The following is a 72,089-nucleotide window of genomic DNA, read 5'->3' as shown; positions in this document are numbered from 1 at the left end:
CCCCATGTTGAGGGCACGCGGCCTGGTACGGCTCAGAAGGGGGGGCGCGCTCGCTCGCCCCCCTTTCCTGGCCGGCCGGGTAGCGTGCTCGGACAAGGGTCTGGTGTGGACTTTGGGGGAACCCCACGCCGATTTTTTTTCGGCGTTGGGGTTCCCCTTTAAGCCCATTCCAGGCGGCGGAGCCCGCGACGTCTCCTTTGCGGGCCCCGCCTACCTGTACACGCGCTCGAAATGGGAGGATTTGCCTCCGCCTTACGTGGGCGAGTCCGTTCATTTCAAAAGTTGAGCGGACTGTTTGGCAAACAGTTCGTTGAAACAGTCCGCTCGTGTGTGGGCAAGTCCGCTCATGCAAATTTTGAGCGGACTGTTTGCCGAAACTGTTTGACGAACAAGGTTGGGCAAACAGTCCGCGCGTGTGTACGCGGCCTAAGGTTCAGTGCTGGGACCCTTGCTTTTTAATATCTTTATAAATGATATAGGGTCTGGGATCAAAAGTAACATTTCCGTCTTTGCAGATGACACCAAGCTATGCAGTGCAATAACGTCCTTACAGGATGTCACCAATTTACAAGCCGACCTCAATGCTCTGTCTAATTGGGCGACTATGTGGCAGATGAGGTTTAATGTTGAGAAATGTAAGGTTATGCACTTGGGGGCTAAGAATATGCATGCATCATACACGCTAGGGGGAGTACAACTGGGGGAATCCATAGTGGAGAAGGATCTGGGGGTTTTGGTAGATCATAAGCTCAATAATAGCATGCAATGCCAAGCTGCGGTTTCCAAAGCGAGAAAAGTCCTTTCCTGTATTAAGAGAGGTATGGACTCCAGAGAGAGAGATATCATTTTGCCCCTGTTCAAATCATTAGTAAGACCTCATCTGGAATATGCCATTCAGTTTTGGGCACCAGTTCTCAAAAAGGATATCGGGGAACTGGAGAAAGTGCAGAGAAGGGCAACCAAACTGATAAGAGGCATGGAGCAACTCAGCTATGAGGAAAGATTAGAGGAACTGAATTTATTCACTCTTGATAAAAGGAGATTAAGGGGGGATTTGATCAACATGTACAAATATATAAGGGGTCCATATAGGGAACTTGGTGTCGAGTTATTCACTTTACAGTCAACAAAGAGGACAAGGGGGCACTCTTTACGTCTAGAGGAGAAGAGATTTCATCTCCAAATACGGAAAGGTTTCTTCACAGTAAGAGCTGTGAAAATGTGGAATAGACTCCCTGCAGAGGTGGTTATGGCCAGCTCAGTGGATTGCTTTAAGAAAGGCCTGGATTATTTCCTAAGTGTACGTAATATAACTGGGTACTAAAATTTATAGGTAAAGTTGATCCGGGGAAAATCCGATTGCCTTTCAGGGGATCAGGAAGGAATTTTTTCCCCTGCTTTAGCAAATTGGATCATGCTCTGCTGGGGTTTTTTGCCTTCCTCTGGATCAACTGTGGGTATAGAATTGGGTATATGGGCTGGTATATTTATTATATATATATATATATATATTTTTTTTTTTTTGGTTGAACAGGATGGACTTGTGTCTTTTTTCAACCTGACTAACTATGTAACTATCATTGGGCCGCAGTACTGATGTCCACCAGCGGATGGATCCTGGCAGTATGGAGCAGACAACACTCCCTGCGCTTAGGTGTTACATGAGGAAAATCACTGGCAATCCCATAAATACCCGACAAACGCTCACATGCTTGTCTTGGTATCTTTCTTCCTTGTGCCCTGGCCTGTACCCGTGACCTGTATCCGGAACCCTGTAACCTGAGCCTGTACCCGATCCCATTCTGATCCTGTCCCTCCTGTGTTCCTGTTCTCTTGTAAGCCTGATCCCATCCATTATCTCCCTCTCCTGTCCTACCCTTGTTCATTTGCTGATGTCCTGTGTATAACCCTGGCCTGGCTAACATGTTTGATTTTGGTACTTCCCTTTGGCTGTATATATTATCTGTTGTCTGTGGATTTCTGTTGGTTGGTTGAGCACTATTTGTATTTGGGGTATTTACTTATTTATATCACTTATCTTAAATAAACATTATTCTAATTCACTTACAGGTGTTTTGGTTTCCTCTTGCAGTCCATACAATCTGGTCACACCTGTTCATGACAGCAAGGTTGGACATTCCAGATGAGGAGCAAGGAGAGGTCTGCCATTTTCTTTGATGTGGGTCTTTCAAGTGCTGTTGCCAACGGACTGCATGGCAGGTCATCATATGTGTGGTCAAGCATGTGGTGCCCAAGCGGCTGCTGTTCTTGCCAGGCTTGATCCACTTCAGACGTAGGTTGCAAACAGCAATGGTGCGATCTGCTGCACACATGTCAAAAAAGGCCCACACCAAGGAACATTTGAAAGTCAGTGGGGGGTCAGCAGCGCCCTGCACCTGCGGAGTTCTGCGGTGGGATGCAATAGGGTGCTGCACTTAAGCTGCCCCCTAGAGGACATCCTGCCTTGTTGGAGTTGTGCCTCCTCCTCCTCTTCTCTCAGGCACCCAAGTACAGTCAGTAACCTCATAATCCCCTCCCTCCTCATCACTGGAGCAAACTTGGCAGTATTCTGCAGCTGGGGGAACATGCCTGACAGTTTCTTGTCCTTCTTGGGCACCCCCTCTCTCTAGGCTCACGTTACTCCCTTCCTCAACCTGGGAACCAACATTGGAGCCTTCAATACGCTGCGCATTCTCCAACAGCATGTACCCGACACTGTGGTTGAATAATTCTGGGGACTCCTCCGTGCATGATGGTGGGGCTACGGAAAGAGTGACTGTGGACAAAGAGCCGATGAAGTAGGCCACTTTGGCAGCTGCAATGGAAGGTAAACTACTCTGAGCCTGGGTGACAGAGGGTAAGGAGGATGAGGATGGCTTTGTTATCCACTCCACCAACTCTTCTGCATGTTTTGGCTCAATAAAATGGCCAGCAGCAGAAAAAAAGGATAAGCGTGCCTCACGGCCACCTGCAGAGGATGCACCATGTCCCTGACCAGCACTGTTGACTGTAGACACAGAGGCTGCTTGCCGTCTTTTAGTGGCCTGTGAGCATCTGCTTCTCCTTGGTGGCCTTCTGGACATGATGTATTTTTTGTTTTGCAACACCACACTACACTGCATTAGATACTGTCTACACCGCCTGAAGTGTATTATAAACTGTACACAATGTATTAGATACTGTGTACACTGCCTGCACTGTATTAGCAACTGTACAAAGGCTGCACTGTATTGTATACTGTTTACACCACCAGAAGTGTAGTAGAAACTGTACACACTGTATTATGTACTCTGTACACAACCAGAAGTGTAGTAGAAACTGTACATACTGTATTAGATGCCGTGTATACCGCCTGCACTGCATTAGCAACTGTACAATGGCTGCACTGTATTGCATACTGTGTACACCACCAGAAGTGTAGTAGAAACTGTACACACTGTATTAGATATGGTGTACACCACCAGAAAATTTCTAGAAACTGTACTATGGCTGCACTGTATTGTATACTGTGTACACCACCAGAAGTGTAGTAGAAACTGTACACACTGTATTAGATACGGTGTACACCACCAGAAAAGTAGTAGAAACTGTACTATGGCTGCACTGTATTGTAAACTGTGTACACCACCAGAAGTGTAGTAGAAACTGTACACACTGTATTAGATACTGTGTACACCACCAGAAAAGTATTAGAAACTGTACTACGGCTGCACTGTATTGTGTACACCACCAGAAGTGTAGTAGAAACTGTACAGACTGTATTAGATACTGTGTACACAACCAGAAAATTAGTAGAAACTGTACTACAGCTGCACTGTATTGTGTACTGTGTACACCACCAAAAGTTTATTAGAAACTGTACACACTGTATTAGATACTGTCTACACCCCCTGAACTGTATTAGAAACTGTACTATGGCTGCGCTGTATTGTGTACTGTGTACACCACCAGAAGTGTAGTAGAAACTGTAGACACTGTATTAGATACTGTGTACACCCCCTGCACTGTATTAGAAACTGTACTATGGCTGCACTGCATTGTGTATGGTGTACATCGCCAGAAGTGTAGTAGAAACTGTACACACTGTATTAGATACTGTGTACACCACCTGCACTGTATTAGAAACTGTACAACAGCTGCACTGTATTGTGTAATATTTGTACAGGAACAATAGTGCATTAAATTCAGTTTCAGTTTATATTATCCAGAGAAAATGTATTAATTATTTACAATAACTAATGATGACACAAAAACGAAAAAAAAAATTCCACAAGCTTGCTTTATATAGTAAGAAAATAGAGTATGCTATTAAAGAAAACCTGTCAAGACATGTGCAGGCTGCCATTGCTAACCTCTACTTCCGAAAATGCTAGTTTGCTGGATGCAATGGGGCTTTAATTCATTCAGCTTACGCATAAAGACAGTTGTCCTCACGCATAAGGACAACTGTACTACGGCTGCATTTTATTGTGTACTGTGTACACATAAGGACCTCTGGCTTTTCTCTGACTATTATGATCTGCATTGTTGAAGCAGATTATCTATTTAAAGAGTTATTAAACCCCTGTGAAGAAGAATTATGTTTAGCAGAATACCTTTTATATTTTCAATTGTACTGTCCCCAATTTCTCTGCAGCCTGTCTTTCCAGCAAAATCATTAATTGAAAGGCAGATGGACTTGCTATGGATTGTTACATATAAAAAAAACATTGCAACACTGTGTGAAATAAGTCTTCACTCAGAAACATTGTAGATGGCCTAATAAATATTCATTTCTCATACGTGTCCACTTTGGACTGTTGTGTAAACACACCTACATTAAAATGCATTGCATTATTGCAGTCCAGTCATGCCATTTGAATAGGCTACCAATGCAAAAAAGTAGACAGGAGAGAGTACCTTGACACTACAGTGTGTTGCAGAAACACAATGGTGGGAAATGGCACTTTTAAGCCGCGTACACACGGGCGGACTGTCTGGCCTACTTAGTCCGCCGAAACACATTTCAGCGGACAGTCCGCTCGTGTGTGGGCTTCTGCGGACTTTTTCAGCGTGCAGTCTGGCGCACTAAGTATTTCGGAATTTCCGTAATACAGTCCGTCGGACTCGCATTTCAGCGGACAATCCGCCCGTGTGTGTGCCAGTCCGCCATACTTTTGAAATGAGCGGACTTTTCCCGCCCGGAGAAAAGTCCGCTCATTTCGAGCGGGTCTCCAGGTAGGCGGGGCCCGCGACGGAGACGTCGCTGGCCCCGCCGCCTGGTATGGACTTAAAGGGGAACCCCAACGCCGAAAAAAATCAGCGTGGGGTCCCCCCCCAAGTCCACAACAGACCCTTGTCCGAGCACGCTACCCGGCCGGCCAGGAAAGGGGGGCGAGCGAGCGCCCCCCCTCCTGAGCCGTACCAGGCCGCGTGCCCTCAACATGGGGGGGTGCCTTGGGGAAGGGGGGGCCGCGCGCCTTAGCACTTAGAATCCAATGAGTTGTAGTTTGACATATAATAGGATGAGTAGACTCCCTACACTACAGATCCCAATAAGCATGGTGCAGTAGGAGTGGAGAAATTCATTTTATTACATGGCCCAGGAAAGTTCTTCCTCTTGACACTGAGGGATTGAGAGAGAGAGCACCTCTGTCTGGATATTCGTCTCTCAGCGGAAGACCATACCAGCAGAGATCCAAGCCTGAGACTGGGAGTGAGGACACCTGGGGAAAGCACAGCATTGTCCACATCAGAACACCTGCACCACTGCCACAGTGAGACTGGAGAGGCTTTTGGGATAGACTGATGCCCCCCCCCCCCCCCCCCATCTACAGCATCCCATGGATTGGTCAGAGGGCTATTTGCCCATTTCTGATACTGCTAGTAGGGACTGAGCCACTGAGAGCAGGACACCATGTGTATCCAATCTATAACACACCCATACTGCACTCTATACCGCACTTATTCCAACCTAGAATGCACCTACACCACATTATACCAAACCTTTACCACACCTAAACCTTTACCTCTACCTTGCACCTATGCCGAGACTATATCATACCTATATTGTACCTATACTGCATGCAGGTTAACTGGGACTGTCATTAAGTGCACCAATGCTCCTAAAGGGCCCCATCAATAGCTGCCAGAAGAACATATAAAAGGACTACCCTTCTTGTATTAAATATTCTGCAAGCCTCCTTTGTTCCCCTGCTCCATCCATTACCTTCCTCCTTTTCGTCAGGACAATGCATACGCAGTCAGTCTAGGACTAGCATCGCCCCATAAATGCGCTCTGGCAGTATAGTTCCAGTAATCCGTAGATTAAAACTTTACTACTGATATACTTGCTACTGTTACTGCTGATCTGGACACCACACCAAATGTCATCTTATGCCTAGTCTCTCCTGTTAATAACTTTGTATGATAAATTAAGTTATTACCATTGTTAAACCATTTTATGCTTATCAAGTTACTAAGCATATAGGGTAACAGTATATCAATTTTGCTTTTACTTCCTGGTTTGGTGCCTGTTTTCCTTGATATAGCACTACTATTGGCCGCTAAGTATAACTTTCAGTGAGTTTCTGGGATATTGCATGTTTTTACACTCAACCTGGTATGTCAGAGGGGCTGAGGTTCTCAGGAAGTTTTAAGCAAAGAACATAGGTTCCATCCTATTGAGCAGTTCCTATATGGATAGCCCTACACTATACATTACCCATTGTTGCACTTGTGTAGTTCTGACCAAATCAAAAAAATGTGTGATTTGCTAATTTATGATTGAGTAGTTCAGGTATCCAACACATAAGAGCTTTAGCTGATTTTCTACCAATTGGACAAATTAGCATGCAGCATATGTGCCAAAATTAGATAAATGAAAAAAAAAAATGAGTTTGCCGAATTGCCTGGTTTAGGAATTGATTCTTTCATACCAATTATGATCTAGAGCAGGGGGGTCTCCAAATGTTTCAAAAAAAGATTGTGGAAAGATACTGGACTTTAAATTGGTAGCCACTTGAAGACCCAAATGAAAAAGAGAGAGTACTCAGTATAGTAAAATACAAAATTTATTTGACAACATTAAAAAATTACTTTAAAACCATGAAATTAATAAAAAAAATTGAATCATACACATTGGGGGTTTTTTACTAAAGGATAATCCACTTTACACTGCAAGTGCACTTGAAAGTGCACTGAAGGTCCACTTGGAAGTAAAGTCGCTGTAGATTCTAGGGGAACGTGCAAGGAAAATAAAAAACAGCATTTTAGCTTGCACATGATTGGATGATAAAATCAGCAGAGCTTCCCCTCATTTCAGAGCTACACCTTAGATTTTGAGCGACTGCACTTCCAAGTGCACTTGCAGTGCAAAGTGGATTTGCCTTTCGTAAATAACCCCAATTGTATACATATGGTATCATCCCATGTGGGTTGATCCTATGTATGTGCAAAATGACCTGTAGGTATGCCCATGGATATGGTGAGCTTGAGACTTGAATTGTGGTTGACCTTCCATATCAGGGCCCCAAAGAGAGTGAAAAGTACCATGAAGTACCAGTATCAGGGCCCCACAGAGAGTGAAAAGTACCATGAAGCAGGGCCGGATTAACATAGGGGCTATTGGAGCTGCAGCTCCAGGCCCCTTTCTCAAGATAGGCCCATTTGCCAAAAAAATAAATAAATAAATAAATAAAAAAAAAAGATTGACTTCGAGGATTGTAGCTCAGCGATCAGGAGTCACAGAGATCCCACATTTGGGGGGTATGTAGCTAAAGACACACCTCAGCACTGGTTAAAATATGGGGCTGCTATCATCTATGGTTCCGGAGATACAGGGCTGCTTGCGCAGCCTGTCAGAAGCTACATACAGAGCGGACAGTTTAAACACAATCTGGAACACTCTGCAGCAGACTGAGAGGATGAACTTACAGTGCTCATAATAATTATTTGTATATTACTTATGATAATTAACCCCTTGCCACCCAGGCCCATTCTGAGACTTCTCTCCTACATGTAAAAGTCATCATTTATTTTTATGCTAGAAAATTACTCAGAACCCTCAAGCATTATATATTGTTTTAGAGACACTCTATGGAATAAAATTGTGGTCTTTGCAACTTTTTATGTTACATGACATTTGCGCAGCAATTTTTAAACTTTTTTTTTGGAAAGAAACGGTTTCATTCATTAAAAAAAAACACTAAAGTTAGCACTATTTTTTGTTGTGTACTAAGCGATGCTTTAAATTTTTTTACAGGTTACACGTTTAGACTTACAGAGGAGGTCTAGTGCTAGAATTATTGCTCTCGTTCTAACGATCGTGGCGTATGTAACCTGTGTGTATCTGGCTCTGATACTAACCAGTGCCTATCCAGGGACTGACTAGTATCTCTCCCCAGCCTGTCCCCACACACCCTCTCACCTGCTGACCTGTGAATGGGGCAATCACTCCCGCAGTGTTATTGTGTTATTGTGTTCTGCCAGTGAATACAATACAATGATTAGTGTTGCTAACTATAGCTGGCAGCACTGATTGTTTTGGGGAAAACCTGACAGGCTGGTTGTACTCAAGTCGGTTAATAGGTTGACTTGTGTAAAACCAGCTAGCCCATACATAGATCGACTATGGCTGGTCTCTGCTTAATTGGTGTAATTTCAATCCATGTATGGCCCGATTAACCACTACGCAGTCCCTAAACATCCTTCCACAAACCTTTACATTTTTCCTTCCCAGATTACTTCATCCTCCTCTCCCATACATAGTGCCCACTGTCATACTCTCCACACTTCTCTCCTATACATAGTGCCCACTGTTATACCCTTCACACTCCTCTCCTGTACATACTACTCACTGTCATACCCTCCATACTCCTCTCCTATACATAGTGCCCACTGTCATACCCTCCACACTTCTCTCCTATACATAGTGCCCACTGTCACACCCTCCACACTCCTCTCCTGTACATACTACTCACTGTCATTCCCTCTATACTCCTCTCCTATACATAGTGCCCAGCGTCATACCCTCCCTCCACACCCCTCTCCTGTAATTACTGCTTACTGTCCTACTCTCCACACTTCTCTCCTGTACATAGTGCCCACTGTCATACCCTCCACACTCCTGTACATATTGCTCACTGTTATACCCTCCACACTGTTCTCTTATACATAGTGCCCAATGTCATACCCTCTACACTCCTCTGCTGTGCATACTGCCCACTGTCATACCCTTCACACTCCTCTCCTGTACATAGTGCCTTCTGCCATACCCTCTGCACTCCTCATGTACATAGTGCCCACTGTTAGACCCTCCACATTCCTCTCCCTCACCTGCACATACTTCCCACTTTTATACCATCCATACTCCTCCCCTATGCCTCTTACCCACAAAAACTGTTCTTTAAAATTATACTGAATATCCTCAATGTTACCAACTCTAGAATGGGCACACTTTTGTCAGTTCAACTAAAGGAAATCTCACAGTCCTCATATTTGTTCTGCCCCATTATTAGTATTTATTTAATTTTGTAATTACTATTGTGATGTATAGAGGAAGATAGGGGATGTCAGCTACTCTAAATATAGCAATTGTAAAAAAGCGTTCCTGAAAATATTTTTGAAATGTTGACAACTATGCACTTAGGCACTGCCCAAGGGCCACAGGGTCAGTAGGGGGCCCCATGAGAGGCTCGTGATATTAAAGCGGTAGTAAACTTTTCGAACATTACTACTTTTTAGAGGCCCTGGGGTAGGTTATGCCATAATGTACAAGTATGCCCAGCATATTAGCACATTAGGATACACTTAAATTGTCAGACTGAGCCCTCCAGTGCTGTGCTGTGATCAATCCGGTGGGGCATGGGCACTAACATCTTCACCCGGTCTTCCTTCTGGGTTCTGTGCCTTCCGTCACTTGCCTTGGCCAGGCTGCATTGATGTCATTCCCACACATTCTCAAGTGCATCCTCTTTCTCTCACCCCCCCCCCCCCCTTTCTCTCTCATCCTCGATCCCTTACCCCTCACACCTCTTTCATCCCCTTTCTCTCTCTCTCATCCTCCCTCTCTCTCTTTAATTTAATTTGTTATAACAAAAAAATGTTTGCATTTTTATTTACTCATTGTTTATAAAAGGCCCTACCAAAATCCTCAGCACCAGGCCCATAATGTTCTTAATCTGGCCCTGCCATGAAGTACCAAGGCATCAATATGCTTTTTGCTTATAGCTCCCTCAGGGGATCCTATAGATACTAAGGAATATAATATAAATTAGGGTATGCACATACATATATGGATCTCAAAAACAATTTGTACTTCAATATCAAAAACATTAAAAAAGTATGTATTTATATTTCTCATGGAATTAACAATCATGACAATATTTATACAGGCAATGTATGTTTTGAGTATTCAGTAATACCTACCCAAATTTTAAATGGATAGGATGGGGTGCCCAGTACACGACACACGACATGAAACAGAATAGGTCATACACATATACCTGGAAAATAGATAAGATATATTTAAATAAATGCCTGTGGTATATTATACTATGTTGAAGGTAGGAATATATTATATAGGCAGAGGTAGAGGGTGCAGTCACAAAAGTTTCTCACACATGTAACAAATATGGGTAAGTAAATTACCGTTATATATTTTTGTACACCCATGCGAATGGCAATACATATATACCTACCATATACAATATATATATATATATATATATATATATATATATATATATATATATATATATATATATATATATATATATATATATATATATATATATATATATATATATATATATATATATATATATATATTGTCCGGGCAGGAGCCGTGACACGAGTAATGTCAGATGTCTGTATATATCTATATATGCTAGTGAAACTAAGCCATCCTCGGTAAGTATGTCATCCCCAAATACCATAAATCAGCTGTAGATATAAATATAGGGTATATGAGTAAGTAGCTTCGCCATATCATGAAGGTATGGTGGAAAAAGAAAAGGGAAAAAAAGGGAATGAGGGGAAGAACTATTATAGGCAAAAAAGTCCAATATAACCTCTCATCTCTTATTCCCAAGGAGGCTGGTGTAAAAAACATTGTGTCTCACCTTAGTTCAATAGATGCCAATGGTACCCATGCCGATCTTGGCTGCAGATCAAATCCCTCTACCCAAATGAGAGCTGGGACATCCACTTGGATCATCCCTCCTGCCTCCCCCCATATATGGCACTGGACGTGCTAGACGGCAAAGGCGCCGGCGGGTATGTCTCTGGGCATGTGCGCCAAAAAAAAAGGCTGTCCATGTCTAGAAATGACGGGGCAGGCTATGAAAGAAAAGTGTTTCTTTTCTGTTTATACAAAAACCACTTGGTCTCTAACCTGAGCAATTGTGGGTCAATGCCCCCCCCTCTGTCAGAGGCGGGAACGTGTTCCAGTGCAAAGAATTCCAAAGCTGAGAGGTTAAAAATCGTGATATAGTCCTATGTGTCTAGTGATGGCTGACTCAATCTTGCCATTTTTTATTAAATAAATGTTGTCCAGTACCCATTTTCAAAAGGGCCTCTGGGTTTTGCCAACATAGAATGCCTTGCACTTACAGGTCATAATATAGGCCACCTCCACTGTCTGGCAATCCATGTGGTATTGGGGGGTCCAGGTAGAGCCATTGGGTAAAATTATATATCTGTTTGGTTCAGAATTCACATTTACCACAAGGGAAGATACCTCTCTTTTTTAGCCTATAGTGTGAAGAGTTAGGTGACCTCTTAGCAGTTTGGCCCTTTTGTATGTGATAGTTAGTTTTGAGCTAACATATCTGGCCATACTCTTTCCATTTTCAGATGATGGAGTGAACAGTGCTCCGTGTTCAAAGCTTTGGATATTTTTTTATAACCTAACCCTGGTTGAAACTTCTCCACAACTTTATTCCTGACCTGTCTGATGTGTTCCTTGGCCTTCATGATGCTGTTTGTTCACTAAGGTTCTCCAACTAACCTCCAAGGGCTTCACAGAACAGCTGTTATTATACTGAGATTAAATTACACACAGGTGGACTCTATTTACTAATTAAGTGACTTCTGAATACAATTAGTTCCACTAGATTTTGGTTAGGGGTATCAGAGTAAAGGGGGCTGAATACAAATGCATGGCATACTTTTCACATATTTATTTGTAAAAAAATTGAAAACCATTTTTCATTTTCCTTCCACTTCACAATTTTGTGCCACTTTGTGCTGATCTATCACATAAAATCCCAATAAAATACATTTACTATTTTGGTTGTAACATGACAAAATGTGGAAAATGTCAAGGGGTACAAATATATTTCAATTTTTTTGCCGGCCCAAAAATATATATCCATTCTATAAATGAATGACCCATTTCCCTTTTTTTTTTAAATATCTTTACATCAGAAGCACCCCCCCCCCCCCAACACATCAGAGACCCACCCTTACATTAGGATCCCCATCAGAGTTCACTCTTACAATAAGGTCCCTATCAGAGTCCCCCCTTAATTCAGGGTCCCTATTAGAGTTTTCCCTTACATCTGGGTCCCTATCAGATCCCCCCTTACATCAGTGGGGTTTAGGGGTAGAAGCGGAGACCAACTGATCTAAATCCTCAGTCTTTGCACTGAGTCTGAGAATACATCACTGACACTAGCTGCGGGCCAGACAAAATCTCTTAGTAGTTTGGCGGCCCCTGATCTAGAGGAAAATGTTACAGGCTATTCAACATCACACAGGAAATAACTAAAAATATTTAAAAGCACGGATGACAGATTTGTACAGAAGAGAATGTTACAATTTAGACCAGCATACAGCACATGCCGTACTGGGCAAGAATATATCTATTTTTGTACAAAATTACGGTACAAGCTCAGCATTCTACTTGTCCTTCCTGTAAAATACAGAGAAGCATATTGCTAGAAATAGTTTTTAAATAATGTACACATTGCAAATAATTCTCCATCTTGCTATATATAGAAAAAAATTGCAGCACCATAATTCTAAATAATTTCCAAACTACAAAGAACATCGGCTCTTTCAGATGTAGTGAGTCATAGTTTCTTGCGTCTTATGCTTTGGACCATATTCAGAATCACCGTGATGGAGGCCTCTTCCTTGTCTTAGGCTAGCTGCATCATTTTTTCAACATAGAACTTAGCTAAATAGTATATATCATGATTATTATTAGACATTGTATTCCAAGATCATAGCTATTATTATGAGGTGGCTCTTCACCCCCTTTGCAGCTATAGCAGGGTTCTCTCTTCCAAGAAGGCTTTTTTTAAAGGGGTTGGAATGTTTCTGTTAAAGTGTGCGCCCATTCAGCTAAAAAAAGGATTTGTAGGCTCGTGTACTAATTTTGGATGAGGAGACCTGGCTTGTAAAAGACATTAAAGAATGATAAAAAAAAAAAAATGAAAGGAACAGTGTACAAAAAAGAAAAAAAAAAAAAGAAAAAGAGTACCCCGTGCCCCTGCGCTTGTGCGCAAAGGCGAATGCAAGTGTCGGTCTCGCGTCATATGTAAACACAATTGCACCATGCATGTGAAGTATCACCGTGAACGTCAAATCGATTTGATTCTTCTCAGCCTGGAATATCTTCTCACACACAATTTTTTCATGTTCGTTGGGGACTACTACCTGCAGAGATGTGGGGCCTCTATGGGAGCACGTTTTCCCCCGTCCCTGGCCAATCTATACATGGGATGGTGGGAGAGGTCCTTGCATGTGGTAGTCCCCTTCGAGCAAATATGCTATTTTATGGTCGCTTATGGTCGCTACATAGATGACATAGACATAGATGACCTGATACTTATAGTTTCAGAAGAAGCTGATAGTTTTAAAGAGTTGTTGGTTTATATAAATGACAATGACCTTAATTTGAAGTTTACAGGACACAAGAGTCCAATTTCAAAGGATTTATTTGCATCTCAAACAAATTTGCAGTAATGATAAAGAATATACACAGGAATCAAAAGTCACGTTTTCTCGTTTTAAGGAAAGGTGTTATCCTGACTCCATACTAAACAGAGAGACAAGAGACAGAGAGAAAAATTGTTGAAAGAAACCCCTGATAGGAAGAAGATCAATAGGGGAAACAAGGGACCCAAAAGTAAATTATCTGCCTTTTCCTCCACACCGATTTTTTCTACTCCGTTTAGCTTATGCAAAGATACTTGCTGATGGGGTTAAGAAGACTGTGTCTCGCAGAGCTCCCACATTAGGAGGCACTCTATCACCAAGTCTGTATACCAGTAAGTGCCTTACTAGACATTGGTTGCAGTTTAACGGCACATTTGGATGTGGACACAATGGTTGTCCTTGTTGCCCTCACATTCTCAGAGGTGACACAGTTCAAGCGACCGCTATTAACAAACAGTCTAACATCACCACATTTGTTAATTGTAACACGTGGTATCTGGTCTACATTGTAACATGCCAATCATGTCATATACAATATGTTGGGAGCACTACACGCAGATTGCGTGATCGCTTGTACAATCATTTGTATGACATTCAGAAAGGCCATAATACCAATGTAGCCAATCATTGGAATTTGGTACACCAGAAAAACACTTTGAGTTTAGTGATCCAGGTCGTTGAGATGTTTGCCAGTCAGAAGAGGGGACAAATTCAGAATATTATGTAAAAAGAGAGGTATACTGGATCTTCTTTTTTAACACCAGAAAACCATGGGGAATGAATCATGAATGGGACATTTCCCATTTTTATGAGTAATAATGGGTATATTTCCTAGACTTTAATGTCATTGTACTCGAATGTGAATATGGAGACGTTTAATTATCTACAATAGCCATATGTTGGAGGGTAGCATGCTGTCAGCCAATGACATCTGACTGAAAGACATCTAAACGGTCAGCATAGGGTTATATAGAATGTCAATTAACCACTGTACCCAAACAAAATTTTTATCATTTTGTTCCCACAAATAGAGATTTCTTTTGGTGGTATTTGAACATCTCTGGGATTTTTATTTTCTGCTAAACAAATAAAAAAAAAAAGAAAATTTAAAAAAAAAAATTTTTTGGTTTCGGTTACAAAACTTTGTAAATAAGTACGTTTTTTCCTTCACTGATGGGAACTGATGGGGCTGCACTGACAGGCACTAATAAGGCGGCACTGATGGCACCAATGAGGTGGCACTGAAGGACACTGATGATGGGCACTGATATGCAGCACTAATGGGTACACATAGGTGGCACTGATGGGCACTGAAAGGCGGCACAAATGGGCACTGATAGGTGGCACGGATGGGCACTGATAGGTGGCATGGATGGACATGGGTAGGTACTGATAGGTGGCACTGATGTACACTAATGGATGGTACTGATGGATGCCAGTCAGTGCCAAACAATAATGCCTGCCAATCAGTGATGCCCATTGGGGGCACTGATTGGCATCCCTGGTGGTCTAGAGTGGCATACCTGGTGGTGACTAGTGGTGGGAATCCCTGGTGGTCCTTGTGGTGTCCCTGGTGGTCCAGTGTGGGCATCCTTGGTAGGGGGCTGCGCTGATAATAAATCAGCACAGACCCCCCCCCTGTAGCCCATCGGCTCTTATCTACTCGCATCTGACAGACGCAAGTGAGGAAAAGCCGATCAATGGCTCTTCCTGTTTACATCGTGATCTGCCGTGATTGAACATGGCTGATCATGTGGTAAAGAGTCTCTGTCAGAGACACTTTACCTAGATCGGAGTTGCGGTGTGTCAGACTGACACAACGCAACAACGATCGTCGCGATGTGTGCCTTGATATCCTGGTGACGTCATATGACGTCCAGTCAGGATATCGCAATCACTTTGCCAACGTCATATTGCTATATGGCAGGCAGCAAGTGGTTAAGCAACCCTGTCACATTATTTTGGATGAGACAGACAGATAAATGGTTTCCAAAAGATCAGATCGAATGTTTCTATATATATATGTCTTTGACAGTTTCTTCCTGACATGATCACGTCTATCCGCTTCCTTGTATGTATTCATTTTTTCCAGAGGTTATGTTGCAATATGTGTGTTTGATAGGCAATCTTGATATCTGCAGGAGGTATATTGCATATATGTACCTAATTGATTGAATCATAACCATGAACATGTTGTTTGCGGCTGAAAGTTTGGTCTGCATGCAATTAGCTGGTCTTTTTTTTCATGGGGTTAATAGCAGTGTTTTCATGCTGTGCTGTGTGATGGGAATCCTGACTGCCTGTGGGGTTTTCTGACAGAATTTGGGTCTACCTACCTGTGCATGTGCAAGAGCAACATTTATATATTTTTCTTCTTTTATATTTATATGTTTAGTGTGCAAAAATTGAACAAAACTCTGGATAGCCGCACTCCGGATTGAGTAAAAAGTAAAGTGCCTTTATTTCTTCAAATGCAAGTGCAAAATTCCATTGAACAACACATCACAGCAAAGGGAAACAAAAAAATTGAACAAGGTTGTTGACGCGTTTCACGCTACAAACAGCGCTTACTCATAGCTGCTATGAGTAAGCGCTGTTTGCAGCATGAAACGCGTCAACAACCTTGTTCAATTTTTTTGTTTCCCTTTGCTGTGATGTGTTGTTCAATGGAATTTTGCACTTGCATTTGAAGAAATAAAGGCACTTTACTTTTTACTCAATCCGGAGTGCGACTATCCAGAGTTTTGTTCAACTTTTGCACACTTGGCTTATGCAATCAGCCTGCACCTGGAACCCCTACCTACCTAGGGAGCTAGCAGCCTGTCAGTGGATTGACCTGGAGCGGTGAAATTTCTGTTCTATTTATATGTTTACATGAGAATTCTAATGCTAGGAATGCACAGGTGCTTCTGTCGGGCAACTCTACAGGCATTTTTATTGAATACATATACATATATGCACACATATATTTATGGAAAGTTTTTTTAAAAATTTTTTTGTTTTTAGAAGACTTTCTTGAGTGGGGTACTTTCCACCTGTTTAATTATGTTAAGCATGCATCACTGTGAGGCTCGGTTCACACAGCGGGCGGCACGACTTGCAGCGCCGCGACCTGCCGCGACCTGCACACGATCAGCGGCGACTTGCAAAACGACTTCTGTATAGAAGTCAATGCAAGTCGCCCGAAGTCGCCGCAAAAGTAGTACAGGAACCTTTTTTCTAAGTCGGAGCGACTTGAGTCACTCCTATTAGAACGGTTCTGTAGTACAGAACGGATCGCGACTTGTCAGGCGGCGAAGTCGCCTGGACAAGTCGCCCCTGTGTGAACCGAGCCTTACATGTTTGGTCTTTATTTATATATCTTTGGTGAGTTTGGCTTGTTTGTTTTTATTTCTGTCTGAAGAGTTAACCTTGTGATCATGTGAGAGAGATGTCCAGCTGACTCCCCTTTATATCAACTGAGAGCATGGTACACAATGCTTAATTATGATGCCTAATTACACCAATTTATGGTTTTGCCTGCTTCCATATATATGTCTTAGTCATTATTTTAAAACTTAGCTATGAATAAGCACCTGCTATAACGGTGTGAAACGTGTCAGTTGTTTTATCCTTGCTGCATGGATTTATTATCACAATAAAGAAATCGTTTTCATTGGAGTGCGGCCATCCGCACCTTTTTGTTCAATTTTTGCAAAGTCAGATCAAGGGCAGTAATTTTATCAGTAGACCTCCTCTGTAAATCTAAAGTGGTAACCTGTTAATTCCTTTAAAGGCTTTTAAAAATGTATGCAGTTTGTCGCTGCTGCATCGTTGTGCTCAATTTTAAAGTGTGTCGTGTTTGGTATCTATGTAGTCGCCATAAGGTCATCTTTTGTATTTTACCAAACATTTGGAAAATATAGCGTGTTTTAGTGCATTAAAATTCAAAAATCCAAAAAAATGCGTTTGAAAAATCGCTGCGCAAATACTGTGTGAAAAAAAAATGCCCACCATTTTAATCTGTAGTTTTCTAGCAATTTTTTTTTTTATGTACACAAAAAGTGTCAGAAAAGGCTTTGTCTTCAAGTGGTTAGAAGAGTGGGTGATGTGTGGCAAAAGTAGCATAAGCAAGGCATGTGAGTATGGGAATACCACCGTGTGAGACTTTTTGAGAGCCTAACCACGTACAGGACCCTGAAAACCAATCACCGCCTTCAGGATTTCTAAGAGCGTAAAATGGTGATTTTACGCCTCACTACCTATCACTGTTTTGGAGGCCCTGAAATGTCAAGATAGCACAAAACCCCCCAAATTACCCCATTTTGAAAAGTAAACATCCCAAGCTATTTGCTAAGAGGCATGGTGAGTATTTTTATTTTTTTTCAATTTTCAAAACTTTGTGACAAAAAGTGAGATCTGCAAAATACGCAACATGCCTCAAAGCAAATAGCTTGTGGTGTATACTTTACAAAATAGGGTCATTTTGGGGGGGGGGGGGTTTGTGCAATCTTGGCATATTATGGCCTGAAACTCTGATAGGTAGTGAGGAGTAAAGCAAAGCCTGAAGACGGTGCTTGGTTTTCAGGGTCCTGTACATGGCTCCCAAAATGTCTCACTTTTGAGGTATCCCCATACTCAGGAGAAGCAGCAGAATGTATTTTGGGGTGTAATTTCACATATGCCCATGCAATGAGTGATATATCATTTAGTGCCAACTTTGTGAAAAAAAATATTTAACTTTCCCAAAACATGTGGCAAAATATAAAATATTCCATGGACTAAACATGCCTCAGTCTCAGCAAATAGCTTGGGGTGTCTACTTTCCAAAATGGGGTAATTTTGTGGGGGGGGGTTGTGCTATCTTGGCATATCATGGCCCCCGAAACTGTGATAGGGAGTGAGGAGTGAAATCACCATTTTGCACCCTTAAAAATCCTGAAGGCGGTGATCGGTTTTCGAGGTCAATTTTATTTAATAAAATAACATGCCTCTCAGCAAATTCCTTGGGGTGTCTACTTTCCAAAATGGGGTCATTTGGGGGGGGGGGGGTTGTACTACCCTGCCATTATAGCACCTCAAGAAATGAGATAGGCAGTCATAAGCTAAAAGCTGTGTAAATTCCAGAAAATGTACCCTAGTTTGTAGATGCTATAACTTTTGCGCAAACCAATAAATATACGCTTATTGAATTTTTTTTCACCCAAGCCGTGGCTGAATGCATTTTGGTCTAAATGTATGACTAAAATTGAGTTTATTGCATTTTTTTTATAACAAAAAGTAGAAAATATAATTTTTTTAAAATGTTTTGTTTTTCTTAACCACTTACAGACCGGACCATTTTGCTAGTCAAAGACCAGACCACTTTTTGCGATTCGGTACTGCGTCGCTTTAACTGACAATTGCGCGGTCGTGCGACGTTACTCCCAAACAAAATTGACGTCCTTTTTTTCTCACAAATAGAGCTTTCTTTTGGTGGTATTTGATCACCCCTGCGGTTTTTATTTTTTGCGCTATAAACAAAAATAGAGCGACAATTTTGAAAAAAACACATTATTTTTTACTTTTTTTTACTTTTTGTTATAATAAATATCCCCCAAAAAAATATAAAAAAAAACATTTTTTTCCCTCAGTTTAGGCCGATACATATTCTTCTACATATTTTCGGTAAAAAAATCGCAATAAGTGATTATTGATTGGTTTGCGCAAAAAACAAATTTTGCAAATTAAAAATGCATTTTTATTAATATTTTTTTTTTACTAGTAATGGCGGCGATCAGCGATTTTTATTGTGACTGCGACATTATGGCGGACACATCGGACATTTTTGACACATTTTTGGGACAATTGTCATTTATACCGCAATCACTGCTATATAAATGCAGTGATTCCTGTGTAAATGACACTGGCGGTGAAGAGGTTAACCAGTGGGTGGCAGTGTAGGGGTTAAGTGTTCCTAGGTGTGTGTTACTAACTGTTAGGGGCTGGGCTTTCATTTAGTGAACACTGATCACCGTAATCGGCGTCATTCCAGTCTCCTAATAGTAAACACAGAAGCGACGTCATGACGTCACTTCCCATTTACTCGGCTGCCAATGGCGCCGGTTTGAAAAAAAATATACAGTATTCAGAATCGCCGTTTTCGGCGATCTGAATACATTGAAGTGTAAAGGAGGGATTGGAGGTCTTTTAGACCCCCGATCCCTCCATAAAGAGTACCTGTCACCACCTATTACTGTCGCAAGGGATGTTTACATTCCTTGTGACAGCAATAAAAGTGATCAAAATTTTATTTTTTTTTAAAAACAATTTTTTAAAATCAGAGCGAGAGCAATAATTCTAGCACTAGACCTCCTCTGTAACGCTAACCTGGTAACCGTAAAAAAAAATTAAAGCGTCGCCTATTGAGATTTCTAGGTACCGTACTTTGTCGTCATTCCACGAGTGCGTGCGATTAGTGTGACATGTTTGGTATCTATTTACTCGGCGTAACATCATCTTTCACATTATGCAAAAAAATTGGGCTAATACTGTTTCGTTTTTATTAAATTCATGAAAGTGTCCCTTTTCCCAAAAAGTTGCGTTTAAAACACCGCTGCGCAAATACCGTGTGACATAAAATATTGCAACAATCGCCGTTTTATTCTCTAGAGTCTCTGCTAAAAAATATATATATATATATATAATGTTTGGGGGTTCCAAGTAATTTTCGAGCAAAAAATATGGATTTTAACTTGTAAACACCAAATTCCAAAAATAGGCTTAGTCATGAAAGGGTTAATCTAGAGATTTCTGTAAAATGTCCAAGTCATTGTCAAGGTGGAACTGTGTTTTTTGGTGGTTTTAAAAGGTGCAATTGGCAAATAGTGCAAATAGTTCACAAGTGTAGGGAAGTTAATTTTTATTATCCTGAAATTGTTTTTGTGCCCACAGTACCCTAGTTGTTTTCATATTTTTTCCACAGAAAGAGGTTAAAAAAAAGTGTAAAATATATTTTTGTGTATTATATTGTATTGTGTGCATTGAAATTATTTTATGATTTTTAAACATTGGTTTAATAAACAGTTGCACTAGTGTGTTACATAAATAAAACTGCAGCCGCCACCATTTTATTCTCCATGGTCTCTAAGTTAAGAAAATATATACTGATTTGAACGTTTTAAGTAATCTTCAGGCATGCATTTTAATTTGTACACAAAAATAAACGGTTGTGGCAGCAAATGGGTTAAACATCACCAAATTATAATTACACTGGGTGTATACATTATGTTCTGCCTGCTTCTCCTTGACTCTTTCTTTAGGTTCAACCTTTTAGGTAAAATGCGTTTGGGAGGAGGTTCCAGACAGGGACTCTATTTTCATGTTGTCCGACTGAATAAAGTTACCAGTGGCCTGTCTTTTCTTTTAGATTTGTGCAGCAAATAGAGAGTTTCAGCCTTTGCACAATTAGTAATTTTACAGCAAAATCTATTTCACTACAATCCAGAAGCCAGAAAGTTTTGAAGCCAGCAAATTAGCATAATAGCTAGGCAAATACCACTTTCAGAAGAAGGTTAGCAAAGTCAGCTCCTGTAATTCTTTTTATTTTGATATTATGTTAAGAATGTTGTGTAAACAGAGAGCGGAGGGCCACCCTAAAATAAAAAATAACATTAACATTTTCAAACAAATATTTAAAAAAAACATTGTAAAAAAAAAAAATTTTTTTTTACTTATCAGAAACCCTTGTTGCTAGGCAGTCTTTCTAATCCGCCTCTTCCTATTCCGCGGCACTTCCTCCTCTTCGGTGAGCTGCCCCGTTGCCTCCTGGGACATGTGTGTGTCCCAGAAAACAACAGGGCCATTCACAAAGCGCTGCGCAACTCGCACATGCACGTTAGGAAATGGGTAGTGAAGCCGCAAGGCTCTACTAACTGTTTCCCTTCATTAAGATGGCGGCGCCGGCACCTGATCCGATGGATGGATCGGCCTCAGGGTGCCGACATTGCTGGCTTGCTGGACAGTTAAGTGTCCTTATTAAAAGTCAGCAGCTACAGTGTTTGTAGCTGCTGACTTTTTAAAAAAAAATTGCGGCTGGAACACCGCTTTAAGGGCCATGGGCATCCACAGGAGGGGGTAAGGGAGGTCAAGTGCCCCCCCCCCCCCCGGAAGTGCACCCAGGCCCTGCAATCTGAGGCAGAGAAGAGGAGCTGAAGCTGTCAGTGCTGCCCGGCTCCTATCACAGGATCTGCACACATAGATTCTCTCAGTGTCCAGGAGCTTCAGGCAGCTGTGTGCAGGTGGGGGGGGGTGATGACATCCCTTTCAGCAGGAGCCCGGGAGGAAGAAGATCTACCATGGTGCTAAAATGAGGTCAGTAAACAGGGGGGATTGTGCAGAAACTGACCTTTGGGGGTGAAATGATTGTACGGGGGATAGGCTGCTGCTTCCCCCATGTCCTATGCAGTGCAGTGACCACCATGTGATGTATTGTGCCCACCATGTGCAGTGCCCACCATGTGATGCATTGTGCCCACCATGTGCAGTGACCACCATCTGATGTATTGTTCCCACCAGGTGCAGTGACCACCATGTGATTTATTGTGCCCACCATGTGCAGTGACCACCATGTGCAGTGACAACCATGTGATGCATTGTGCCCACCATGTGATGTATTGTGCCCACCATGTGCAATGACCACCATGTAATGCAGAGTAGAGTGCCCCCTATGTATTGTTCTGTGCCCACTCTGTCATCTGCTGTGCTGTACAGTGCCCACCATGTAATACAGAGTAGAGTGCCTTCTGTGTAATGTGCTGTGAACACCATGTCATGTGGTGTGGTGTACCCGTATGTAATGTAAAGTAACTTTTGAACCAACCTCCTCATTCTACTGTTGGCCAAGTAAAACAAATGCTTACTATATATCAATTCACAGCTGGATAAAAAAGAACATTGTTTGGGTCTAACTGACAGTGTAAGGGGTCCCAAAGGCAATCTGGCTCATGTCTAATATAAATATAGAAAAAATGTAAACTGCGCTAGGATAAATAGTGTGAAATTGACAAAACTAACAAAAATAGGCAGCAGTAATAAATGTGATATGACACCCAACAGTAATAAAGAATATACAAAGCCGCACCAACCCTCCCCTACATATATAATATGAATACAAATTAAAAAATAAAGACTAGTACAATTAAGTAATAGGTTTCAAAAAATGTGAAAGTGACCAAAAAAAGCCAAAAATGGCATAAAATAAAAATACAAAGTCCAATTAAAGAAAAGTTCACAGGTGAATCCAAATGACGGACATAAGTGTTCTTAAATGACAGCACCACAGTGGTTCAGCACTTTCCTAGGCGCGTGAGATACCCGTCACCATATATTAAATGCGCTTACCAGAAAATATATGGAATGAAGCATATATAAATGATAAATGGATGACGTCCAAGTTAACCTTCCTCCGCTGGGTCAGCACTCCATCCCTTAGCGGTGATTCCAAGGTAATAATCTGTTCAGTGGTCTCGATATGAAACACTCAGAGGCCCACAGAAAAGAAAGGGACTGACATAGCGTAATAACGTAGGAACAGTTTAATGAATAAAAGTAATGCACTTACAGGTTTGTAGATAAAATACAGCATAAAGGAGCAAATATAAAAAGCCGGCCGGCAAACAGGAGCCCGTCCTCCTCTCCTACAACGTGGTGGCGTCACTGCGTGCCTTCCCAGACGTGTTTCGTCATACCAGACGTTGTCAATGGGGAACGGGCAGCGCAGTGACGCTCCGCCTAATATAGCAAACGAAGGGAACCAAGCCTCGTATTGAGATACGAGGCTCAGTAACGCTCCGCCTAATAGAACTAACGAAGGGAACCAGGCCTCGTTTTGAGATGCAAGACTTAGTCAACCAACGCCATTGCGAAAAATGGCAAGTAACCCAAATACGAGCGCTGTCTGTCCGAAGTTAAAATGTTATAGTAACCCGCAACGAACACACCTAACATCCATTAAACGGAACATCGTGAATGTAAATTCCGTCCAATAGATGTATTACGTGTTTAAAAAAGGAAACAAAAATAATAAATAAATATGCTAATTTAGCACAAATAAAAAGTTGGCAATATATAAATCACATAGCACTTCTTAATCGCATATCTCTCCGTGAAGCACGAACGAAAAGTTAGTTAAGTCGTGAAAACGAAGGAATTACATCCAGTCCTTATGACGTGATTGGCGCGAAAAAAGGCGTCTGCATAAATGGTGTCATATGTCTAATAGTATACTGATAATGTGAAAAATTGCATACCCTTCGCAATATACGAAAAGGATAGAAAATTCAAAGTAAGTAAATAAAATAGGATCATTGGAAAAAAATATATGAGTTGGATCCCCGCGCATGAGCCGAACCCCATAGCAACATAGAGAATAAAATAAAATAAAAGTAAAAATAAAATTAAAAACAGCCTAATTCTTACGAACAATAGACCGTCTATAGTACAAAAGTCCCTATATACAAAATAAAATACTGTATATGCCTAAAATGTATATTCCAAAAATGGGGCGCGCAAAAATTGCATGGACCAGTCTAGCATCTCACAGCAGGCAAGGCCAAAAGGATATTATATATATAAAGCAAGTATAACATCCAAAGTACAAAAAATACATAGATTAAATGTATAAAAAATATATAAAAATAAAGAGTCAAAACCAAACAGACAAGAAAAGAGGTTAAACTAAGAATTATCAATGAAAGCATTGACATCAGTGTCAATATTAAGCCCAAAAGGGGTATAGGTTTTGAGACGGTGGACCCAAGACATTTCTAGTTTAGAAATTTCTCTTACTAAAGAGCTGCCCCGCCAATGAGGCTTATATTTGTCAATCCCCAAGAAAAGGGTCTTAGAGGGGTTTTTGCTGTGAAAATTCAAATAGTGTTTAGACACAGAGTGGTTGGGGAAACCGATGAGAATATTGCTTATATGCTCATTGAGTCTCACCTGTAGGGGGCGCTTTGTGCGTCCCACATATTGCAGCCCACAAGGGCACTGCAACATGTACACCACTCCCACAGTAGCACATGTGATACATGGTTTAATAGTATGATCTAATCCAGTAGCTGTACTGCGAAAAGTGGTGGTCCGTCTCTGAAGACAAGAATTCAAGGAACAGACCCTACACTTACCGCATTTGTAGAATCCTGTGAGCTGATCAAAGAAACCCCTACCCCTAGCTGGAGGGTCTATGACATTAGGTGTCAAGCGATGACGAACTGACGATGCTCCTCTAAACACTATTTGGGGCCTCTCGCTAACCACATTCTTCATGATAGCATCGCTACTAACAATGTGCCAGTGTTTATTTATCAATTTCTTTATACTCTTCTGTTGAAAAGAGTAGGTAGTAATAAAGGGAAGTCCCCATGTTGTGGGCCCTTGTGGGCTGCAATATGTGGGACGCACAAAGCGCCCCCTACAGGTGAGACTCAATGAGCATATAAGCAATATTCTCATCGGTTTCCCCAACCACTCTGTGTCTAAACACTATTTGAATTTTCACAGCAAAAACCCCTCTAAGACCCTTTTCTTGGGGATTGACAAATATAAGCCTCATTGGCGGGGCAGCTCTTTAGTAAGAGAAATTTCTAAACTAGAAATGTCTTGGGTCCACCGTCTCAAAACCTATACCCCTTTTGGGCTTAATATTGACACTGATGTCAATGCTTTCATTGATAATTCTTAGTTTAACCTCTTTTCTTGTCTGTTTGGTTTTGACTCTTTATTTTTATATATTTTTTATACATTTAATCTATGTATTTTTTGTACTTTGGATGTTATACTTGCTTTATATATATAATATCCTTTTGGCCTTGCCTGCTGTGAGATGCTAGACTGGTCCATGCAATTTTTGCGCGCCCCATTTTTGGAATATACATTTTAGGCATATACAGTATTTTATTTTGTATATAGGGACTTTTGTACTATAGACGGTCTATTGTTCGTAAGAATTAGGCTGTTTTTAATTTTATTTTTACTTTTATTTTATTTTATTCTCTATGTTGCTATGGGGTTCGGCTCATGCGCGGGGATCCAACTCATATATTTTTTACAATGATCCTATTTTATTTACTTACTTTGAATTTTCTATCCTTTTCGTATATTGCGAAGGGTATGCAATTTTTCACATTATCAGTATACTATTAGACATATGACACCATTTATGCAGACGCCTTTTTTCGCGCCAATCACGTCATAAGGACTGGATGTAATTCCTTCGTTTTCACGACTTAACTAACTTTTCGTTCGTGCTTCACGGAGAGATATGCGATTAAGAAGTGCTATGTGATTTATATATTGCCAACTTTTTATTTGTGCTAAATTAGCATATTTATTTATTATTTTTGTTTCCTTTTTTAAACACGTAATACATCTATTGGACGGAATTTACATTCACGATGTTCCGTTTAATGGATGTTAGGTGTGTTCGTTGCGGGTTACTATAACATTTTAACTTCGGACAGACAGCGCTCGTATTTGGGTTACTTGCCATTTTTCGCAATGGCGTTGGTTGACTAAGTCTTGCATCTCAAAACGAGGCCTGGTTCCCTTCGTTAGTTCTATTAGGCGGAGCGTTACTGAGCCTCGTATCTCAATACGAGGCTTGGTTCCCTTCGTTTGCTATATTAGGCGGAGCGTCACTGCGCTGCCCGTTCCCCATTGACAACGTCTGGTATGACGAAACGCGTCTGGGAAGGCACGCAGTGACGCCACCACGTTGTAGGAGAGGAGGACGGGCTCCTGTTTGCCGGCCGGCTTTTTATATTTGCTCCTTTATGCTGTATTTTATCTACAAACCTGTAAGTGCATTACTTTTATTCATTAAACTGTTCCTACGTTATTACGCTATGTCAGTCCCTTTCTTTTCTGTGGGCCTCTGAGTGTTTCATATCGAGACCACTGAACAGATTATTACCTTGGAATCACCGCTAAGGGATGGAGTGCTGACCCAGCTGAGGAAGGTTAACTTGGACGTCATCCATTTATCATTTATATATGCTTCATTCCATATATTTTCTGGTAAGCGCATTTAATATATGGTGACGGGTATCTCACGCGCCTAAGAAAGTGCTGAACCACTGTGGTGCTGTCATTTAAGAACACTTATGTCCGTCATTTGGATTCACCTGTGAACTTTTCTTTAATTGGACTTTGTATTTTTATTTTTATTTTTATTTTATGCCATTTTTGGCTTTTTTTGGTCACTTTCACATTTTTTGAAACCTATTACTTAATTGTACTAGTCTTTATTTTTTAATTTGTATTCATATTATATATGTAGGGGAGGGTTGGCGCGGCTTTGTATATTCTCTAATATAAATATGCTCCTAAGCCCCAGATAGTCCTTGTGCAGCTGCACATTTTTGTCATTTTTGGTTGCTTGATCTTCTCTTGCACCCTTTCTCAACCAGGGATCTGTAGTATCCTAGGCATCCTACAGAGGTTGCCAAGGGTTCCTTGAGCAGTGCGCAGAGGTGAATTTACCTTCTTCCTGATGGCCCCCCTCATAATTTGTTTCCGTAATCAAAAGCACTTGGAAGCATCAAAGGCACGGGACCAGGGGAAGAGCTCTTATTTCTCATGTAAATGACCACGGACCATTATGAACATGCTAGTTGTCTATAAGGTACCATTCTTCCTATTGACTACCAATGTAGGGAGCATTCTGTCCACTGTCCTCCAATATATAGGGGCACCACAATGATCCTCATTATCTCATTATGATAGGTATTGTTTCCACTGACCACCAGTTTAAGAGGCACCTTCCCTCAACAACAATGTGATGTGACTATTTTACCATGAGCTGTAGATATAATAACTTTTTCCTCAGGTTCCCTGAGACCTGAACAGGCATAGATAGTTTGAATCTTAGCCGGTTAAGCAGGGACTGGCCAAGATTCAAATCATCAAAGGGCAGGCTGATTGTACCAGTCGGCTACTGGTATTTCACATTTTTTACATGCGATTATTGCCAGCGGCTATAGCTGATGGCAAAAATAACTGGGTTCTCCTGGCAGAGATGGCTCCCCCTGCCTCTCTCCTTCCCACTGAGAGAACACAATAGCTCTGCTAGCAGTGTTGATGGGGAAAACTAGCATTTTTCTTTCCTGCAACCGTGGTTTCACAACAAAAAATCACATCATCTTTGGCCTACCTAAGGGTTCAAAGGTAAGATAGGCTACTATAATGTATTTGTGCATGCTGTGTATGTTTTATTACAAGTTTAGAGCTTGTAGTAAGCAAGGGATATAATTGCCTTCCTTTTCAACTACCTGTACAGTAGGAACAAAAGATGATTTCAGGGTTCTCCCAAGGGTCTGATCGTTCTTGAAAAACAATCAGAAGACCCCATGAAAGAATATTTTATTTCACACGCTGCAATGGCTTGGAATCACAGCAAGACATCATCTTCCAGCACTGAGCCCAAAATGAATGTGTAACGTTTATTGAAGAAATCATAAACTGGTAGAGGTGAAGGCTCAATATCTCCTCTGTAATTTTTACACTACCACTGGTGAGATTCATGTTTTACAATGTGTATTTACACCATAAATCAATAAACTTCATAAAAAACCCTACTGTGTGGGATCTGAACTCTAATAACAATTTCATGGTACACTGTGCATCTTAGGCAATCATTGCACAGCATGGAAAGGGTCTATACTAGTTTAATGCTTTGCGTTTGTACAGAGCTGTTAAAATACATAGATGTTCCTTGTATTGTTGTATATTGCAAAAGCTATAACGCCCCTGAAAAATGAAAAAGGCACAGCTGAATTTTTATTTGTGGAAGCACTAATGCCAGACCCTTAGATCTACAGACAAGTAAAACTCCACGTAGAAGACAAAGATGTGGAACAACAATATAATGAGGAACTATTGTGGTTGCATTGTTCTAATGTGGTAGAAAATTAATTAGCTCCTGTGCTAAGTGCTGGATGTGGCTGTCACTGATAGCTAACGGTTAAAGCACTATACCCTGCTGGACCAGTGTGCAGCCCCTGAAAAATAGTGACCCCCTAAGGTGTAAGCAGCCAGGGTAATCTTTTTAAAGTATTAAATAACAATATAGCGTACAAATATTTTGTTTGCTTATTACAAGTTAGTGAAGCTATGGGCTTCTTTTCAAACATTTTTAGATTATCCTCACCCATTTTCCTGAAACAAAAATCATTGTTCTTTACAGAGCTCAAGAGCTTAAGCTGAAAAAGAGACAGAAAGGAATACGGTTATCCAAATCAGCCTCCTTCTCTCAGTTTTTTTTCTACTTAATAGAGTCAAGTGATGAGAATGAGAAGACAACAGATATAATCATCAGATATGGTAAAAAAAATATGTTATTGCTTATAATTTCACGCACAGTGGCATGTGAGGACTCTGGCCAAGAACTACGTTCACAGACGCTTCTATTGTTTTTATTCTCAAGAGCTAATTCTTAAAGTGGATCTTTTGTAGTAAAAGGCAAACTTGCATCTACTTTTTTTTTAACTCATAATAAACAGTTAACATTTTGTGATAGACTCACTCGGGACGGGGGTTTTTGGAAGGGACTGAATGCTGGCCTCTATTATCGATTATGGGCTCTGGCATTTGGGGGAATGGTGCTCTTTGTGACCTGTATGCCTGGGGACCCTTGAGCTGGTGTTACTTTAGATTCAGGTCCTTGTCCCCCAAGACACACAGACTCTGGGAACTCTGTATAGGCCATATTAGAAATAGTGACTGAGAAAATATATTTTGATTACTTAAAATGGGACAGTAATATTTATCCACAATATCTCCCAGGATATATGTAAAGACTGGTTTTGTCTGGTTCTTGGGGGTTACTATAGCCAGATCCATTGGATTTGTGTTCCAGGACTTAGGAAGCAATATACTGACAGAAGCACTCAAGCGGAGTGTGGGACGTTCCGTCACACCTTTGCAAAACAAAATCATTTTTTTGTGCCTTTTCCTCAAGCACTAGGGACATAGTTGTCTCCTGTGAAGGCTACATCCCCAGTATCTTCCAGGTAGTTCTCAGAGCTTAGGAGCGAGATCTTGTGGGATCTTGCAGGATCTCAGAAAAAATATTAATTTAGTTATTCCGTGTACACATGGCAAAAAAATCACAAACTATACCAGATCTCAGAAGCATACATGAGATCTGGCACATTCGGAATGGGTGGGCCGGCTTGAAGAATAAGGAAGTAGAAGCCAGCCAACAATAATGGCAGAATTTAAAATGATGTTTCAGTAGGGTGTAGAGTGGACAGAGCCATGGGATCTTCAATAAACATATGAGGCAAGTAAGTATGAATGTAATAAATACAGTGGAAATTGTATTATTGCTGCCATTACATAACAAGCACAGGTGGGTGTTCACTTTAAAGCACATTTAAACCAAAGAAAGAAAATATAATCTCTTGCAGCTTACTGGTCTTTAGATGTGGTGACTGCATTGGTTTTAATTTTTTTGTTGTTTTTTTAGTTGATCTTTTTGATCTTGCAAGTACCACATTTCCCGCCCTACTTTGAACACACTTACTCAATGTACAGATCTATGGAGAAACAACATTGTCACCCCAGGCTTGTCTCCTGATTTAGACCTCTTCCTTTTCTCTTCATCTTCATTATATAAAGAGGAGGTGTTCTGCTGTGCAGTTTAGAAAATATGTTAGAGAGCTTGAGTTATCTGTTTAGTGCACAGGAAGGTCCAATGATACTGAAATTTTGGCAAGATCAGCGGGTATGTGTTTAGCCTAAAAGAGAAAAAAACGAATGCAGCCACCACATCTAAAGACTGGTAAAAGTCAATATACATAATGCTTGTTCTTGGGTTTAAATATCCTTACATCTAGAAGCCCATACAAACCAATCATAATTCAACTGCTACTGATATGACTTCAGCAGACCAATATTTGATTGTGTTCTATGGATTACTGTATTCAGAAAATATGATTTATTAACCCCACTTACACAAATTCACACAAAGATTAGATGTTGCATTCATAATTTAGCCCCTAAAGATATACATTACATTCATGCTTTCTGACATGTAGAAGCCCAATTATGCAGTGAGGTTAATTTGATAAAGCAGCAGAGAATGTTCCCTTTGTAAAGTGAATGTTCACTGAGCTTAATCCATAATCAAGTGTAATGGGAAACACAAATGAAAAAATTAATTTTTGCTTGCCTGTGATTGGATGAACACAACAACATCTTATTTCTTAAACTCAGCGGACATTCACTTTGTAAATTAACCTCCCTGGCGGTATGATTCAGTCTGGAATTAGGTGCTGAAAGCGGTACAATTATTTTGCATGGAAATCTGGCATTTTATTTTGTAGTCCTGTAATTCTTAGGAATAACGCTCTTAAATCTCTTCAAACCAGAGTCTAGCAGACATCCCGGGTATGATAAAGTTTATAATATAATAAAGAATAATAAAAATTATTCAATAATGTAATTAAATCCTAAAACACTGAAAAAGGGACATGTTTTGGTTGCTATGGACAATCTCCAAATTCCAGGCAGAAAAAACTGTATTTATAATATAAAAGTGCATGCAGGGCACTGCACAGACCACTAGGGACAAAGGGGGTGTGTAATTTTTTAATACAGCACTGTAATCTGTAAGATTACAGTGCTGTGTATGTTTTGTGTCTTTTTACTTTTTTGAATTTGCCGCCGTTCTCCGCTCCCGTGGGCCGTAACGTCGCAGGGAACGGAGCTCGGCGGCATTCGGCACTGTGAATCGAGCGGAGGACAGCTCGATCACACAGCGCGGCGGACATCGCTGGACCCAGGGGACAAGGTAAGTAAGTCTCACTGTGTCCTCCCCTGCATCCAGCGAAGTGATCTCGAGTCTGGTTCGGGGTTACCGCTCCTGCTAGTAAATTCCCAACCCGAGCCAGACTCGCGATTACCGCCAGGGGGGTTAAATACTCTAGCTCTTTAGTAAATCAATCTTTTTGAATTTAGATCAGTCTGTTAAATACTTAAAGATGTCCCCATAGGCACATCCACCCAAGCGTCTATAGTCCTGCCATAATAAAAAGTACAATTTAAAAGAAATCTCTGGTTGCATTATGCACTTTCAATATATAACATCAGCATTACAAATAGCTTTTTTTTGGCAATCCCATATACACTTATTGAAAAATCTCCTTTTCATGTTTTGAGTGCTGCATGTTTTCTGGCCATATCTTTTAACAACTTCCTGGATTCCATGCATGTTTTGCAGCTTCTCCTCTCTGGTTTAAATTCTAAGGACTACATATACCATGGTATATTGCTACCTGCAAGCAATGATTTCTGTACTCTTCCCCTCAGCATCTCTGTAGTTCAGAGGACAGGCTCTGTGAAATGTGTGACACAGCAGTACCTACCTACAAGGCAGAGTGAATACTCGTCACAGAATTCAATGAAGTAAACATGTGGGGATCTTCACGAAGCAAGTTTACAAACTTCAGGATCATTCAGATTGATGATGTAGCACCCTGGAGTTTAGGCATGGTTGCTCCTTAAAAAATGTACTTGCCAGGAATAGTCATCTTTGCCATTTGTTAGAAATCAATTGATTTCTCCCTGTTTGGCCTTGTTGCACTTTTCTCTTCTACCACTAGGTGGCCGGGTACCTGCTTGTACTAGATATGAGAAGGGCAATGCAAGGTCAGATTGTGGGTATATGGGGTATCTCAGCCAAAGGGCAGGGGTTTTCTTGAATTCTTTGGCCTGCTGGGAGAACCTATACATTTGGATGGAGTCAGGTGATCTGTGCACCTGGAAGGCTGTCTGAGTGGACGTGTGTTGTACTGCCCGGGCTGCTAGGCCGGAGATTGGGCCTATCCTGGGCACATCTGGCTGCTAGGCTGTCTTAGGGCCTATCAAGAAGCAAGAAAGCAGGAGAGGTTTGGGATTGCGGCTTGCAGTCCAACCAGAAGTGACGGTTATGCCAACCGGAGAACCTGTCGGGTTCAGAGGTAGAAGGGAAGCTGTCACCACTAAGGGACCAACCACCTTATTACCAGGGACCACTGTGAGTAACTGAAGAAAGTACAGGAGCAGAATTCTCACCAACCGGTGGCGGTGTAGAATCAGTTAGTATCAAGCCAGGGACCCAGCCAATGGAGGTGACCCCTGCAGAGCAGCCTTGTGTGTCAAGCCAGGGACCGAGCAGGGCAGTGGGGTGAAGCTTGAGAAGTATCCTGAGTATCTTGCCAAACTAGCAACCCGGCAGAGAGGCGGGGGTGACGCTTGAGGAAGATATTACTGTGAAGATTGGAGGAGCTCAAGGGATTCATTGGCAGTGAAATATCTAGTCTAGTGAGAGACTGGGAGCTCAGTGGGCTGAAGAACTACGAGAAGCGATTGTAGTGAAAGTGAAGGAACTGTTACACTTTGTGTTAGGAACTGTTAAAGACTGTTGCCATAGGAGACAGCATTCCTGCACATGCAGATATGGCGTCTTTTTGGATGCCTTTCCCTGCATGGCTGTCCTCCTATTAAAGTCTTGGAGTCTGCCAATTCATCTTACAACTACCTAAGGTTGTCCTGGCCTTAACCCTCTATCCCAAAGTTCTATTAAGAGAAATCAATATATCTTTTGCATTCAAGAAGTGCCTGGCGCCCAATGAATTTAACTACCTTGCACCTACTATGCCTCACAACCCACCATATACAGAAGAATGTCAGCTATCTCTTGCCCCGGAGGTTCTCATTAGACCGAAGGAGGCCTGGAACCTTGCTACAATACAAAGAAATTAAATATAATGTGGAGACAAATATTTGATTTTACATTTTGAGCATAGATACACTTTAACCACTTCAATACTGGACACTTATACACCTTCCTGCCCAGACCAATTTTCAGCTTTCAGCGCTGTCGCACTTTGAATGAAAATTGCGTGGTCATGCTATACTGCACCTAAACTACATTTTTATACTTTTGTTCCCACAAATAGAACTTTCTTTTTGTGGTATTTGATCAGTGGTATTTTCTGCTAAACAAATAAAAAAAAAACGAACATTTTGAAAAAAAAACTTTTTTTGTTTCAGTTACAAAACTTTGTAAATAAGTAAGGCCGCGTACACACGGGCGGACTGTCTGGCCAACTAAGTCCGTCAGACAATCCTACTTTTGAATGAACGGACTTGACCACACACGATGAACAGACAGTCCGCTGAAAGCTTGCGCAATGACGTGTACAGCACGTACGACGGGACTAGAAATACGACGTCCAATACACTGCAATGCAACCTTCGGCCGTGTAAATCCTTTCTGAGCATGCGCCATACTTAGTCCGTCCAACTTGCCTACACACGAGCGGACTGTCCGCTGAAACCAAAGTTGGACGGACAATATTACGGAAATTCCGAAAGACTTAGTCCGCCAGACTGTCCGCTGAAAAAGTCCGCTGAAGCCCACACACGAGCGGACTGTCCGCTGAAACACGTTTCAGCGGACCAAGTCCGTCAGACAGTCCGCCCGTGTGTACGCGGCCTAAGTTTTCTCCTTCACTGATGGGCACTGATGGGGCTATACTGATAGGCACTGATAAGGCGGCAGCAATGAGGTGGCATTAATGGGCACCGACGATCAGCACTAATATGTGCCACTGATGATGGGCACTAATATGTGCCACTGATGGGGCACTGATAGGTGGCACTGATATGTGCCACGGATGGGTACTGATAGTCGGCACTGATAGGTGGCACGGATGGGCACTGATAGACAGCACAGATAGGCAGAACGGAGGGGCACTAATAGGGGGTCAAGGTATTGAAACCACTTTGCATAGGCTGCAGATGATACAGTTTGTATTACTCACAACAATGATAGCAAATTATAGCACAATAAGAGCTCATCCAATTACAAAAAGTTTTTTTCTCATAGTGTACTCTGCACTTTTGTAAATCCTTTGTTTCATGGTTACATAGTTAGTAAGGTTGAATAAAGACACCAGTCCATCCAGTTCCACCAGAGTGAGTGTGGGTGTGTGACTACATTTGTCCCTATCCCTATACATTGTGTCTCATTAAGATGCTCATCTATTATATTATTATTTAAGGTACTCATATAGCGCCGTCAATTTACGCAGAGCTCTACACATACAGTACATCGCACACCCACATCGGTCAGCCCCTACCCTCAAGGAGTCCACAAACATATACTAGGGCCAATTTTGGACAGAAGCCAATTAACCTACCAGCATGTCTTCGGAGTTTCAATAGCTTTTAATTCCCAGTTTAATTTTCCAAGTGCAGTGAGCATTTCGGACAGAACAGAACTGACCATAAAAATGTCATTCTGGCTTTTTAAAAATGGCACACAAAATGTATGAATGTAATGCTCAAAATGTAAACTTTCACTGAACCCAAAAACAAAAAAAATTGTAAGAGTTTAAGAGTTTAAACCCTAGAACCACACACAGGAAATACCATCAAAAATGAAATTTAGTGGCATGCATTTTTATAGTCTAAATGAAACAAGTGCGTCAACCTGCTCTATCATAAATTTGAAATGCTCAAAATAAAAATGATCTGTAAAAATGAGCGTGGAGACAGAACAGAGAGCAGTTAGTAATTTTATTAGTCAAAAAATCAATATTATATATTTGATACTGCTGCAACTAATTTGTTTAAACAGCAAACATTCATTGCATCATATAAACCATAAAACAGTGTTTGTTAAAGTAGTAGTAAACCGCTGTGTTTTTGGGGTTTTTTTTTTTTTGGACCTGCAAGGTAAATTCATAATGTGCTAGTATGCATTGCATTGTTAAACTTACCTTAGAACAAAGCCCTTCCTGCGGCGAGCTGTCACCTCTGACAAGTCTTCCAAATTCAACCATCTTCCTTCTGGGTTCGCGGACATCAGCCGCCGTTTATGGCACAGGGCTCTGAAGGAACGGCCAGGCAACCGCTCCTTCAGAGTGCATGCGACGGTGATGTAACTGGCTGCCTGCACAGTAAATATCTCCTAAAGGGCGCATGTTTAAGAGATATTTACAATACCTATAGGTAAGCCTTGTTATAGACTTACTAACAGTTACTTTCATATACTGTATATTTGGACACAGGCACAATTTTCATACTTTTGACTCTGTATGCCACCAGAATAAAAAGAAAAATGAAACAATCCAAATGTACCAATTTAAAAGAAAGACTCTCTTTTAAGGAGCGCTTGCGGAAGCCTCCTGTACATTTGCCTCTGAGCTTTGCAGTCCCACCCATGCCTCCCTCACATCCCATGCCTCCTGGTACCGAGTCGGTCAATGAAGATGAACCCATGCACTTGGGCTTCATGTGTCTCTCTGCGGATGAGAGATCTTTTAGGAGGAGGGAGAGATTGTGCCTTTATTGTGGCCAGGCAGGACACTTTTTGAAGTCTTGTCCTACCTGTCCAGGGAATTCCCGAACCTTGAGGTCCTGTCATGGACAGACCTTAGGTGGCATTTTTTCATCCCCAGTTCATCCCCAGTTTTGTGTACTTTAACTTTTTTGAATTTGGCACTGATCTCCGCTCCCGGGCGTCGTAACGTCGCAGGGAACGGAGCTCGGCAGCATTCGGCACTGTGTGAATCCTCCCTGTATCCAGCGATGCGATCCCGAGTCTAGATCGGGGTTACCGCTTGTGTCAGTAAAATCCCAACCCGAGCCAGACTCGGGATTACCACCAGGGAGGTTAATGTACTTGCCAGGAATAGTCATCTTGGCCAATTGTTAGAAATCAATTGATTTCTCCCTGTTTGGCCTTGTTGCACTTTTCTCTTCTACCAATAGGTGGCTGGGTACCTGGTTGTACTAGAAATGAGAAGGGCAATGCAAGGTCAGATTATGGGTATATGGGGTATCTCAGCCAATGGGCAGGGGTTTTCTTGAATTCTTTGGCCTGCTGGGAGAACCTTCAATTTATGCAGAAGCCAATTAACCTACCAGCATGTCTTTGGAGTTTCAATAGCTTTTAATTCCCAGTTAAATTTGCAGTGAGCATTTCAGACAGAACAGAACGGAACAGAAAAATGGCATTCTGGCTTTTTAAAAATGGCACATAAAATGTATGAATGCAATGCTCAAAATGTAAACTTTCACTGAACCCAAAAACAAAAAAAATGGTAAGAGTTTAAGAGTTTAAACCTTAGAACCACACAGGAAATATCATCAAAAATGGCATGTTTTTTATAGTCCAAATGAAACAAGTGCGTCAACCTGCTCTATCATACTTTGAAATGCTCAAAATAAAAATGATCTGTAAAAATGAGCGTGGAGACAGAACAGAGAGCAGTTAGTAATTTTACTAGTCAAAAAATCAATATTATATATTTGATACTGCTGTAACTAATTTGTTGAAACAGCAAACATTCATTGCATCATATAAACCATAAAACTCTCAGTGTTCCTTAACCACTTCCCGACCAGCGCACACACATTTACATCAGCAGAATGGCACAGACAAGCAAATGGGCGTACAGGTACTTTCCTTTAAATTTGCCGCCCTGCCATCGCATGCGCGTTGCCGGCTGGCGCGCTTACTTGCTGGTCGAGGCCTCTGTGAGTCTGATCGCGGGTCAAGCGAACTCGATCGCCACGGGCATACCCGCGATCATCTCACAGGGAGGAAGAACAGGGAGATGCTAAAGTAAACAAGCATCTGCACGTTCTGCCTAGCAACTGATTGAAGCAGAGATCATTGATGTGTACAACACAGCCACGCCCCCTACAGCTAGCAACAAGCCCCTAGGATGCATTTAACACATACTGCTACCTAGTGGTTAACCCCTTCACTACCAGTGTCATTTACACAGGAATCAGTGCATTTTTATAGCAATGATTGCTGTATAAATGAGAATTGTCCCAAAAATGTGTCAAAAATGTCCGATGTGTCTGCCATAATGTCGCAGTCACAATAAAAATCTCTGATCGCCGCCATTACTAGTAAAAAATTTTTTTTTATAAAAATGCCATAAAACTATCCCCTATTTTGTAAACGCTATAACTTTTGTGCAAACCAATCAATCGCTTATTGCAATTTTTTTTACCAAAAATATGTATAGAATACGTATCGGCCAAAACTGAGAAAAAAATATGTTTTCTTATTTATTTTTGGGGGATATTTATAATAACAAAATGTAAAAAAAAAGTGTTTTTTCAAAATTGTCGCTCTTTTTTTTGTTTATAGCGCAAAAAATAAAAAACGCAGGGGTGATCAAATGCCACCTAAACAAAGCTCTATTTGTGGGAAAAAAAAGGATGTCAATTTTGTTTGGGAGCCACGTCGCATGACCGTGCAATTGTCATGCAGTGCAGAATCGAAAAAAAAGTGGTCTGGTCTTAAGCCAGCAAAATGGTCCGGTCTGAAAGTGGTTAAAGTAAAAGTAAACCGCTGTGTTGTTTTTTTGGCTGGGTTTTTTTGGACTGCAAGGTAGAGGCATAATGTGCTAGTATGCATTGCATTGTTAAACTTACCTTAGAACAAAGCCCTTCCAGCAGTGAGCTGTCACCTCTGACAAGCCTTCCAAATTCACCCATCTTCCTTCCGGGTCTGCGGACGACAGCCACCATTCATGGCACAGGACTCTGAAGAAACAGCCCAGGCAGAGTGCATGCAGCGGTGATGTAACCGGCTGCCTGCACAGTAAATATCTCCTAAAGGGCGCATGTTTAAGAGATATTTGCAATACCTATAGGTAAACCTTATTATAGACTTACCTACAGTTAGTTCCATATACTGTATATTTGGATACAGGCATAATTTTCATACTTTTGATTCTGTATGCTACCAGAATAAAAAAATCTAAAACAAAACAATCCAAATGAATTTGAAGTGCAGACTTTCAGCTTTAATTCAAGGAGTTGAACATAAATATCAAGTACAAATTTTAGGAACTGCAACCATTTTTATACACAGTACCCCCATTTTCAGGGCTCAAATGTAATTGGGCAAATGCATATAATCATAAATAAAATGATATTTTTTATTGAGAATCCTTTACTGTCAATGAGTGCCTGAAGTCTGGAACCTATGAACATTACCAAAGACTGGTTTTCTGCCTTTCTGATTCCTTGCCAGGCTCTAATTGTAGCTGTCTTCAGTCTTTGTTTGTGGGTCTTTCTGCCTTTAGTTTTGCCTTCAGTAAGAGAAATGCATGCTCAATTAAGTTGAAATCAGGTGATTGACTTGGCCATTGCAGAATATTCCACTAATTTTCCTTCAAAAGTTCCTGGGTTGCTTTTGCAGTGTGTTTTGGTTCATTGTCCATCTGTACTGTGAAGCTCTGTCCAATCAACTTTGCTGCCTTTGGCTGAATCTGGGCTGAGAGTATATCTCTAAACACTGCAGAATTTATCCAGCTGCTTCTGTCTTCTGTCCAAGGGTGGCCCATCCATTAAGGATGCATGGGCGCACAGGCACCCCCCCCCCCCCCATCGCTGCTTCCACTATCCATGCATCTGGCCCCTTTCAGGACACCTGCACATGGATTCCAATCCAGAGGGATTATTTTTTTAAGCACTGCCTAGAGCCAGGGGCTCTATTAGGCTTCAATATAGGGTGGGCTCAGGTCACAGAGAGGGTGCTCTGAGCCCACCCAGGTGTATTACAACAGTTAATCAATATTCGCTGTTGCAACACTGATCCTCCTCCTGGCCAATCAGGAAGTGGCCTTTGACCCCGATCACCCGATTGGCGAAAGGACAGGCGATCCTATTAGACACCTAGGAGGAGGAGGGAAGGAGCTGAAAGCTGCCATGGAGGTGAGGACTCAAGGAGCCAAGCCGCTGCACCACGCTGCCTGCCATCCGCCATCCGCCACAATGGGGTAAGTGCCGGACTGACTAGCAAACATCAAGGGGGGGTGGGTGGTTGTTTGCCGCCCCCCCAAAAAAACAGCTGTTTCTGTAACATCATCAATAAGCACCAATGGCACTGGAAGCCCTGCATGCCCATGCCATCACACTGCCTCTACCATGTTTTACAGACAATGTTGTGTGCCTTGGATCATGAGCTCTTCCAAGCCTTCTCCACAATTTTTTCTTCCTGTCATTCTGGTACATCGGTGAAAGAATGGTGGTTAAACTTTAGGGTCACGGACATAGTGGCGATGGATTGCTACATTACTGTATAGTAAACAAAGTCTAGTTTGTCCAAGCATAAAATCACTATAGAATGATATAGCACACTTTTTTATATCTATGTTTTAAATTAAATACAATTAAATTAAATACTTCTGCAATTTGAGATATAGCCAATAGAAAATGCAATCAAGGATAACAGACAGCTCTTGTTTATATGAGATAAGAACATAATACAACACCATAGAACTTCTCAAAACACACACACACATACACATTATATTATATTATATTATATTTATATATATATATATATATATATATATATTTGGGGGGGGACTACCTTTGAGTGCCTCTGTTGCACTGTCCTATTGTCCACTGGTCTCTCCGTGTAAGCAGTGCATGGATTGAAAGATCCCCCAAATTATATGTTAACTACATGCTATTTACTGAATATTATTATTTTTTTCTGTACATTCTATGTTAAAGCTGTTTGATTATGAGAGCATGTTTACTTTTGTAGATGACAAGAATTGACTCCTCCTGAGGAAGCGGCTTATGCTGCGAAACATGTAGTGGACCATGTCAAGATTTACTATACCCGGTAACCCTTGTATTTTAGGGGTTTATCGACCCTCTGAATTCTTTTAAGAGTCATGCATGGCTGTAACCTTTGATTGTATACATATATTCTTATGTACAAAAGTTTTTTGCTATTTCCCTCTACCTTTTAAGCATGTTTTTGATAAATTGTTATATTTTATGATACTTTTGTCCAATCTTTGTGCAGTTCTTTACATCTCTGCCAGGGGTATGCTTGGGGCAGCCTCAGGTTTTTAACATATATAGATTTGAGATGGGGGATGGAGGGGGATGGAGAATGAGGGAAGAATTACATCTGGAAGGTTTTGGAATGAAGTGATGCTGGCACTAGACAAAAATATTGAAAAGGAAATATATTAAAAAAATGTATTTCTCTTGGCATTACTGAGGCTTACAGAAATGGTGAAGAAATTCTGCACTGTATTATACAGCCATTACTAGTTGTCTTTGTTGACATTTCCACAATAAGTCTTTTCTCAAGTCTTATGGTATGGTAACAATTTGCTACTTTGGATCTGCAGATTAAACATTTCTAACTCCTCTCATAAACTATTTTACTATGGTTAACACAACACCTAAAACAGGGTGAAATGACTTACTATCCTACTAAGCAAGCATGTTTGACACAAAAACATTTTTGTAACTGATTAGCTATCAAATACACTGCTTTCTCCATATGAATCCTACTACAGCTCGACTGCCACAAGAAAAAAGAAAAAACATTATCATTATAACAAAAAAAATTATATATAATTTACAGAAGCATGAAGTACTATAACGGCAATCTGAATACTATAGGTGGATTTACTAAAACTAGAGAGTGTAAAATCTGGTGCAGTTCTGCATAGAAACCAATCAGCTCCCAGGTTTTATTGTCAAAGCTTAATCAGCTGTTCAGCAAGTTAGAAGCTGATTGGCTACCATGCACGGCTGCACCAGATTCTGAGACCTCCTGTTTTTGGTGTCATTTATTTGATGGTCATGTTGCCATTTATTTTTATCCTAACATTTAGGACAATGTAGATGCATCCTACTTTGCCTCCGTTGCCTAGTAAGAGACCTCCCCAATCTGACTTATAACTGGCAGGGTGGATATTCCCTATTAGTCTATAATTGTTGTTATGGCCATTGATCTCCTGGCATTTAGTGTAATTCCGCATACACACGACCGGACTTTTCGACGGACTTGGTCCGGCGGACTGGAATCCGTCAGACAATTCTTTCGTGTGTGGGCTCCAGCGGACTTTTTCTTCCCAAAAGTCAGGCGGACCTAGAAATAAAACTTGCTTCAAATCTTTCCGACGGACTCGAGTCAAAAAATCCAGTCGTCTGTGTGCTAGTTCGACGGGCTAAAACTGACGCTAGGGCAGCTATTGGCTACTTGCTATGAACTTCCTTATTCTACGTCATCACGTTGGAATCCGTCTGAATTTTGGAGTAATCGTGTGTGGCCAAGTCCATTTGTTTGAAAGTCCAGCGGACCTCAGCTGCAAAGTCCGTCGGACTGTCCGCTGAATCAAGTCCGTCAAAAAGTCCTGTCGTGTGTACGCAGCATAAGGCTACATTCACACTCGGATGCTGCTCACAGCAGGGGTCCAGTGCGTCCCCGTTCTTTGTTTCATGGATGAATCAGGCCTGAATTTTTGCCTGAATTCAGACCTGAATGGGAGCCAAAGATGACTGGACCCCTCCATTGAGAGCCAGTCACAGTCTCCTGTCATGTGAATTGGATGCAGGGAAACCACATCCAAATCGCATAAGTGTTTTTTCTACCCCAGCTCTCCCCACTAATGTAACCATGTTGGCATATTTCTCTGGTATGCAGTGTTTGGGTTTTTCTGTGGCTGTATATTCATTTTCAATGCCAATAAGTTTATTATATATAGTATATACCTCTGAAAAGTATATGTTACTATTGTTAAACTGCAAGCCTACGCTAGGCCATGTCATGATGTTGCAGACCCTACTCTCTGAGGTGTTAACATTGTATTGAGTTAGATTAGGTTTTTTTCTTTATTCAGACTCCCTGTAGAAGTTTTTGTAAAAAGATTAATCAATTTCCAAGAAGCCTGAACAGATATAGCCTTAATTTAATTGCCGTTTTGAAAGAGTCCCTAATTAATCCAAAACACAAGTGTTTTGTTTTTAATATTCTTTTCTGTTTTGTTCCATTGTTATCTTCCTTAAAATGAATTCCCCAAGTGAAGGGAAATTAAGAATGGAAGGCATTTTAGAGATAATGGTGTATATTCTATACTTCTATCCTCAAATGCATTCAGTGTTTTCTTCACTCCAAGTACATTATGAAAAGGAACATTTATTATCACTGTTGAAAAAGAAATGTTAAATAGCAGCTGCACCTGAAAAGAAGGGTGTAAATACTTACTGCTCCCACTACCCTAGCTACTAATCTTTGTAGCAATGAAGTGAAATTTCTGCCTGAAATCTCTTCTGAAACCATCACCTCCCAAGGTATTGATCCCCTGTGTCACCAGCCGAGATCAGTGGTTCATCCCTACTGTGTCCTGTAGCAATGTGGGGGTTAGTGAGAGGAACCACCCAGCACAGCAGGGACAATGGTGATCGATGCTGCTGGAAGTGGTGGTTTCAGAAGAGAATTCAGGCAGCAATACCTCTTCATTGGAGCAGTGTTCAGTGGCACAGGCGAAAAGGATTGAAAAGTAATCTCTTGAAAAAAAGGCCCAGGATTCGGGGGAAAGAGAAAAAAAATAAAAAAAATTTTGTTCCTCAACTTTTTCTTTCCAATAGGAGTAAAAAGTGTACAAATGTTATTGCATTTACCCTTAACAGAGGGGTAAAGTAATTTGAAAAATTGTGATAATTACATCATTCCCATAATGTGATACGGAGAGCCTAAGATCAAGACATCCTATGATACATGGGCAGAGCAGATAAGTAGAAGATAGAAAGGGAAAGAAAGGGAGGAAGATGTAGATGATTGAGAGTGACCCAACCGATCCAGATAGTTGGCTTTACAGATGGTTCAAGTGGTACCAGATACATATTTATACTAGTATACCATATCTTCAATTTTTTTTCAAGCAAGATAGCTTAGAGACATTTATTAACCATGACTCATGACAGTTTGGCCTTCAGCAATTCAAGCAGAATTTTAAGGGATCTCCAAGATCTGGCAACAGAAATTCTTGCTGCTACAAAGATAAACCTGCTCATAGGTTCAGGGCCAGCCCTACTATGGGCAAATTGAACCACGGCCTGTCTATATACCACCCTAGCCTGCCCCTATACTACTCTAGCCTGTCTGTATAATGCACTAGCCTGTCTGCATACTACTCTAAACTGTCTATATACTACCCTAGCCTGTCTATATACCGCTCTAGCCTGTCTATATACCACCCCAGCCTGCCCCTATACTGCCTTAGCCTGTCCATAAACTACCCTAGTCTGTTCATACACTACCCTGGCCTGTCCACATACTACTCTAGCCTGCCCTTATACTACCCTAGCATGTCTATATACTACCCTAGCCGGCCCCTTTACTGCCCTAGCCCGCCCCTATACTGCCCAAGCCCACCCCGTGGAATTGAACATAATGATACACATTTACACATATAAATTAAATTTTAGTTTTAATTATCATGATATAAAATAATGGTTGTGGAGGGCTTCTGGTGGGCATGATTTTTTTTTTGGGGGTGGGGGGCAGCATTTCATTCTTGGACCCAGGCAGCACAGTATCTTGGGCCAGCCCTGCGTAGGTTCCTCAACGTTTTATATGTTGTAAGCCTAATTTTTTTTCCTTTGGCAAGTTCACAACCGCTTGCTAACCAGCCGCCGTCATTATACTGTGGTAGCTCGACACGATCCCACAAACCTTCGTAGTTATTTGTCGGCTCGCGGGATCAGGGTAGCAGGCAGCACACGCGCGTGCCCGCTGCACAGCCCAGGTGCCGATGCTCGTGCCCGATGGTCGCAATGACCGCCGGCCATGAGCGATTGCAAGCACGAGGGACAGAACATGGAAAAAAATGTTTTTTTATATATTTTTGAGGGGTATTTATTATAGCAAAAAGTAAACAATAATGTGTTTTTTTTTCAAAATTGACGCTTTTTTGTTTATAGCGCAAAAAATAAAAACTGCAGGGGTGATCAAACACCACCAAAAGAACGCTCTATATGTGGGAAAAAAGGATGTCAATTTTGTTTGGGAGCCACAACGCACGATCGCGCAATTGTCAGTTAAAGTGACGCAGTGCCGAATCGCAAAAAGTGCTCTAGTCAGATAGGGGTAAATCCTTCCAGGGCTGAAGTGGTTAAATCGCAAAAAATGGCCCGGTCATTCAGCAGAAAAATCTTCCGGGGCTGAAGTGGCTAAAGTAACAGAGCCTAACAAATCAGTCTGTGCACAAGTGTGCCTGTGTGCTAGAGCAGACATAGACTTGCAAAAAATATTATGCTATTTCTGGTATAAACAGCAATAACATTTATGAGCCTTTTCAGACCCACTGTATATCATTGCTGGGTAAACTTTTCAGCAACTAATTCATCCATATCCGATTCCTAAATATTCTATCCTAGTGAAGGAAAGTAAAAGTGAGATGAATGTATACATATAAGACTAGTACGTGCTTATACTGCTGATGTAAGAAAGAATATGTGCCTTATACCAAAACTTTCAGAGGAAACAAATCTAAAAAGTAAGTTATGTGAAATACTCTAAGAAACTGCCTGCATACCATAAAACCTGGCTTTTTTTGCTATTCATTCTTCCCAGACTGAATTTTAAATGGATTTTAGCAGGATTTTTATTGTTTGATTTACACAACATTGAAAGCGTAAAATATGTTTTATGGTACCACAAAAGTTAATTTCACATTAAAACAGACGTGTTGGTTTTGTAAGTATTCTCCCTTTTAAAACCTTAGGCTGCATTTATATTAATTATAGAATTATTATAGAGTTTCCTGTCCAATCTCCATCCTGCAACCTTTGCATTCTTTTTGGCAGTTCTTTTTTTAATAGATAAATATATGTGTGTTACTAATAAACATTTAATACATGGTGCACCTGTTACAAAGGATTCCTGGGGCAGTATTTTTTTTTTATCTGTTTCCCACTTGCAATCCATAAAGGAACATTTTCCATGTCAGTGACACATTTATAAATAATCCCCCTCACCCCTTGAGAACAAGCAGCAAACACTTTATGGGGCTGTTGACTCTCACTGACAGGTAGAGTCTTTAGAAAAAAAAAAGTAAAAAAAAAAAAAATAAAAAAAACCCCACGGAACTGTAGTTGAAAGCTTCACCAAAATATAAATATAACAAATTTTTGTCTCATTAAAATCTATTTACATTGTATTGCTACAGAAAAAAGAAAATTAACTTGAATCACATTGACATAATAGTAGCTGATAATGTATAGTCATTTGATATTACAATTAGTAGTGCAAATATATCAATCCAGAATATCTTTTTCAATCTCATATTACTGGATTTGTTGCATACAACATAATTTCCACTGGACTGGTTGTAAAGCACCCTTCACAAACATCCTCCAGATAGGAAAGCTATTTCTTAATGTGTTATGTGAAATGAAAGCAATATTTCAGCAATCCAACTTCTTTGAAAAAACTAAAGCACACTATGAGTTGAGTTCAAGAAACTGCATGACATCTCCTAGACTTATCTCTATTGTTTACATCTGACAGTTTTACTGCTCTCCCATTAATGTGGCACCAGGCACCTCCAGCAGCACCCAGCAGCGTCTAGGCACTGAAAAAATAATTATGCAAGTCTGTGAGTATTATATCTATGCAAGCAGCTGAAAGATGCCAAGCGGTTCAGATGTGAAGTTTGCAATAGCAAAGCTGAACAATGCCAATTACCAGCTGTGTACGTTTAAACTAGAAATTATTCTAGGCAGGGATGGTTTGTGGCAATTGCTGAATACAAACAGACCCACAGATGAAGAGACGGAGGACTGGGATAGGAAGGACAGACAGGCAAAAGTAATTATAAACTTGCTAGTAGAAGATGACCAGCTTATCCGCATAAGAACAGAGAAAATGGCCAAAGGTATGTGGACTTCATTACAAAAGTTGCATGAGCGTTCAAGTCTAAACAGTAAGCTGTTTCTACTAAGAAAGTTGTATAAGATGAGACTAGAAGAAGGCCAGCAAATGTGTGACCACATGAAGGCTATGCTAGAAATCATAGAGCAGCTGCGTTACATCAGACAGGACATCAACGATAACCATATTGTTGCCCTGCTCCTCTGCAGCCTTCCAAAGACATATAATGCTCTTATTAACGCTTTAGAAACCAGACCCGCGGAGGAACTAATGCTTGACTATGTCAAAGTGAAATTAATTGATGAATACGACAGAAGGAAAAAAAAATATGTACCATGATGACAAAGCTACTTTTCCCATGATGCTCATGCACTCTGCGGTTTAGTTAAGCATCATGGGAAATGTAGTTCCAAAACATCTGGGGTGCCAATGTTCGCCATCACTGGTCTAGGTGTTTGACTTGCATGCTCTTCCCAGTTGCAACACTAGGAAGCTCTCTGATGGTGGAGTGTTTTACGATGGGAGCGAATGTTTAATTATAATCTTTACCAAATTTCTGGAAGTAACCTTTGGCAACTATTCTGGCTTTGTACTTGTAGATGTTCACTTCTGCATCTGACTTTATTTTGAAAGTCTTCTTACTTCCTATAGTTTTGCTGTTAGGAGGGAGCTTCACATTTTGGTAGTTTTTCTATGTCTTCCCAGGATGTTGGTTCACGTATGCTGCGTGTTTTGACATTTAATCTCCTGTAATAGGAGATCACTTACAGCTGTTAGGCGGCAGTTTGTACAGAGGTGGAGACACTATCCTATTTCCTATCGTGCACTTTTCCTGTGGTGTTATGCTTGTGCACCACTGTGGAGTCACATATTGATGCACCATTTCCAGCATATGAACTTTTTTGGCTCTTTTTTCCATCAAGGACTCAATAGCGTTTTTTAAATTAATGCACCATTTTGCATAATTTTTTGTTCACAAGACTGTTCGTTCTTTTGTTTTTGTTTCACTCAAATAGCATTTTCATTTTGATTAATATTAATCAGCGCATCCTAAACTTTTCGGGTTGTATACTGTTGTGTGTGTCTCACACAGAGGTTGCAGCGGGTTCTTAGATTCACATGTGTGCACTTTATTTATTTTTGCACAGATAGTGCAGTAATTATATTTTTTTGTTACAAATGTAATATATTTCTCCATGAAAGTAGTCGTATTACTGCATCCAGGAAGTTTCCAGCACTTATTGCAATACTCTGCACAATACGGAAGACGGGTATTGCTGTATTTCCAGGAGCCTGACACTGGTGCTTTAGATTCAAGCATCTTTATAATTTGATTTGTTAAAGTTGTTATGCCTGTCCTTCCTTTCCTCCTGTCCAATCACAGAAGCCTTTGGAGAGCTGCATTATTTCAGCTTTGTGTTTAGTCTCAAACTTGTCTGCTTTATTTATTTGAACTTTGCATTATGCAAATGAGAGTGAAAAAGTTGGTGCAGCTGCTCATGGTACCCAATCAGTTTCTAACTTCAGTTTGTTCAATTAAGCTTTGACAAAAAAAAAATGGAAGCTGATTGGTTTCTATGCAGAGTTGCACCAAATTTTGCACTCTCCAGTTTTAGTAAATCCACCCAACCAATTTACTGCCAATTACCCACATTAAAACATATTTTCTGCATTTTGTAAGCAAATAGAATGCCTTTTAGTTTAACCCTCTAACCCTCTAATATTCCTGTTTGGAAAGTACAGACAGTTCTTCATATTATACCTACTACCTGAATGAGTTACATTGACAGTGCATATTGTATCTTCATCATCAGTGATTGGTGTTGAGTCTAAGGACAGCTGACAGTTATCCATAAAATCTGCTTTATTGAGAATTTCATACAGATCACATCTAGACTGATTCAATGATGGTAATATTGCCTCTGTCAATTGTGAGCCTTCTGTTTTTCCTTTCTTAAATCACAACAGTAGACAAGAGCACTTTAGAGGTTTCATCATAGAAATCCCCAGTTTCACTCTAATATAAGGCTATAAAACTCTGAAACATCAACCTGGAGGCTGGTAATTACATTTCTAGACTGGCTGTACATGTATTTTTAGACTTTTGTGGTGTTTCTAATGTAATAGAATACCGTTCAATTAAAAAAAATGTTTACATAAATGTACTGTATTTATGGTGTCTTTTGAAATGTTTCTATCTTTGGATTCTATTAAATTCATTATCTAGCCCTTGTCTAATCTTTGTAGTCAAGTGGACATGGGTGCATCGTGATGTTAAAGTAGTTGTAAATCCTTACATATACCCAGTAAAGTGACTGGCCTCAGGTGATAAACGGAGATGAAACAAAACCGCCTACATACGGTGCACCTGTTTATCTGCAGTCCTCTCTTTTCTACAGGTGTTTGAAGTGCAGAATTTATACAGCTGGGGAGTGAAGCTGAAGTTGCACTCTACAGAGCTCAGTGAGGAGAGCTCTGATAGCTGATTGGAGGGAAGGGGCTCAACCCCCTTCACACAGCACACAGGAACAAAGCTGAGGCTGTCAACCACAGGCCGTGTGCTGAAGCTCCCTTTGCTGTCACCTCTTTATCTTGTGGTGTCAGAAGTGACTCATGCTGATAGCAAAGGAACGAAGCAGCAGAGAGAAATGACACAGTGCTCTTGACTGAGACACACTAGTGAGGAATATAGTTCTCTGGCAGAAGGATGAGATCGGTGTGGCCGGGCGCAGGAAAGCTGGATCCGGGATCAGAGGGGATTTACCTGTCACCCGGATTGAAATGGGGGGCCTTCCATGATTGGATCAATCAGAACTGGGCGTGCACAGGAGACTGGAGAGTTTTAGAAGTGATTATTTGGTTGGGTTCCTGGATTATTGATCCCCAGAAGGGACCTACTATATTCCGAGGGTCATAGTGGTCTAGTGAGCTCTCCTAAGTGGTGGTAAAGGTGGTACATTGGTGGAATAATACACGGAAGATATGTTATGAATGCACAGAGCACTTTTTATGAAGGACTTCCAACACATTAGATTAATTAAGGACTTTTCTGAGCACTTTAAATAAAAAACTAGTAATTTGGATTTTATTGTAAGCACTTGCACTGAAATAAGTGAATTTTTTTATTGCATCACTGTGCATATGCTTTGCTCTTAATTCATGTCAGAAAAAACTTTTAAAGCTGAACTTCAGCCAAACAGTTAAATACACAGAAATACAAAATATATTGTATTTCTGTCCATTCACTTCTGGGATTTACACAATTCTGTCTCACAGGGTAGGAGATCTAATTTTTAACCGTACTGGTTAATTAACACTGTCCCTCAGGCTGTGACTGGACAGTGAATGGAGAAGCAGTAGACAGATGAATTAATCTCTGCTCACTCCTACCCTCAGCAAGTTCTTTGTCAGCACATGAGTGCTACAATACAACTGGCGCCTTATGCTGCTTCTCTTCTTGATTGCAAGAGGCTCACATTCAGGTACCTTACTTTTTCAGGTAGATGTCAGTGTAAAGCCTACCTCCTGACTACATTATACTCATCAGTGCTCCCCCACCACAGATCAGGGTATACAGCTCAGCCTCATAGAACAGGGTATATAACTCAGCATTACAGATCAGGGTATACAGCTCAGTAATACAGGTCAGGGTATATAGCTCAGCATTACAGATCAGGGTATACAGGTCAGGGTATATAGCTCAGGCACACAGATCAGGGTATGCAGGTATACACAATCTGCCCTGTATACAGCTAGCTATATACACACACTTCTCTTCCTGTATATAGAGACCTTCCTCCATCATCACTGACTGCAGATATACATAATCTGTCCTGTATACAGCTATATATACAGTAACCGGACGGATGATGTATATCTGCATGGAGGAAGGTCTCTATATACAGGAAGGAAGAAGGTGGATGTATAAAGCTGTATACGCTACACAGGACATGCTTGATAACTCTTAAACTGTTGTACCCTACTAATATTAATCAATAACACAATAATGGTGGAACCTTCTATGTATGGAAATCTCAATAATCTTCAATATCACCACAATACCAGTCTCTGTGATATGTAACATCACATATAATACACATTACACTGAAAATAAGACATAAAAAATGACTGCAAACTTAGCAGGGATGGTGGAAACCCCTCCTACAGATATTTGGCTGTGGAGTGTGTCAGTAAAGCAGTGGACAATGTCAGTAGGGCAGTGGATGGTGTCCATTGCTTATTAGTGCAGCCGATCAGTACCCATAAGATCAGCCACATCAGTGCAGAAAATCAGTGCAGTCTCATCGGCGCCCATCAGTGCTGTCTATCTGTGCCCATAAGTGCTGCCTGCCCATGCCCATCACTGCAGTCTCATTTGTGCTCACCAGTGTGGTCCCATCTGTACCCATCAGTGAGGTCTCATCTGTGCCCACCAGAGCGGTCTCATCTGTGCCCACCAGTGCAGCCTATCTGCGCCCACCAGTGTCTATAAGTGCGGTATCATCTGTGCCCATCACTACGGTCTCATCTGTGCTCACTAGTGCAGCCTATCTGTGCCCACCAGTGCCCATAAGTGCAGTCTCATCTATGCCCATCACTGCAGTCTCATCTGTTCCCACCAGTGCAGCCCATTTGTGCCCACCAGTGGCCATAAGTGTGGTCTCATCTGTGCCCACCAGTGCCGTCTCATCTGTACCCACCAGTGCCATCTCATCTGTGCCCACCAGTGCCGTATCATCTGTGCCCACCAGTGCAGTCTCATCTGTGCCCACTAGTGCGGGTTCAACTATGCCCACCAGAGTGGTCTCATCTATGCCCACCAAAACGGTCTCATCTATGCCCACCAAAGTGGTCTCATCTGTGCCCCCCAGAGAGGTCTCATCTTTGTCCACCAGCTGTATACACTACAAAGGCCAGATGGAATCACAAATTGTGTATATCTGTGTAGTAGTGTGTACAGCTATATACAGCCACCTTCTTCCTTCCTGTATATAGAGACTGTATACACATGAAGGAAGAAGGTGGGTGTATATAGCTTTATACACTACTACACAGATAATATACACAAATTGTGAGTACATCTGCCCACCTTCTTCCTTCCTGTATATAGAGAGTCTCCATAAACAGGAAGGAAGAAGGTGGGTGTATATAGCTGCATACACTACAAAGAACAGATATACTCACAATTTGTGTATATGTAGCGTATACCGCCATGTGTGTAACATCCAAGTAGAGCAGAAAGAAATAATCCCCAAATGATGGCTCCAGTGTGATCATTCGCCCTGGCCTGGGCCCAATCTGAGTGGAGAAGAGAATAACTGACTCTGCAGAGAAGCAGGGAAGTGTGTGTGGAGGAACGGATCGATGGCTGGATCTCACAAGTGAAGTGAGTCTGAAGGCAGGAGAAGTCTGAGGCCCGCCGAGCCAGAACTTACCTTCCCCAATCCGTGCAATCAGCCGACTCCACAGTCACAGATCACAGAGTGACGGCTAGAAAACCGGAAGTGATGTGGTGCTGCCGCGAAAAGCACCGGCCTCATCCTCTGGTCCCCGTCAATCAAAAACAGAAGGGCTAAATGAGTGTAGAGTGTGAGTGTTGGGGCACATTGCTTGCACCCCAACCACTCCCTAAACATCAGCTGATTGCAAGCTGTGAAGCTCCCCTTAGACCGCTGTGTGTCCAACTCTGGACACTCTTAAAGTGACTTTTTTTATTGATAATAACTTGGGGGGTGGCGCCCCCTTTGGACGGGTTGCCACTGCATGTGACCTCCTCCAATGATGCACATCACACGATGGAAGAGGTTATATCACCACTCCCTCAGAGCTCTGACTCCAGGTGACCCAGTGGGGATGAATTACTAAAACTGGAGAGTGCAAAATCTGGTGCAGCTCATTCCATTAAGCTTTGACAAAAAACCTGGAAGCTGATTTTACACTCTTCAATTTTAGTAAATCAACCCCAGTATGCAATGTTTCGATGGTGACTGCATGGGCGGCAGGGGAGAGCTGAGGAGGTAAGTAGTCAGGAGGTGAGCTTTACACAGTTTCTAACCCTGAAAGGTCAACATGACGTTGGCTCTTTAAAGTGCCTAAATAACAGCTTATGCTATTTTGTTTTCTCAACTATCATAAAGCCCCTCTAAAGTCAATATGCCACATGAAAGATTTAATAACTGCCATTATTAACCTCCTTCTAAAAATTCTAGTTACCCCTTAGCTTGTTATCCTGACCACAGTTTGAATACTGAACCACTAACCTGAAGCAAGAATTCAGATCAGGGAATTCAGACAGTCGGAAGGCCCCATCTACAAACCCATTTCAGGTCAACGACTCAAAGTGTTAATGTCGAAGGGTGAAATTTACAGCCAGGAAGCTAGCAATTTCAGATGGAGCGATCAGCAATGTGATGACAGGGTTTCTTTGAGTAGTACATTCATTAAACACATGAAATAGCCAGTAATGACATTTTAGCTGGTGCTGCATTTGTTATAGAAATATTTTCTGTAATTGAGAGCACTAATAAAATAGGTTGCTGTATAAGCACAAATGCATCTAGAAAAGTAAATGGAAGTAACAGATTACTTAGATGCAATGTTGTCATTTGTTATGGTTTTATTTTGACAATTGTGCAGCTTCATCAAATTCACATATAAGGACAATGCATTGCTCAGTGAACTGAAATGTTATTATAACAGAGGGTCCCATTTACATTCTTTCACATATTGACACGAGAAGTCAGAGTCACACCCATCCCATCTTTTCTTTGACAACCCATGTGATGAATTCCCAAAATAAATTTTATTGATATTCTAGCCATCCATGTAAAATGAAAATGTCATTATTCAACGCATCAAAAATTGTTTACCAAAGCGTTTATTGCAAGTGTATGGGCTGAGCTAGCCATTGCTTGCCATTGATTACCAATTGGAATTGCAGTCTTAAACTGTGTGTACACATGTTGGGGTTGTTTTACTAAAGGCCTATTTTCTTTGCAAGGGAATTTTCCCTTAGCTTTGTGAATGTGATGAAAATTCCCTTTGGCAGTTGATGGGGTTGGGGTTAATTTACTAAAGGCCAGTTGGCTGCTCACTTTGCAAGAATATTTTCCTTAGCTTTGTGAATGTGGTGAAAATTCCCATTGGGAGCTGGGGCTGATTTACTAAAGGCCAGTAGGTTGCTCAATTTACAAGGGAATTGTCCCTTTGCTTTGTGCATGTGGTGAAAATTTCCTTTGGGGGTTGATGGGGTTAGAGTCGATTTACTAAAGGCCAGTTGGCGGCTTACTTTGTGAGGGAATTATCCCTTAGCTTTCTGCATTTGATAAAAATTCCATTTGGGGGTTGATGAGTTTGGAGTTGATTTACTAAAGGCCAGTTGGTGGCTCACTTTGCAAGGGAATTTTCCCATAGCTTTGTGAATGTGGAAAAAAAAAATCCCTTGGAGGTTGATGGGTTTGGAGCTGTTTTACTAAAGGCCAGTTGGCTGCTCACTTTGTAAAGATAATTTTCCTTAGCTTTGTGAATGTGGTTAAATTTCCCTTTAGGGGTTGATGGGTTTGTGGCTGATTTACTAAAGGCCAGTTGGCTGCTCACTTTGCAAGAGAATTTTACTTAATTTTGTGAATGTGGTGAAAATTCCCTTTGGGGGCTGGGGCTGATTTACTAAAGGCCAGTAGGTTGCTCATTTTGCAAAGGAATTGTCCCTTAGCTTTGTGCATGTGGAGGCAATTTACTAAAGGCCTGTAGGTTGCTCATTTTGCAAGAGAATTTTCCCTTAGCTTTCTGCATTTGATGAAAATTCCCTTTGGGGGTTAAAGGGTTTGGTGCTGATTTACTAAAGGCCAGTTGGCTGATCACTTTGCAAGAGAATTTTCCCTTAGCTTTGTGAATTTGGTGAAAATTCCCTTTAGGGTTGATGGGGTTGCGGCTGATTTACTAAAGGCCAGTTGGCTGCTCACTTTGGAAGAGAATTTTCCGTAACTTTGTGAATGTGGGGAAAAGTCCATTTGCAAGGAATACCCAATCACGTGCAAAGGAAAAAATAAATAATAAACAGTATTTTTGCTTCTACATGATTAGCGGATGGAAATCAGGAAATGCTTCCTCCTGCATGAAGTAGACTAAACTAGGTCTGGATAAAGTGGAAGACAAACTGAGTTTTTTGAAGAATGATTCTGTTGTAAATTGTGACATGCCAGGAATTCATAATAAAATCCACATATTCATAAGAAGATCTAAAATGTTCATTTACATAAAACTAGAATAAGTTTATAAATCTGTCTTGAAACCATCCTTCTGTAGTTCCCTGCATAGCCGACTGGAAAAGGAAGGGACAGCACTGTGACACTCTGTCACTGTACATACAGAAAGGTACAACAGAGGATGACCTCACCAATGCGCTGCTGCTGATAGACTGTCCAGTCACAGGACAGGAGCAAGTCCTAACACCAGATCTGTTAGTTAACTGCAGTGTGGACAGAACAGTCCAAGACCTGACTGTACTTTCTAGCAAGGGTGCCTGGATCACAAAACTGATTTACCAAAATGACAGATCTTTTGTCAGGCTTTACAGGACCTATATATATATTCATATACAGTAAATTCCAATTTGACTTTTAATCCAAACCATTATTTGGTTGTGTTTGAAAAATTATAGTCAGTCATGCAAAACTTATTGCCCTCATGACTTAAATAATATTTAATTTTTTTCATTTTGTAAAATTAAATTATTCGCAATGTTAAATTTCATAAACCTTCTGACTTTTAAAGGTCACATTTTTAAAGACCTTCCCAAGACCTTTAAATGTTCTTAATGTAAAGGTAACCTTTTATAAAAAATAAAGTTTACTTGATAAAATATGCAGTAAGCTAAACTATGAATAACTGTATTCTTTTCCTCTGTGTGGGTAAAAAATGGGGACTTCTTCAATGTCAATAACTATGTGAAATAATGGCTAGGAAGCCAATAATGGGAGAATTTTCTGGACGCTTTTATTTTTATGAAGACCTATTAACCATTTAAGCTCCGGACCATTTTGCAGGCCAAAGACCAGACCACTTTTTTGCGATTCGGCACTGCGTCACTTTAACTGACAATTGCGCGGTCGTGCGACGTGGCTCCCAAACAAAATTGACGTCCTTTTTTTCCCACAAATAGAGCTTTCTTTTGGTGGTATTTGAAAAACACATAATTTTTTACATTTTGCTATAATAAATATCCCCCAAAAATATATAAAAAAACATTTTTTTGCCTCAGTTTAGGTCGATACATATTCTTCTACATATTTTTGGTAAAAAAAAAATCGCAATAAGCGATTATTGGTTTGAGCAAAAGTTATAGCGTTTACAAAATAGGGGATCGTTTTATGGCATTTTATTTTTTATTTTTTTACTAGTAATGGCGGCGATCAGCGATTTTTATCATGACTGCGACATTATGGCGGACACATCGGAAATTTTTGACCCATTTTCGGGACCATTGTCATTTATACAGCAATCAGTGCTATACAAATGCATTAATTCCTGTGTAGATGACACTGACAGTGAAGGGGTTAACCACTAGGTGGCAGTGTAGGGGTTAAGTGTGTCCTAGGGGCTTGTTTCTAACTGTGGAGGGGGCGTGGCTGTGTATGACACATCACTGATCTCTGCTCCGATCACAAGGAGCAGAGATCAGTGACACTGTCACTAGGCAGAATGGGGAGATGCTTGTTTACATTAGCATCTCCCTGTTCTTCCTCCCCGTGAGGCAATCGTGGGTATCCCTGCGGCGATCGAGTCAACGGGACCCGCAATCGGACTCAAGGAGGTTCTGACCAGCGCGCACGTGATGGCACGGCGGCAAATTTAGAGGGACGTACCTGTACGCCCATTTGCCTGTATGTGCCATTCTGCTGACGTACATCGGCATGCGCCGGTCGGCAAGTGGTTAATGAAATATTATGAGGTCTTCCATTACTGCTGCATGTACTCAGACAAACCTTGGTGGAGGACTTTTGTAAACAGCACAATAGAAGAAAAAGTTTTGGTTTAACCCCATGGAGCCAGCCACATGCAAATATGCAGGCTCTCAGTTGGTTGGCCTTGGCGCCGAGCAGCCACGTATTTGCGTGAATTCGTGTAAATACAGCTGGGCTGAGAGTGCACGCCCTGCACACTCCCAGCACAGTTACTGGCGGCTAACAGAAAGTTCCCAATTTCTACTTGTGATCGGCAGCTTTCCAATCATGTGACTGCCATGACAGCCAATCACGGTGGTCACATGATCATGATCAACCCCACCCCAGCATCGTAAACCTCTTAAAGGGCCAGGAGGCGGAAGCACCAAGAGTTAATGGATAGGTAAGCTAAAGAACAAAAATGTAATATAGTGCAGCCTCTCAGCCCGGGTTCACACTGATGTGAATTTACAGCGGGTTTGATGCGTTTAGGAACACACAGATCTGCAGGTCATGTAAAAAGCATAGTTTTCCATGGCTTTGGTTTACATCTATGCGTTGTGAATTTGGTGCGAGAAAAAAAAAAGGGTCCTGTGCGTGTTGACTATGGGTGTGATGCAAAGTCCTATGGTGCGGTGCGAATTTTATCTTCATAAGCTTCAACTGAACTTTCAGTAAACTCGTAGAATACAGTTCACATCTCTGCTAATTGTTCACTGTCTAACTCCTGAAATTCGCAGTTAAAAGCGCAGTAAATTTGTGGTAAAATCGTGATCAATTTGCGGAGAAATCACGGCAAATTCGCACCTCACACAGGACAAAAAAACTGATCAAATTCGCAGTACATCACATCACAGTAGTGTGAACCTCGGCTTAGGCTGTATTCACACTTGAGCATTTAATTTTTAGGCAGACAGTCGTGCAATTTTATGGTGATTTTTTTTTACGCGTTTTTGCTACGTTTTTTCCGTGATTCTGTACAGGTCAAAAGGTCACCAATCTAAAAAGCAGAAAAACGCCTGTGAAATAATGTGATTTTGCTTGTTGGGTGTTTTTCAGGCGGTTTTTCTGGCGGTTTATGAGCGTTTTACGAGCTGAAAATGCTCAGGTGTGAATGCAGCCTGAATGCAGGCATTACATCTAATGAATGTTAATCTGAGTTATATATTAATATTTCAAATTTATTGTCTTAATTTTAAAAAGTGCATTCTATTGCTTTGAGCCTCCGACAAATCTAATTTATTTTATGCTGCGATCCAGGTTCCTGTTAGAGGGTGGCTATGAGCATTCTCTATGGTCTCACTAATAGAACCTATGTGTAAATTCATATAAAAGAAGGTAAAATATAATTTACTGATGTGGGTATTGCCAACACTCCCTATAAAGTGAATAGTTCTTCAATCAAAAATAAGTAAAACAAATATAAGCATAACATTCAACACATGTTATAAGCAAAGGTATAAAAAAATATTTTTCGTGTAATGCATCAATACACAAAAAAATAGTAATAAAGTGACAAGTGCTAATTCCTGCGTGGTTTAGTCCCAAAAAATGTATATGTGTATATTAATACACACAAATTTGCGTGTTAAAATAAACTGGTCCCAAAAATATTTTTTGTGTAATGCATCAACACACAAAAATTTATAAGAAAGTGACAAGTGCTAATTCCTGCGTGATTCAGTCCCATAAAATGTATATATGTGTATATAAATACACACAAATGTGTGCGTTAAAATGAACTGGTCCCAAAAAATCTTAAATAGCAGTCTGTGAACAGTTATCCATGCACAAGTAAAATAAGGATGACTCTTCATTGCTCCCCTCTTCCATCCGCATCCCCCTCTTGTGCCTGCACTCACCAGAGCGCCTCACCCCTGCAGGGGTAACAGGCGTAATAACTGTATGCAAATGGAAATTTCCCCCTGTAACGAGGTATCCCTCTGGTTCACACAGCTGCAATCCACCTGACCAATGCGGTTAAAAAGTCCTCAGCAACAGGCATCCACCATGCGTGGTCAGGAGAGGCATGTCTAGCTAGGGGTTTTTGGCACCCATAAGTTGAACCTGGGGCCCTTGTAGTTACTCAGGGGACCTGGACTCTTCCACTCCTCCTGTGTTCACCTCTAGTCAGTTCCATCCCCCTACAGTTAGAAACACAAACGAGGGAACCCATTTAACCCCTTGATCGCCTCCTAGTTTTAACCCCTTCCCTGCCAGTAACATTTATACAGTAATCAATGCATTTTTATAGCACTGATCGCTTTATAAATGTCAATGGTCCCAAAAATGTGTCAAAAGTGTCTGATCTGTCCGTCACAATATCGCAGTACCACCAAAAATCGCTGATCACTGCCATTACTAGTAAAAAAAAATTGTAATAATAATAATAAAAATGCCATAAATCTAAGCCATAGTTTGTAGATGCTATAACTTTTGCGCAAACCAATCAATATATGCTTATTGCAATTTTTTTTTACCAAAAATATGTAGAAGAATATATATTGGCCAAAACTGATGAAGAAATTTGATTTTTAAAAACATTTTTGGGGACATTTATTATAGCAAAAAGCAAAAAATAAAAACCAAAGAAGGGATCAAATACCACCAAACGAAAACTCTATTTGTGGGCAAAAAAGGATGTCTTTTGTTTTGGTACAGTGTCGCACGTGCAATCATCAGTTAAAGTGATGCACTGCAGTATCGCAAAAAATGAACTGGTCATTAAGCAGGCAAATCTTCCGGTCTGTTAGTGGTTAAAGTCGCAGCGATTTTTGAAAAGGTGCCTGCACTACTTTGGTGTGATGTAGATCCATTGAGTGTAAAGTAACATCAAAGTCTCACACCAAAGTCTCACACCAAAGTCTCACTGGAAATCATCACTGTAGTGTGAATGGAGCCTTAGGCCTCTCTATATATCCTCAACCATGTGTTTTAAAGAGGAAGTAAACCCTCTTTTTAAAAAAATTAAAAAATAAAATAAACACCTTGAAGGACAAAAGAATAATGAGCTAGTATGCATAGCATACTAGCTCATTATGAATTACTTACCTGAGATCGAAGCCCCTGAAGCGACCCTCATTTACCTCCTCCGTCGCCGACATGTTGACTTGGCGTGTCTTCCGGGTATCGCTGCTTCGGCACTGTGACTGGCCCGAAGCAGCAATGGTGTCACTTAGGCACATGCACGCTGGTGCCGCAACTAACGGCACGATCGCTGTTAGAAACGGCAAGCACAGTGCGCCTGCACCCGATGTCTACGGCGCATGCGCCACAGACATCGGTGCTGATATTTCTGCAAATATCTCCTAAACCTTTTTGGGCTTGGGAGATATTTGTTGCACCTACAGGTAAGCCTTAATCTAGGCTTACCTGTAGGTTAAAGTGCTTGTAATCGGTTTATAACCACTTTAACTCTCAAGTTATAATTGTTACTAACTGCTCTAACACTCTAAAAGTAAAGCATATGAGCTTTGCAGTCTTCCTGTTAAGAAAAGAAATAGGATGCCACAATGGCACCCAACCCTTACATTGGTAAGGTCATACTTTAAAGCTTTGCTGAGATATGCTCTGCTGGATTTCTAATATTCCTGAAGTCAAAATCCAATCTGTTGTTTGATCCTTGTAAACTATTCATTGTGTTATTTACCGTCGGTCAGTCACCAAGAGGTGAAGGCTGGGGTTCAGCAGCTCTTTATGAGGTTCTCTGACGGAAAACAAGATTTTCAGAAATGCAATTTGCACTCTTGCTACCACAATAATACTATTGTTAAAGGCAATGTCAATAGCCTCTGTTACTCAGGGACAATTCTAAACATGAGACCAATCTATCATTGTACAGTGTTCGGCTATGTTCTAGGCCAAGCCCAAGGACTGTGCTATAAGTGATATTACACTTTTGGTAACAATTTATCAAAAAAGGAGAACAGACAGGCATTGCAAATGAGCAGTAGTATATTGTTATGTGAGAAACTGTTTACTACACTTGCATCATCAATTTCTTTCTCTATTGGTTGGAAGTAGCACTTTGCAAATAAATGATGACCCTGACCAGTTCTTACATGTATGTCTGTTTTAAAATCTAACAAACATTCAGTTTAAATCAGTTACGGTGTTACTAAACAGTAATTTCAGTCTGTTTATGCTGTAAAGCATGCTTGTTATACTCACTGTGGAACCTAAGGGGTTAATCCTCCACATTGTATAAAAAGGCTATTTGATCATGTCTTCTCTGATTTCCCCTTATTGCACTGTCCCCAATCCATCTCCTTATAGTATAGAGCCTTGGGGGCACTCTGCACATGCTCAGTTTGGTTAGTGTTTTTTTTTCTTGGGAGAGTGTATGTGATCAGCACAGGGCCAATCAGCACTGTCCAGACAGAGGGTCAGGGGTCCTGCAGCCTCATAGGACAGTCAGAATAGAACGAAAACTTCTCCTACAAGCTTTAACCAGACACTGATAGAAGTCACAAGACTGCTATATATGAGATGAGAAAGGGTATTTAGCAGGTTATATTTACTAAAATAATTGTATTTCCATGTTTTGTGTACTGTGGGAGACCAGATATAGTGAATGCAGGGTCCTGGGTTTTGTAACACTTTAATACATTCTATGTGCTTTAAAACAAAAATGTGGTCAACATCTTACAATTCATTACCTTCATAAAAGCACACAGTCTAAGTAGAAAAGTTAGTCTGCTGCCAGCATTCTGTAGAGAAGGACCTCTGGTCCCTGTGTAAAAGCAGTGTTCTTTCTGCAGAGGTCTGACAAACCCCCTGCTGAGTCAGAACCATAGCTCCCCAATCATGCTCAATGCTGATTGGAGACTTTTAATTTGGGTGTTGGACATGTCTGCAGTGAGACCCCTGATCAGTGGTGGCTGATGGCCGGGTCGGGGCAGGTCGGACAGTGCACTTACCTGAACCAAGGGCAGCTTTCCCCGCTCTCCTTCGTGGGCATCATGAGCGGGCATCTCCTTCCCCTGCTTTGCAGCTTCCGTCTCCTCCCTCCTCCTCGGCAGCCAATCAGAAAGCTTCTCCTTTCGGCCAAGCGGGAAATGTGTCTCGGAGAGGTGATTTATATTATATATTAATATTAATTCGCTATTCTAACACACCTGGGTGGGCTCCGAGTGCAATGCTCTATGTCCGGAGCCCACCCTATTTTGAAGCCTATTAGAGCCTCTGGCTCTAATCAGGTGCTTAAAAAAAGCCCTGCAGCTGTAATTCATTCCGGACACATGAATAGGGGGTGGCTGCGGCAAAAGAAAGGGGAGACAGCACCCGGGGCCTTTAATGGATGGGCTACCCCTGCCCCTGATTCCGTACAGAGAGCTGGCGTCTTACTGTACAGCATACTGGCAAGTGACAGAATTTTCTACTCAGGATGTGGATACTTTAGAAATAAACAAACTTTAAGACATTAAACATCTTTAGTTTTCATGCAATTGGAATGTAATTAGCTAAATAAACTGATTAAACTTTCAGTTGGGTTTTATTTTTGACCACAGTCTATCATTGAAGAAAAACTTTATGCTGAGAAATATACAGGCTGCCAAAGTTAACCTTGTTCTGAAAATACTAGTGCCTGGGCTTTTACTCAGTTTGTGAGCCACTGACCCGGAAAAACATGCAGCTAGTGAGTAGACATGTGCATTCGTTTTCGTCCGAATGCATTTTCGTCCGAATTTCAGCTATTTTCGTTTTCGTTTTGACAAACGATAACGAAAGCACAAAATCCAAAAAACGAAAGATCCGACATAAATAAATGCTTTATTTTCGTTTTCATTGTTACAACAGTTCGATATAGAATAGGAGATTCGATGTGACTCTGACAATAACAATCTGTGTCTATAGAACCTGTGGTCGAATGTGCCTAACCTTACCTCTATTAGTCCAAGATTATATAGAGAAAATATTCGACAGAGAAAAAAGATTTGACAGAGAGAAAAGATTCTGCAAGTTACTGTCCTAAAAAGTGTTTGGGGACCCGGGTCCTGCCCCAGGGGACATGGATCAATGCAAAAAAAAGTTTTAAAAACGGCCGTTTTTTCGGGAGCATTGATTTTAATAATGATTAAAGTGAAACAATAAAAGTGTAATATTCCTTTAAATTTCGTAGGGGGGGGGGGGGTGTCTATAGTATGCCTGTGAAGGAGCTCATGTTTCTGGTGCTTAGAACTGCCCCTGCACAAAGTGTCATTTATGCAGGAAAAAAAGTCCTTTAAAATCACTGGCAGCTATTATGAATTGTTGGCTCCCGTAATACAGAGAACACTCATTGAAAGTCATTGATAAATAAATAAATAAATAAATAAAAAAAAAGCGTGGGGGTCCCCCAAATTCAATTACCAGACCCTTCAGGTCTGGTATGGATATTAAGGGGAACCCTGCCTCAAATTTAAGAAAAAATTTGACGTGGGGTTCCCCCTAAATATCCATAACCAGACCCTTAAGGTCTGGTATGGATATTAAGGGGAACCCCGCGTCAAATTAAAAAAAAAATTGACGTGGGGTCCCCCTAAAAATCCATACCAGACCCTTTATCCGAGCACGCAACCTGGCAGGCCGCAGGAAAAGAGGGGGGGACGAGAGAGCGGCCCCCCCTCCCTCCTGAACCGTACCAGGCCACATGCCCTCAACATTGGGAGGATGCTTTGGGGGTCTGTGACCCCTCAAAGCACCTTGTCCCCATGTTGATGAGGACAAGGGCCTCATCCCCACAACCGTGGCCGGTGCTTGTGGAGGTCTGCGGGCGGGGGGCTTATCAGAATCTGGAAGCCCCCTTTAACAAGGGGACCCCCAGATCCCGGCCCCCCCCTGTTTGAAATGGTAAGGGGGTACAAAAGTACCCCTACCATTTCACAAAGAAAGTGTAAAAAATAGTTAAATAAGACAAACACACTTTTGAAAAATATCTTTATTAAAAATAAAAAAATTAAAAAAAGATTCCAGCGGTGGTAATCCACTCTTGCTATCCAGCGACGGACGGTCATCTCTCCAGCGATGGCTCATCTCATCCAGCGCAGCGATCCATCCTTCTTCTGTCTCCACGGAGGAGACATTGCAAGGATTCCGGCGGTCTGACGTTTCTTATATACGGAGGGCGGGGCCACCCGTCACCTGACCCCGCCCCCCTCTGATGCAAGGGGAAACCCGGGGTTCCCTGTGATGTATGGGTGACCCCGCACCCCTGTATTACGGAGCCGACAATTCATAATAGCTGCGAGTGATTTTAAAGGACTTTTTTTCCTGCATAAATGACACTTTGTGCAGGGACAGTTCTAAGCACCAGAAACATGAGCCCCTTCACAGGCATAATATAGACAACCCCCCACTACGAAATTTAAAGGAATATTACACTTTTATTGTTTCACTTTAATCATTATTAAAACCACTGCTCCTGAAAAAACTTCAGTTTTTAAAACTTTTTTTTGCATTGATACATGTTCCCTGGGGCAGGACCCGGGTCCCCAAACACTTTTTAGGACAGTAACTTGCAAATTAGTCTTTAAAATGAGCACTTTAGATTTTGAATGTTGGAGTCCCATAGACTTTAACGGGTTCTAAAGTATGCTATACTAGCTCCGTCGAATCTTCTTTATACATTCGACAGACACCATAAGCCTTCAAAGACAGATTCGACCGTAATTCATGTGGATTTTCGGATGAATGCAATTTTTGAACGAAAAAAATAAAAAATAAAAACGAATTTCGGGAGTAACTAAATAAATTAAGTTTTCGGCCGAAAACGAAATTCCGAAACGAAATATTTTACTCTGCACATGTCTACTAGTGAGATCAGAAAAACATCAGAGATCCTGATCTGCCTATTTGCTCTAGGCAAGTGACTTAGAAAATATAGAAACCCACTTATTTTTACATGCATGCTAGCTTTGAAGTGAATATGTGATTTGCTCATGCAGGAACTAATGGGTCAAGTAGAGAGGTTTGGTGGTTAGTACCGCTCCACCATGCTTCATTGTTGCCTGCAGACACTCATTATTGTACTGTTCCTCAACCCTTTGTGAACAAACTGCCTTTTGCTAAGGCCAAACATTTAAAATGTTGGCTTATATCAGCCCAGAACATCTGCTGCCATTTTTCTGCATCCCAGTTCCTATGATTTCATGCATAGTTGAGTTGCTTAGCCTTGTTTCCATGTCCTAAGCACAAAAACATAGGAACTGGGGTGCAGATAAATGGCAGCAGGTGTTTTGAAATGAAAATGAAAAATATTGGCTTTTGGCTGTAGCAGGCAACAGTGAAACATGAACAAAACAAAAGGGAAAAGGGGAATGGGGACACACAATGGCTCATCCAAAATAGTTCAGATTGCAGTAGTCTTGATGACCAGGCATGAGTGATCACTGTAAGTACCCTCACCCGAGGGTTTCAAAACATAATACGTTTGATACCATTCGGGGTGGAAATCCTCTGAGTACTATCGCATATAAGAAAAATAGGAAAAGATTCCCAAAGTACTCTTCAAAAAGGAAAAACCGGTATAATTAACTAAATATCTTTATTGATTAACCACATATATACAGGGCTCAAGTCCTGTGGGAAAGGAAAGCCCGGAGCGAAAATAAATAAAATGAAGAAATAGCATAGGGCTGGGCATGACAGTGTTAACAGGGTGCAGAAGTGAGAGGGCTTGCATGATTGGAGGAGCTTGGGGAGGAGGAGACAGGAGAGTAAAAAGGAGCTGGTCCCTCCGCCAGGTATCAGTTCAGCGTACAGGAGCAAGCTTTGTGCTTGCTACAGAGGGAGACTGGCTGAGGAGCCTAGCTGCGGTATGGATCGGCGGCACAGAGGGCGGGATGGCGGCAGGCAGAGAGAGGGGGGCCGGTCTGGGTGAGCGGGAGTCCACGCGTGCTGGCAGACCAGTGCCGCTGGAGCCCCTCTTCCAGGACCCCCCCCCCCCCCGACAGCAATCGGCGACGGGGGGGCTCCGGGAACAGTGGAGTGAACAGCAGTGTGGCAGCCCTCGGTTCAGCACTTCCAGAAGCACGTGGGCTCTGCCTCTGGCGGGGAGACAGCGGGGGCGGAGCTTTGGTGGAGAAAATGGCCAGCGGCCTTTTGCTCTCCTGAGGCCGACACGGGGGTTACACAGCCCCCCCAAAACAACCAGTGGTAGGGGGCGATCTGCGGACATGGACAGTTTTGCGTCCCCCCTGCAGCGATAGGAACACGCGGGCTCCCTCAACCCCCCTGGCAGTGAGTCGGCAGGGGAGGCGGAGCTCGGCACAATATAAATAAATAGACTAATAAATCCTGCTGCGGACATCGGGCCTGCACTGCCACGGCCAGTGGCTCTCGACGCACCGATCAGTGGTAAACTACTGAAGGGGACAGGTAGGGGGACAGAGGTGCCCCCCTCCCCCCACTCGGACATGACCAGGCACAGCAATGGAGTTCCAGTGGGTGGATCCGGTGCGAGGAGGCGGAGGCAGCAGCCACGCGGATCCTCTTCATCCCGGGATGCTTCCCCAGGAGGGCTGCCGATCGCTGGGGGACGGAAGGTTGGAGCAACGTTCAAAGGGGGCACATGGTCGGTGTCGGAAGAGGAAGAAGAGCCCCAGAGATGATCGGCGGCAATGGAGGCGGGATCTTCGGCTGGTGGGACTCTCACCAGGCAGCTGGGTAAGTCCTTTCACAATTTTCTATTTCTTGGCAGGCTGTGGGTTAGCAGAGGGGATCAGTATGGGTGGGCCTAGGCCACAGCATAAGGGACAGGACACGCGGTCATGTTTGCCGTGGGTTTTTTTTCCCCAGGTTATTTTGGCCCACATTCACGCCAATGCCAGGGTAGATACAGAAGTATGGAGGTTTCAGGGAAGATGCACAGGTGGCCCATCAATAGCCTGGTTTACGCAGATGGGGTGAACAGGGCTGGAATTTTCCCTGCTTAGTTACTGGCTTTAGCTATTAGGGTGGGGTCTACCCCGAGACAGGGGCGGGGGTCCACATGGGAAGGAATGGAGGGCCAGGCCCTACCTGGGGGAAGTAGTGAGTGGGGCCCAGAGGAGGTATGGGTGACCCTTACTACCTGGGTAAAGATGGCGGGTTTGTGCCCATCTGAGTTTGGGTGTCCCTTCCTGGCTGGGGTGGTTCTGTTATTAACAAATAAAGGGGGCAGTGAGCATCTAGATGGGGTGAGGGTGTGGGGGGCCCCATGGGAAAAATGTAGGGCTGGACCCATCTGAGGCGGGGAGGTCCGATCCTATTGGTACAAAATAGTGGGTTGGGCCCAGCGGAGGTATGGGTATCCTTTCCTACCTGGGAAAAACACGGTGGGTTGTGCGCATCTGAGTTTGGGTGGCCCTTCCTAACTGGGAAAAGTAGTGGGTATGGCTGATTTGAGGTGTGGGGGTTTCCTTTCTAATGGTAAGAAACCGGTGGGTTGGGGCCAGTCTGAGGTATGGGGGGCCCCTTCCTGATTGGGAAAGAATGGGGGGGGGGGTTGGGGCCCATCAGTGGCATGGGTTTTTCTTTTCCTTCTTAAATTTGGAAAATAAGGGGGGGGGGGTGGGCCCATCGGAGGTATGAGTGCCCCTTCTGAGTTGAGGAAGATGGTGGGTTGGACACATCGGAGGTACGGGTGTCCCTTCTTAACTGGGAAGAGCTGTGGGTTGGGCCTATTTGAGGATGGGGGGTCCCTTCCTACCTGTGGACAACCGTGGGTTGGGGCCCATTGGGGGTATGGGTGTCGCTTAGTAACGGTGGATATTAAGGGGGACTGGGCCCATCGGAGGTATGGTTGTCCCTTCCGGACGGTGGAAAAGATGTTGGTTGGGGCCCATCGAAGGGATGGGTGTCCCTTGCTACCTGTGGAAAAGATGTTGGTTGGGCCCATCGGAGGTTGGGTGTCCCTTCCTAACTGTGTGAAATGTTGGTAGGGCCCATCTATGTTCTGCTAGCTCTTTTACTAGCGGAGGAGCCCTGGCTTTCTTCTTCATCGTCGCCGCCGCCGTCCGGGGGTTTTCCTCCGACTTCGGGGGTCTTGTCCCCCTCTTCGTCGGTCTTGTCCCCCTCTTCAGGTCTTCTTGCTGGGCCTCCGCTTTCATCTTCCAACTCTTTTACTAGCGGTGGCCCGGTCTTCTGTCGTGACATCACCTGGTGACCCCGCCCCCTTATGATGTCACAGTCCCAGAATCCTCCGGTAACAAAAATGGAGTACTGCTAAGAGGTCCAGATACAACTTTATTGCAATAAAAGTCACAGGGAAAATCCAACCATTGCTTGATTGACAACAATGTGAAAAAACTAGAAGTGAACTGGATTTAATGTTATTTTTTATAGTGTGATTGCAACTACAGGGTTTTGTCAGCAGCTGGTTTTTACATCCACTGACATTTTCTCCTCCCACTTGGCTACAATTCAGCCCCACCTAGAGTTTGAAGGGCAGTAATCGGGCCCTTTGTTTAGAAAGTTTGGAGACCCCTGCTCTAAACTATCTGCCACTGGGTGAGCCTGCTATCTGTTTTTTTTCACAGCTATAAATGTCCCACAGCTGGGAACTCAGTTTATAACAGGCATGCAGTGGGCCTGTGTGCAAGATTATAACTTGGGCCCCGTTTAGCCCATAGCAAGGGAAATCCATTCCACACCCCAGCCACCTATACAAGTACATTTTTAACACTCCCTCGCCATGACATTTTTTTTATTTTCAGTCATAAAATAGTGTGAAGAGCTGACTGGTGGGTGTGGCCAGATTGCACCAACAGTGGTAAGGGTCCTAAAGGGGCATAGTTAAGCAAAACATAAAAGAGATACATAGAGCACTTAGCATGATCATTAAAAAAAAAACTTTAATAAAGCAAACGCTTTTATTACATATGCTTTTCAGTTTTGGGTGGTCACTGGTCAGTTACTGGCTGCAAAAATACCACACCTCCCCGAATGGTGGTTAGTAACTGGCTGGAACAATAATCCCTTCCACATGGAGGTTAGTAGCTGGCTGGAACAATAATCCCTTCCACGTGGTGGTCAGTAGCTGGCTGGAACAATAATCCCTTCCCCATGGTGGTCAGTAGCTGGCTGGAACAATAATCCCTTCCCCATGGTGGTCAGTAGCTGGCTGGAACAATAATCCCTTCCACATGGTGGTCAGTAGCTGGCTGGAACAATAATCCCTTCACATGGTGGTTAGTAGCTGGCTGGAACAATAATCCCTTCCACATGGTGGTTACTGGCTGGCTGGAACAGTAACCTTTACCCCAGGTTGGTGGTTCGTTTCTGGCTTAAGACATACCCCCCTACCAAAACTGGTTTGCCAGTAGCTACCTAAAACAATAACCCCCTCCCCACAGTGCTGATTAATGGCTGGCTGAAACAATAATCACTCTCTCTATTGCTGGTTAGTGACTGGCTGGAAGGTGCCTAAAATCCCCCCAAAAAATCCACTATTTATATGTCCTGCAATCCCTCAAAGTTCTGTCTCTCACACAGTTCTTTAGAGCACTGTGTGGAGCTGGCACTCCTTTCCTTCTGGAAATCTCTTAAGGGTATCAAAGGGAGACTGCAAAACTTTGATGACTAAGCGGTAAGGCATCCAATAGGATGCTACAAATCACAGACTTGCCTGTGCCTATTTTCCTCTACCAGTGACCCAGAAGAAGATGGACAAAGGCTCATTTCGGTGCTGAAACACAGCGAGCCATCCAGTAGCCAGTACACCGCTGCCATCTTGCATGTTGTGGACTGCATTCACAATTTGGGGGCCCCAGTGCACTGTATGCACCGCACATATTATGGATGTGGCACTGTGGCTTCCACCTTATTGCATATGCATGCAACAAAACCTCTATTTTTATCTTGAGTAGTTGAAACAGTCTAATTTCAAACAGATCAGAGTGGCTGCCATTATTGCTTTACTGCACATTAAGACAAAAATCTATGTAAAGTATCGCTTGTCATGAAGGGTGGAATTGATGGGCTAAGTGTTCTGTCTAACAGTGAAAGCAGCAGTTTTAAATCTTCCTTGAGTTGCCATTATCCACCGCTATATAACAATAATCATATATTAAACACTGATAAAATTGCCTGCCATGAATTAGGCCTCCAGCTTTAACACCAATCATTTTCCTTGAATCCTAACCAAATCAAAGGTGATAGGTGGAAGCTGACACTTTGCCATATGATTGAATATTGTTTTTTTTCTGATTTAATTGCTCTGCTACATATCTACAGCCAAAGGCCTGTAAGCAGCAAGAGCTGAAAAAATACATTTGGCCTCTTTGATATATGTTCATCATTATGGTTGGTAACGATGCATCCTGTCTGTGATGTGTCAGAATCATTGTTACAGGGCAAATCATTAGAACAAGTTTTAGAACAGTCATTGATGTACAAACGACTGTGATTCAGAGTATCGGGTAGAATAAAAAAAGATAGATGCTGAATTTCTATAGTAATAGACTATATATATATATATATATATATATATATATATATATATAGATAGATAGATAGATAGATAGATAGATAGATAGATAGATAGATAGATGCACTGCTCAAAAAAATTAAAGGTACACTTTTTAATCAGAGTACAGCATCAAGTCAATTCAACTCCTGTGATATTGATCTGGTCAGTTAAGTGGCAGAGGGGGTTGTTAATCAGTATCAGCTGCTTTGGTGTTAATGAAATTAACAACAGGTGCACAAGATGGGCAACAATGAGATGACCTCCAAAATAGGAATGGTTTTGCAAGTGGAGGCCAATGTTCCCTACTCATCTTTTCTGACTGTTTTTCACTAGTTTTGCATTTGGCTAGGGTTAATTTTACTACTGGTAGCATGAGGCAATACCTGGACGCTATAGAGGCTGCACAGGCAGTCCAATTCCTCCAGGATGGCATATCAGTACATGCCATTGCCAGAAGGTTTGCTGTGTCTTAAGAGCATGGAGGAGATTCCAGGAGACATGCAGTTACTCTAGGAGAGCTGGACAGGGCTGTAGAAGGTCTCTAACCCATCAGCAGGACCGGTATCTGCTCCTTTGTGCAAAGAGAAACAGGATGAGCACTGCCAGAGCCCTACAAAATGACCTACAGCAGGCCACTGGTGTGAAGATGGACAAAACAATCAGAAACTAGGCTTGTGCAATTCGTTTCGTAACTAATCGAAATTCGGCCGAATTTTGCATCTTTCGAACATTCGGATGCATCCGAATGTCCGAATAAAAAAAATAACAAATTACAACGAATACGAAAGAAATATAATGAATGAATTCGAATGAATTCGACATGATTCGAAATTATTTCAAATTTGGATATGTTGTCGTGCTAGTATTATTGTGTTTGCATACCAAAGTTCCTAGCTATAAGTGACCCCGAGATATGTGGCCCCAAAATCAGGTCGCAAAATGTTATTAGTTATTAGAGCAGAGAATGACATTTTGCGACCCGACAAAATATTTTCGAATGTGATTGAAATAATGTCGAATCATGTTGAAATCATTTCGAATGTGGTTGAAATAATGTCGAATCATGTTGAAATCATTTCGAATCCGGTAGAAATATTTTCGAATTTGGTTGAAATATTTTCGAATGTGGCCGATTTTTCGAATTCGTTAGAAAACTAAACGAAATCCGAAAACGAATTTAAGGAAGTTAACGAATATAACTAAACGAAATTAATAAATTAACGAATTAAAACGAAACGAAACTAAACAAATTTTTTCCATTTGCACATGTCTATCAGAAACAGACTTTATGAGGGTGGCCTGAGGGCTCGAAGTTCTCTAGTGGGCCCTGTGCTCACTGCCCAGTACTGGGGAGCTTGATTGGCATTTACCATTGAACACCAGAATTGGCAGGTCCGCCACTGGTGCCCTGTGCTTTTCACAGATGAGAGCAGGTTCACCCTGAGCACATTTGACAGACATAAAAGGGTCTGGAGAAGCGGTGGAGAATGTTATGCTGCCTATAACATCGTTCAGTATGGCCAGTTTGGTGGTGGGTCAGTGATGGTCTGGGGAGGCATGTCCATGGAGGGACACACAGACCGCTATAGGCTAGACAATGGCACCCTGACTACCATTAGGTATCAAGATGAAATCCTTGGACCCATTGTAAGACCCTATGCTGGTGCAGCAAGTCCTGGGTTCCTCCTGGTGCACGACAATGCCCAGCCTCATGTGGCAAGAGTATGCAGCCAGTTCCTGGAGGATGAAGAAATTGATATCAATGAATGGCCCCACGCTACCCTGATTGGTGTTCATTGATGATGTGATAGAAGCAGCTGGATCAATTCTGCAGTGTTTAGAGATATACTGTCAGCCCAGATTCAGCCAAATTCAGTTGATTGGACTGAGCTTCACAGTACAGATGGACAATGATCAAAACCCACTGCAAAAGGAACTCAGGAGTTTTTCAAGGAAAAGAAGTGGAATATTCTGTAATGACAGAGTCAATCACCTGATCTCAACTCAATTGAGCATGCGTTTCACCTGCTGAAGGCAAAACTAAAGGCAGAAAGACCCAAGAACA

This window comes from Lithobates pipiens, unplaced genomic scaffold, assembly GCF_037356315.1.
Source record: "Lithobates pipiens isolate NorthernLeopardFrog02 unplaced genomic scaffold, aLitPip1_a1.2 Scaffold_22, whole genome shotgun sequence".
NCBI lineage: Eukaryota > Metazoa > Chordata > Amphibia > Anura > Ranidae > Lithobates > Lithobates pipiens.
Note: the sequence above shows the minus strand (reverse complement) of the source record.